We start from the raw sequence: 72,089 nt of genomic DNA, 5'->3' as shown, positions 1-72,089 counted from the left end.
GAGAAACTATTTCAAAAGTTTGCGACACCGTCCATTACATTGCACGCGATTATTTTGTTGCAAAGAACGTAAAACATGGAATAAGAATAAAGAATATACAACAATAATAAGAGCCCAAAACTGTAGTTTTAACTCCTTAACAATAATACTTTTAGACCAATTATGCGAGTAATAAATAAGAGTTAATGCTGATTATGTACTTTTATGTATTTCAAGCATTGAAGTCAATTATGTGCAGAAATGTGCCACTTTGGTGAGATAAAGGAGCAAGGGTTGGTTGCTAAGAAGTTCTGTGATTAAAGGCCAAGATTCAAGGAGAAAAAGCCTTTGTAAAGCCCAGTCAAAAGCTTAAAAGTCAAAGTCAACGCTGGCAGAAACATCACACAAAAGTCAGCAGAACTTTCGAAGACCGTATCTTTGCACTCAGGCCTTGGAATTGGGCCTGCCTTATGGCAAAACGACCAGCTCAGAAAGAGCTTTCCAATGGTCCAAGCCTTTGCCCAATCAGAGGAGCAGAAGTGGACGAAAAGTCTATTGAAGTCAGAGCTAGCTGAAAAGGGCTCTATAGACTGAAAAAATTGGGCTTTGGGCTCGATTTTCCGGCCCAAAACATGGCTCCTCAGCCCATGCACGAAAATGTGGATATGGTCTCCTCCATTTCAACACACAAGACTGAGCTCTTACGATAGGAATTAGCTTAGGTAGCTAGTAGCCATTAGAGCATAGTTCTAGATCTAGTTTTCTTCAATTAATTAGTTTTCATACCTTGTTTTAATTTAGATTATTGAATCATTGTTATTTCTTTATTAGATTAATAAAAATAGTTAGTTCTTCATAATTTTGGTTTTGATTTATTAAATTACTTAGATTTAAATTTATATCTTAGTTGTTAATCATTTCATAGTTATTAGTTTAGTTTTGAATTATTGATTAGAATCTTTATATTAATAAAGTTAGAATCTTTATATTATATCTTGTTTAAATTCAATTGGAAATGATAGTTTGATGAATCAAGGCTAAACCTCCATTAGAGGGGTTTGATGAAGCCTTGATGAAAACTTGATTGTGTAGTGTAGAACTAGTTATAAGAGTCTATTCCACTCTAGAAGGTTGTTGATTCGCCATGAGAATGGGTTGGACTTCCTCACATGCTAGTCATTATTTGGTAGAGATTGCCATGATTGATTAGGGATTAGAACGACCAATTCTTATCGTAAGAACGTAAGAATTGGATTACAACAATCTATACTAGTTTATTAAGTTGGATTCAAGGTGGAATCAAATTCCCCTAATTCTTTATCTAGATTCAAACCTTAGCATTTCGTAGTTAAGTTATTCATATCTTGTTATTTGAATTCACATCGTAGTATAATTTCCCACCATAACTCTCACTAACTTTGGCTTGGACTGATAATATTAGAAAATATTGAATGCTAAAGAACTAGAAGTGGAATGAATCTTTTACTCCACTATATTTCGATAGATTCGAGAGTAGAATAATCTTTGATAATTCATCACACATAAATGTTTAGTTTTAGTTTTACTTGCGTTTGAATTTCATCATTTATTCCTGAGTAAACTATTCATTTTATTATTATTAAATGGCGCTGCTGCCATCTTAGTTCCCTTTAGTATTGTTTTCTTTAGAATTGTTAGTTTTCCAAAGTCCCATAACCCACCCACCCACCCTTGTTTGATTCTAACTGTGGTTATCCATTTCAGCACTGAAATTTTCCTCCTTGAGAATTACACCTGAGCTGACCACCTAAGCGCAGGCTAAATTGGGCGCCACCCGCCAAAATGCCTGAACTCCGGTTTTACTGAAGCGACCACCCTTGCCAAGGCAAAACTTCGAAGCCCTAGCTGAAAAAACCTAGAACTTGAGTTTTTACCCGAAATGTGACCGCGACCCTACCAAGGCAAAGTTCGAGCTCCCCTACCGGCGACCCACAACCCTACCTAGGCCTATTCTCGAAGCGACCAGCGCCTTTACTAAAAACTGCCCGATTTTCCGCGGGTTTGTTTCAAACTTCCATTTCTTCAAGGTTTTCAGTGTTCTAACTTGTTATATATATCGAAAGCACGCCAGATATAAGAGACGCTATTTATAAGCCGCAAGGAGGGCATTCGTACTCTCATTTCTTCCACACCTCGCATCTCCAGTTAGAGGTTTATACTAGTATATCAGGATTGTTTAGAGTGTTGTCGTATTTCATTAAGATTGGTCTTAGCCTAGCATGAGATTAAGGTCAGGCCGAAGAAAAACGCCTTACGTAATCAACCGGCAACGTCAACGTCAACAAACACGCCTTTCTAGTATACCACTCACTACACCTCTAGCTAGCATACCACACACCACACCTGAAATAATGGCTGAAGAAAGAGAGTCTCCTCTCTCTGACTTTTACAAAGCCTTGAACGATAGCCCTAAATCTTGCATCGTTCTATCAGACCCAGTGGGGGATTTCCAAATCTCCCCAAATATATTTAATTTGTTACCCGTTTTTCATGGGTTAGACCATGAAAAACCTTATCAGCACATGCGTAGGATTGACCAAGTCCTTACTACATTCCACCATCCTACGGTTAGTGCGGAACAAACTAAACTGAGGGTGTTTCCTTTCACCTTAGCCAATAAGGCGGCGTCTTGGTTAACTGCCCAAGCGCCTAATTCTGTGTACTCATGGGCTAAACTTGTTCAACTATTTATGGAACACTTTTACCCACCACTGAAGACCGATGAAATGCTTTCCAAGATTCATTTATTTCGACAGAATCCTCATGAATTATTTTCATAGGCTTGGAATCATTTCACCGATCTTCTCATAGAGTGTCCACACCATAACCTCACGAAAGACACATTAGTTCGTGCCTTTTTCAAAGGACTTTTACACCACCATAAAGAAGTCCTTGACATAATGAATGGGGGTAGTTTCCTCAGTAAGGCAGCCTCAGATGCTTATAAATTTTTAGAATATCAAACAAAGCGTAATAATAATTGGGGGGGTAGTGGCGATATCTCCGCTCGCTGGTTCTTCTACAACAGTTAAGGCCGCCGGTATGTTTGAGATGAAACCCGATCCTGAACTAAAAAATTTAATCGAATCTCTCACTAAAATGGTATAGGTTATCTCTGTTCAACAAAAGTCTATCCCCGTCATGAATGTCAACACCAATCCATGTAATTTATGTTTGAGTCTAGAGCATCCCGACTCCTATTGTCCTCTCGCCTATGAACAACCATAATCACAACAAGATAATGTTTGTTCCATTAATAGCGAACCTAACGCAGCTTGGCGACAAAACCCCAACTTCGGTTGGAGAAATAATCAACAACCTCCAAGGTTTAATAACCAAAATGTTAGGCAAGCAAACAAATATAACCAAGATCCACCACAACAAGGTCAAGGACAAGGTCAAGGTAATTATAATAATTATAACAATAATAATTACAATGCTAATAGAGGTATCGTTCCGATTAATAATAATAACTATCAAAACCCACCCATTAATAATCAACGTGACATAGTTCCCACCCACACAAACCTGTAACTAACTCTCCTCCACAACAACCGGATCGTTTTTTGCCTTTATGCAATCTCAACAATAGATTTTACAAGCCATCCAACTTTCCTTACAGCAGTTAGCACAAGAGAAAGTACAACCCAAAGGTGTGTTTCCAGGTCAAGCGATACCTAATCCTAAAACAACAAACACAGCCTTTGAGTTAAATGGTAATACTAGTATGGAAAATGAAAACGTAGGTGAGCTAAATTCCATCACCACTCTCCGTTCAGGAAGAGTGGTTGATAACAAAGTAACTATGCCTATAGTTACCCCACCAGTAGTCCCTACATTGGATATCAAACTAGATACCGAAATGATAACTGAAGATCCTACCCCGGTAGAGGTACCAGTTAAACCACAACCTAAGAAACAGAAAGCCAAGGTTAAACATCCTGTTGATCCATATGCTAAATATAGAGAGAAACCACCATTTTTTCAGAGATTAGCTATGTTAAACAAGGATACAAATTTTGACGAGATTAGAGACGTTTTTAAAAATCTAACGATAAACTTACCTTTTCTTGAAGCAATTAAAAAGTTACCTCACCATGCTAAGTTTCTCAAAGAGTTGTGCACTACTAGGCGTAAGACAAAGATTCCTAAAGACGTCTTTTTAATTGAACAATTTCCAACTTTAACGGACCACAATGGAATCATTAAGTACAAGGACCCTGGTCGTCCTACTATACAATACACTTTAGGGGATACTCACATGACCACTGCTTTGTTAGATCTGGGGGCGAGTGTTAACTTACTCCCTTATTATTTATATAAACAAATTGGTATACAGGAAATGCAACCTACAACAATGACGTTGCAATTAGCTAATAGGTCTATTAAGTATCCTAAAAGTGTAGTGGAAAACGTGCTGGTTAAGGTTCAGGGTTTCTACTATCCTATGGATTTTGTTATCCTCGATACAGAAGTCGCTAACGACTCTGTTCCGATCATTTTAGGGCGCCCTTTCTTGGCAACTGCCAACGCGCTTATAAACTACCGCGATGGTTCGATGTCCTTGTCCTTTGACCATCTTTCTGTTGAGGTCAATGTTTTTAAAACGATCAAACAGTTTCCTGATATGAATATCGATGGAGAGGTTAGCATGATCGAGAGCTTAGCTCATGATTATTTCAAAACCACATTTCCAGATGACCAGATGCATAAATTTCTTTTCTTTGGAAGTTCCAACTTTGACAATGACCCCTTGGACGTAGATGAAATTGAGGAAGATTTCCTTCATCTCTTTTGCAACTTTTCCCTGCCACCTCGCGAGTCCCACCCTACCAACATCCATTTATCTCTTGATGTTATGACGGAAGATGAATTTTTCATCCTCTATCCCAGTGATTCTTTTGACCTACCTATTGAGGAATGTTTAGCATATCTCAAGGCTTCTACTGATCTAGACTTGAGAGCTCTAATGCTGACACTCATTCATCTTCTATCATCAATTTTCCCCACCTTCCACCTTTTCAAAGGAACCTGGAGTTTGCGCTTGACCCTCTTGTTTCTTCTATGCTTAATAATTTTCTAAATCCTCTTAATACAAAAATAATTCCCAAGAGAAAGGCACTTGACACCTTTATTTTCAGAATTGAGACAGTTCCCACCTACACCATGAATGAGTTTTGTGTTAAACCCACATTCTCATTTTTTCTATTCCTTACTTCTAAAACTTATCCATATCCAACATATATTCCACAAACATCCATTTTCTCACAATCATTCACTTGGACACCCTCTCGTTCAAAGATGAAAAAGAAGGTACATGCTCAGTTACGTTTTAGATCTATCAAACTTCGCTTTCATTTCAATAAGTTACGTTATAGAAAATCTTGGTGCTTGATTCTATTTGGGGGTGCATTCCATGTTATTTATTTATGGAAAGACCCACAACTCTTTAGGTTATTGATATATGGAAAACTGCAGAGTATATATATATCCAGTTATTTGTTAAAGTTTCGAGTATCTGACTATAAACAACTTATTTTGTTGGTAAGTGTACCATTCAGGTAACCGGGCCCTCCTTATGGAGTGTGTGGCTGTAAGTACCGGATCCTAAGTCCACGTTTAACATAATTCACGTTTTCCACTCTTGCATATTTTCTCGATTTTTGAGTCATGTTCTTCTATGGTGTGAATTATGTATTAATTGTTTTTCATTTTTCTTTTATTAAATCTTATTCATAAAAAGTAAAAAATATCAAAACCATAAAAATAATAAACTAGGAAGTCTCGGGAATCTGACTTTAAAAGACCTACGTTAAAACAAGTTTTCAAACTTCATTGCCAAAAATTTGTTTGGGGGTGGGGTGTTCGTTTTTTCGTACTGGATTGTTTAACTTTCCATTTGTGTTGCTTAAGCTGTTTAATCGTATTTCGATTTGGGTTGACATTATCTATGAATTTAGATTTCATTTGTTCGCATAACTTACGTCATGCACGCACTTTGAGGCATTTTCCATTTTCTCATATGTCACCCACAGTCGGAATAGAGTGTTTTATGGATCATTGGATTGGAAATTCTCTCCTGATCATTTCCATATCTCATTTGCAAAAATCGGACCAGTAACAAAGCGGCAATTTTAGTTTGAAGTTGCGCGAAAAATTAAAAAAAAAATCGAAAAACCAAATTGGGCTTGGTCCCAATCTCATGCGCACGTGCCTCGCACGTGCGTCTCCATCTTCAAACCAACAGTCACGAGTTGGTTTTCACCACTTCCATTAGCAAGCTTCAAACCCTAGAAACCATATAAAAAAAAAAAAAAAAAGAAAACCTAACTAAACTCACGCCTAAAGTTTAAAACATCTCAAATCTTCTCCAAACCTCTCCCACACCAATTTCAAACAATTCAACCACCGAAAAGTATCCAAAAAAACCAAAAATTTCGAACTTCCACCACCACCACTGCGCCTCCTCCCATTCTTTTAAGTGAGTTTGATTTTAACTTCATTCCCCACCTTATTCAAACCCACAAATCCACTCAAAACTTCAATGGCTCTAAGAAGAAGAATTTTGCCGAAACAAGCTTTTACTGCCGCCCGCTTTACGCCGTTTTTTCGTGATGAGATGATTAGGAGGAATTGGAATAGGTTGTGGTACTCAACAGATGATTTCTACCACTCCGATTTGGTCGAACAATTCTATAAGGAGAGAGAGTTGGATGATCAAAATTTTTTCATGAAGGTGGCTGGGACTTGGAGAGAATTATCGAGAGAGAAGTTGGCTGAGATTGTAGGCATTACGCCTGAGCGCCACCTCGAAACCACCGTGCAGGAATCCCAGTATACTGGAGTTCCTGCATTGATGAAAGACACTCTCATGGAGGGTCAATACAATCCGAATTCTCATTGTGCTCGACAATCATCTCTGCGAACCAACCAACTGGCTGTAGCTCAGTGGATTGGTAAGACCATCATTGGGAAGGAGAAAGTGAGAGACATCGGTTTGACATGTCTGCACGTTATCTGGATATTGCAAGAGAAGAGGTATGAATTCTGTATCCTCGAGTTTTTGATAAATATGATTAGAGGAGTTGGGAAGAGTATTGCACCATTTCCTGCTTTAATTACGAAGATAATGTTGTCTTGGGGGGGACCAAGAACTGAGCGGACTATGTTGAAATTGCATTCAAATGAAATTATTTATACGGAGTGTATCCAAAAGACTTGGATGTTGCCAGAGGATAGGGTGGTTGATTCGGATGAGGAAATGGAGGACATGACATGTTTGGATGAAGATGGCTTGGAGAGGTGTACGTCTGATTCAGAACGTATGTCAGTGTTGCATACTGGAGTGCGTTCCATTTATGCTATTTGTTAAGATGTACAGGATAGGTAGATTATAATTCGAAATAAACAAAAGAACCTTCAGACAATTTTTGAAAACCTCGAAAAGGGTCAGGATGATCTCTTGTATAATATGGGGACACTCCTTCAGTGTCACGATGCACATTATAAAGAGATGAAGGCAGAGATGAAAGCAGCAATGGAAGCACAACGCCTGTTCCAAGTAGAGATTCTACGACGCATGCCACCCCTGGAGGTTTCTGTTTCAGATGAGTCTGAGAGGCATGAGCGTCGTCGTCAAAGGACGGATGGCTCGAGCCCTTCTTCATCTCAGGCCCTATCTTCATCCCAGGCCCAATCTCCATCTCTGGGTCCATCTTCATCACATGGCTAGAGGTTTTGAAAAATTTGTTGTTTTGATGTTATTTAGTTGTTTTTATTAGTTCGGATATTAAGTTTTGAATTCAGTAGTTAAATTTGAATTTGGTAGTTAATTGTATTTGAATTTCAATTTTTAATATAATGTGGTTCTTTTCAAATTGTGCATTATTTTTTTGGTTAATCCCACCTTCCCAAATTGTTTGGGGGTGGTATTATTTACTATAACATGATTTGTTATATGATCCTCCATTCTAGAAGTTATTTTTGGAGCGATGGTTGAGAATATTGCCGATATTGGCATGCCTAGGATTAGATGTGGTGTTAGGATGAAATCTCACTGAGTTAGGCAGTTACTATCCTAAATTCAACCTAAAAGATATTGGGTTTGTTTTGGAATAGAGAATATGGGTTGTTTCCATTTTCGGTTTCGGAAATATTTTGTTTCCGGCAATTGCCTTAAAACTTTTTAGCAACTTGCCGATTCGTTTTGGAAGCTCATAACCTTTATAAACTTCATTCATTCTTCACTCACAACCCACACTACATCCCACTTTCTTCATTCTTCACTCACAACCCACACTACATCCCACTTCCTTCATTCTTCACTCACAACCCACACTACACCCTATCCGACCAAGTGGCGCTTGACAGGTTAGCTATAGTAGACGATAAGTGGCGTGAAACCTGGCAAATTACCATGGCGTGGCAGGATGCGAAGGAACCTCATTTCTTTATTGAAGATGAGGTTTAAACTGGAGTTAAGGTAAGTTTTTAGTTTCAGTTAGTGTCTGCTTATGTCGATTCTTGTTAACCCCATAACGGGTGGAACTCATATAGAGTTTCTCTGTTCTTCTTTTTCTATATTAGTATGTTTTAACCTTGTTTTGTATAGATATGTATAGTATGCACTTGTTTTCTAGTAAAAATTCAAAATTTTTAAAAATATAAATAAAAAATTTATGTTATACACTTAGGAATATTGGTATTGTTTTCTTTCTCTATACTCTGAATAATCTAGAAGTCTCACGTAGCTTTTGCATTAGAATAATTTTTAGAAACTTAGGTTAATATGTAGGTAATAATCTTTGCATCTATCTATAAATATATTACATGAGTATCTATGATTATTTGGTAGTAAGTTTCTGAAATCTAGACTAGAGTACTTATTCTACAAATCCTGTAAGAATATAGCCTAAAGCCTTATATGAGTGAAATGTTAGAGAAATGACACAAGGGAGAAGTAAAATCCGGATAGAGAAATCACACGTCCACTTGCTTGATCACTATACCATATCCTAAGCGAGAATTTAGGCCCTCTTTAGATCGATATAGCCAAAAATTCAAACTTATGAATTATTTTCCGCTAGTCGCCCCTCTGAGCCTTTCTTTAGCCTTTCATAAACCGCAAATCCTTTACCCTATTACAAAAACAAAACAAAACAAAAAAAAAAATAAAAAAAAAATCAACCTACCCATTGTAGAATGAATCTGAGAATAGAGATGAAGAAAAGAGAAAGACCTTTGAAATCAAGAATTTGTTACTCGCTTCAAATAAGAAAAGAAAGTTTTCATCCAATTAAAAAAATAAAAATAAAAATAAAAGAAAATAAAGAGCTAGAACTTCAAAAATATAATCAAAGGAGTCAAAAGCCAAAGAAAAAGAAAAATATGGCTAATGATGGAAACAAAGTGTAGAAGCAAAAGTAAAGAACAAGGTTTTCTCTAGTTACATAATATGAAGACTCTATTATCTCAGACTTGTCATTTTTGAATATCCATTTTCTTTCTTCTTAAACCATCTCCTAATCCCCGCAACACCTAATAAAGACCTCTAGCTCAATTAGGAATAGGTTAGTGTAATAGTAAGTGGCAGATGTGTTTGATCGACTCCAGCTTCCTTGTGTGTAATTGAGATTGTAAGGTAAAGTGTGCCCACTGCACACTGGAGTAGCAAAATTTGAGCGGAAAAATCCGAGTGGTTTTTGTCTTGACATTTATGTGAGGACCTACTTAAGGACGCTATTCCGAGTTTTCAGAAACGGACCTGCTAGTGTATTTCATAGTATTACTCTTTATATATATGTTTATTCATAGATGATTGATTATTATGCATATATTAGCTTAGGTTTTGACTTGATTATTCTGTATTCATTGCTAGCGAGATGTATAGATAATTGAGAGCATAAATAAGGAAACAATAGTTTTATTTCTTAGTCGTTGTAGTATAGATGAAGTTTGTGAGTACCTTCATTGGAAAACTCTCATGAGGCTATAACTCATCCACTAAGGAATTTCTAGTGGTTTAAGGCCTTGTTGCATATGGTTAATGCAATCGCACTCGGCGAAACGAGATTAGTTAGAATTCCATTTTTGGTCACTTATTCTAATTTCTCATATTTGCTTGAAGACAAGCAAAATATTGTTTGGGGGTGGTTTGATAAGAGTCTAAAACTGTAGTTTTAACACCTTAACAATAATACTTTTAGACTAATTATGCGAGTAATAAATAAGAGTTAATACTGATTATGTGTTTTTATGTATTTTAGGCATTGAAGTCAATTATGTACATAAATGTGCCACTTTGCCGAGATAAAGGAGGAAGGGTTGGTTGCTAAGAAGTTCTATGATTAAAAGCCAAGATTCAAGGAGAAAAAGCCTTTGTAAAGTCCGGTCAAAAGCTTAAAAGTCAAAGTCAACGCGGGCAGAAACAGCACATAAAAGTCAGTAGAACTTTTGAAGACCGTATCTTTAGACTCAGGACTTAGAATTGGGCCTACCTTATGGAAAAACGGCCGGCTCGGAAAGATCTTTCCAATGGTCCAAGCCTTGACCCAATCAGAGGAGTAGAAATGGACGAAAAGTCTGTTGAAGTCAAAGCCAGTTGAAAAAGGCTCTGTAGACTGAAAAAATTGGGCTTTGGGCTCGATTTTCCGGCCCAAAACATGGCTCCTCAGCCCATGCACGAAAATGTGGATCTGGTCTCCTCCATTTCAACACATAAGACTGAGCTCTTAAGAGAGGAATTAGGTTAGGTAGCAATAGTAGCCATTAGAGCATAGTTCTAGATCTAGTTTTCTTCAATTAATTAGTTTTCATACCTTGTTTTAATTTAGATTATTGAATCATTGTTATTCCTTTATTAGATTAATAAAAATAGTTAGTTCTTTATAATTTTGGTTTTGATTTATTAAATTACTTAGATTTAAATTTATATCTTAGTTGTTAATCATTTCATAGTTATTAGTTTAGTTTTGAATTATTGATTAGAATCTTTATATTAATAAAGTTAGAATCTTTATATTATATATTGTTTAAATTCAATTGGAAATGATAGTTTGATGAATCAAGGCTAAACTTCCATTAGAGGGGTTTGATGAAGCCTTGATGAAAACTTGATTGTGTAGTGTAGAACTAGTTATAAGAGTCTATTCCACTCTAGAAGGTTGTTGATTCGCCATGAGAATGGGTTGGACTTCCTCACATGCTAGTCATTATTTGGTAGAGATTGCCATGATTGATTAGGGATTAGAACGACCAATTCTTATCGTAAGAACGTAAGAATTGGATTACAACAATCTATACTAGTTTATTAAGTTGGATTCAAGGTGGAATCAAATTCCCCTAATTCTTTATCTAGATTCAAACCTTAGCATTTTGTAGTTAAGTTATTCATATCTTGTTATTTGAATTCACATCGTAGTATAATTTCCCACCATTACTCTCACTAACTTTGGCTAGGATTGATAATATTAGAAAACATTGAATGCTAAAGAACTAGGAGTGGAACGAATCTTTTACTCCACTCTATTTCGATAGATTCGAAAGTAGAATAATCTTTGATAAATCATCACACGTAAATGTTCAGTTTTAGTTTTACTTGCGTTTGAATTTCATCATTTATTAGTGAGTAAATTATTCATTTTATTATTATCAAACAACAAGTTGACCAGTAACACCAACAGTAACAGCAGCAAAAAATATTGAGTCCATAGTTTCTAACTTAAACTATTGAAGTAACTTGGATATGTTTGATACATATGATGGGTGCCCAAGACCATGTGCTAGATAGTACACAACCCACTAATACCAACAACAATGTGCTTCAGCCTATTAGAGACTGGTTAGGCAACTCGTTTTCTCTTTTCACGGGTTCTATCTTCCAGAACAAAGTAAGTAGAAAACTGGATCTATTACTAACCTACCGAGCAAGAATATAGAATAAACAAGAAACAAGAATAAATAAATTAAATTAAGCAAGTTGTTTCAGTGCAATCAGGAAAAAAAAATCAGTTAGGCCTCAGTTTGGAGATTGAAGTCTTGGGATAAAAATGTGCCTCATACAATTAGAGCCATTACTTATTTATGTGATGCTTCACATAGGTCCACTTCTTTTCTTGTTAAACACTGGGAAGTTTGTGTAATGTGTACTCCTTGAACTGGTGGATCTAGTAGTTCAGTATATGTTATCATCGTCAGCTTATGAATCTGGATTATAATAGTCCCCCCACACACACACACACACACACACACAAAACACGCTTTTAGTGTGAATGTCGGACACCTAGAAGTCTACCAAGATAGCCTATAACATAAATGATTGACAACAGAAGCCGGATGACTTTCAGAAGTCTTCGGAGAATAGCCTAAGATATATAAAAGTCTTAATAGAAGCGAACACCCAGACTTGTGCTAACCCAAAAAGAGCTCCTCAAATGTCACTTCAGTTCTGCGTTAAGCTCAAGAAAAAGAGCTTCAGCAATTGGAACGACAGCTCAACCAGTATCTCAAACAATATATGCATCACGGGAGCATTTTCGCAAAGTTATGGTAGACAAATGAGATACTTTCAGAGAATTGTGTAAAAGCAATTACCTAGAAACTAACTAAACAGGTAATAATGTTTAATGAGCTAGGACAGTTTTGTTGACTCTTAGCAATTCCCTGAATTTTCAGTCGAGCAACATCTTTCAAGTACATCATACAAGACAAATGAGATACTCTAGCAAAGTTTTATATTAGGATCAATGTAACTACATTATGGAACCTCGATCAACAGATGAATTATCTTCTCTGAATCATGCAGAGAGTTTCTTCAAGCGAAGTTTTAGTTTTGGCAAGATAAATGGTTAGGCAGACCCCTACCTATGTTGATTAACATAATGAATGTACATTGTCCCCATCATATCATTATAAGCTATATGTTTTACTCCACATTCAAGACGGGGTACAAATTAACTGAACTAGCTGATGTACAGTAGAGTTGCAGATCAAAGGATTCAAAGTAGTCAGAAGCTTGATTCGATATAGTGTCTTGAACTGTTAGCTGAAAGAGCCGTAAATGAGGGGCATGACATCAAAGTTATGAGGGACTGGAATGTACTTCCAATAATCCAACCCAAAGAATCCCGACCTATTGGTAAAACACGATTCACCTTCATTTTCTCGGTCATCATCGCACTCGGTAACATTGTGTTTCTGTTTGCCTTTCCCAACTTTTACTTTTAAGTTCATTGTCATAGTATCAACCTCGATCCCAATCAGCCTTGCTAGTGGCTCCTCTAGCTCTTGAGTTTTATCATCGGTGCTTTCTCTTGTATCATTTTTGGCTTCATCTAACAAAGGCAACCAACGTCTGCTTCTCATGTACACATGCTTACCTCCATTGCGAAGCCAAAAAGAAGCAGTCTTTGGACCACAAGCTGGACAACCAAGTTTTCCTTTAGTCTTACAACCGGAGATATTTCCATAAGCTGGAAGGTCATGTATTGTCCACATCAAAACTACCCGTATTTTAAGCACGTCTCTTTTTTATGCATCTTTTACCATTACCCCTTCATGCCACAAGTCATTCAACTCCTTGACCAATGGTTGCAAAAACACATGAATATCTTTACTTGGCTGTTTTGGACCTTCGATGAGTGTTGTGAGCATGGTGAATTGGGGTTTCATGCACAACCAAGGTGGAAGGTTGTAAGTCACACACATCACAGGCCACGAACTATGCAATGAGCTTAATGACCCAAAAGGATTGAAGCCATCAGTTGCTAGTCCCAAACGGACATTTCGAGGCTCGGTAGCAAAATCTGGGTATTGTGTATCAATTAGCTTCCACACCCCAGAGTCAATTGGATGCCCCAAAGTACCTGGAAGGGACTTTCCGGTTGAATGCCAACGCATAGCCTTTGCTACCCAAGCCACTGTATAAAATCTCTTTAACCTATCTGCTAGTGGAAAATATCTTAAGATCTTTCCAGCACCAGACCTGACCCCTTTCTTTCTTTCTTCAATGCTTAAAGTTTTAAACCTCGAGACCCCACAAATATGACAAGAGACCTTAGATTTGTAGTCTCCCCAGTATAACATACAATCGTTTATGCACACATCAATTTTATCATACTTCAATCCTAAATCTTTGATTATCTTATCCACATGATACATATTTTTTGGTGTGTTGTTCCCACTTGGAAGCACCAACTGGAATAGTTGAAGCAATGTAGTAAAACTTTGGTCAGTCCACCCATGTGTGATCTTCAAATTAAATAATTTCACTACAAATCTAAGAATGGTGAAGTCCTTATTTCTAGCATACAATTCACTCATCGCCTTACGCAAATTAGAACTAAACTTAACATCTTCAAATAAGTCATTTTCTTCATTATGTTCTCCCATTAGCATGTCCAAATTATCACCACCAAGTTCCCCCACCATAATGTTAAGGGCATTAGCCATGTCCGTTTCATTATATGCATTATCCCGAAAACTTGATCCTTGTTCAACATACTGATTTTGTGCTACTTCACCATGCACGAACCACACATTATATGTTTCGTCAAAGCCATGCCTAAAACAATCTACTTTGACGTCATCATGGGTCTTGGCCGGGCCTTGGTTTAGGCATTTGCCACATGGACATGGTATGATCTTTTTATTACGATGGTGTATCTTAAGTGAACTTCGACAAATTTCTCTAAACCAAATATAAAAGCGCTTTTAGTGGATATTTTAAGGAAATCCAACTCTTATCTATCGATGAAGCGAAAGCATCCATACCACTATATATAACAAAGAAAAGCTAGTATGTAGGAAACATCAACCAAATCAAATAATTAGGCACAAGAAAATCAGATGAACCAGTTTATATAGACGAAAATCACGAGACTAGCTTATTTCCCATTACTTCATGAAACTGAAACACACACACACATGCATTTTTAGTGAGATCGGCTTCTATCCCTTTTTTCCCACTAAAATAAACAATGTATCAACCATTAAGGCATATGGTGAACTCCGTGGCCCACCAATTAACCTGTCCAGTCTTCAAATAGACAAATGTCCTCAAATGGAAGAAGATCACTCATACCAATCAGTGCTCCTAAACAATAAATTCAAAGGCGGCCACAAGTGAGTCTACAATTTCAAATCTCACCAGTCCACCTTAAATCCCCAATTCATGCATACTTTCTCATTCACAGACATTGATCACTCCATTAAATATCATTCTAATTGCACTACACATATATCACACCATATAGCACTCAGACAAGTATATAAAGATTGCTCATTTACAATATCGACAAAAGCAATACACAGAACATTACACAGACAAATACCCTTGGCTAAAAAAATCATGAATTCAAATATAAACTCCATCACCCAATTTCTACATTAAATGCAAATAAATATAAAAAAAATACCTATACTCCCAAGTTTGGAACCCAAATTTATACAACACATAGTCAAGAGGTTCCCAATAATTGAAAACTTCATCACAATCACTTATAATATTAGAAGTAGCACTCCATTATCTCAACACACCCAAACAGACAAACACAGCAAAACATCTAAATTTCTTTTTATTCTCATTTTCTTCTTCTGAGTTTTCAGGTTTATCTAGTTTCATAGTAGTGGTTTTGAGTAATGAATAATAATCGGCAGTGGATAGATAATTGACAATAGAGAGGGGAGCTCTGTTTGTTTTTTTTGGGCTTTTAGTTTTTTTAAGAGAGTGAATGAGGGGAGAGATTTACGAGAGATAAAACTCAAAAAAGAGGAAGACGTTAGGTTTCCTAGCAATTAAATTCAGTATAAAACGGTAATAAAATCAACATAAAGAAACCACTAAAATCAAGCACCCAAATTATACTGAAGCAATAAATTAAAACATGCCAAGGAAAAACAAATAATCAATTTTATTATACTAAACTAAATTAAGAAGTGAGAAGGTTACCACAATTGAAGAGAGAGAAGGAAAGTTTGTGTTTGAGATTGAATAATCACTCGAACCTAGACAAAAAATCAAGTTGCAAAACCAAATTATTTAAAGTTTATTCATTTTAAATAATTGAATAATCAAGTTTGAGATTGAAAAGTACCGTCTTCAAACTCACAAAGGAATTGCGAAATCGCCGTCTTAAAAAAATTAAGGCAAAACTTTCTTTTCTTTTAGTACAAAACTTTTGGGGGGAGATTTTCACCTTGGCGCCTAAATGTAAGCCGACGGTTTCCTAAAAAAATTTATTGCCTAAATAACAATAGAGCCACCGAGAAGAAATTTGGGATTTTAGGGTTGAATTTTGCTGTGGATTAGATCCCTACGAAAACCGTCATCGGGTTGGAATAGATAAAAAGTTGTTTGTGACGGGCCTGGCCTTTTTCGCCGACGGATATTGTGCATCAGCAATAGAAGTATGGACTGGATCCGTAGGCATATCTATTTTGGATCAGTCGGGAAATGTCAATTTTTTTGTAGTGGCAGTGGGCAGCTTGATGTATGCAATGGTGTGTACAAGACCGGATATTGCTTTCGCCGTTGGTGTTGTAAGCCGATTTCTGTCAAATCCGGGTAAGGAGCATTGGGAAGGTGTTAAGTGGATATTGAGATATCTCAAGGGCGCTTCCAATTCGTGTTTGTGTTTTGGTGGAAGTAAGCCCTTACTTGAAGGCTACAATCGATCTGCATATGGCGGTGATGTTGACTCGATGAAGTCCACCTCCGGTTATCTGGTTACTTTTGCAGGAGGAGCAGTTTCTTGGCAATCTAAGTTGCAAAAGTGTGTTGCCCTTTCCACTATAGAAGCCGAGTATATTGCAGCCACTAAGTGTTGCAAAGAGATGTTATGGATGAAGAGGTTCTTCGATGAATTAAGGCTAAAGCAGAAACAGTTTGTAGTTCAATGTGACAGTCAGAGCGCCATCCATTTGAGCAAGAATCCGAGTTTTCATTCTATATCCAAGCACATACATGTGCATTACATTGGATTAGACAAGTACTCGAAGATAAGTATTTGTATATTGAGAAGATCCATACCGACAAGAACGGGTCGGATATGATGACCAAAGTCTTACCAAAAGGTAAGTTTGATGTTTGTTGTGCTACTGCCGGAATGGTAGCACACTCCTCCTGTTGATTTGGAAATTGCATGGAGGTATCCCCCCTCATTGTTCGGGAGGGGGAGATCGTTGGAGTTATCCCTCACATGAGGAGAAAAAGAAGTTCAGTTTGTGTGAAGAAGGCTGAGCGCGCATGCGCTCAGATTGGTTTTGCCCAAGGCGCACTCGCGCCCATGCCGTGAACAACTTACAATACATTGAGGGCGCGCGCGCTCGACATTGACCTTGCCCAAGGCACGCCCACGCCCATGCCTATTTTCGTAGTTTCTGGTTGTTATAGTAACTGCGAGATTGCGGGTTACTATATATAAACAGAAACAAGGTTTTGGAAAACCTAAGCAACACGAACCAATGCAACACAAGAGAGAGAAAATCCAATCTTAAAAGCAATCAAGATTGAGAAATAACCTTTATAGAGAGACAACCCTGTAAAGAGAGAGAAGTGATCTAGTAAGGTGAGAGACAGAAATGAGTGATTGTAATCTTTCTTCCCACTTTATAAAAGGATTAGCTCTTGTGGAAATAGACATCATTGGTCGAACCACGGTATATCTTTGTGTTGTGGTATGCGTTTTACTTCTTTACGTTTTTATCTGTTGTTAATAGTTGTTTAGAGAGTTAGGCATGCTAGGTTGGTTGTAGGAAATATTTAGAATTGTCTGGAAATTGTTGTTGGTTCAAATACAAGTTATCTGTGTAGTGGGAAATCGATTAGTATTGGTTAACGACTCCTCTCCATGACTCCACTCTCTTCTATAGGTGTACACTTGTGCATCAGTATTAAGATAAGTGAGCTTTCGAAATAAGGATTTGAGTCCTGATCGATTTACTTGTTCGAGTAGTTATGGACCTTTGCATTTAAGAGGATCACATATATAAATCACATTCTGCAGAGTATAGTTCCAGCTGCATAACTTGAGCTGTATAGTTTTTGTTCTTTATGACTTCACTTTTGTAATTGTACTGTTCCATCGTAAGTACCTTTTGACGGCAAATCTCATAAGCTGAAGTCATTTGTTTTGAACTGTATAAATATGCCAATGTATGAGGAGGGTAGAGACCATTTAGAAAATAATTCGTCCAACGAAAATGAAGGTGTAACCCATTATCATGTGTATTAGCGAAAAAAAAAATCCATTATTATGTGTTGGGCGCATCTTGTTGAACCAAAGTTTAGTTGATATTCTGCGAAGTTCTTCTGTTGTAATGATAATTTCCAGCTTACTCCCTTTGTGCAGTGCATTCAAGGTACAAGTTCAACGACATTAGATCGGATTACTTATGGGTGACTGAATCCTAAACCTGTTGCCACCCCGCTGGCCCTCTCCATCAACCATTTTGCGCAGTATGATGGCAAAGTCCTGAATGAGAGATAGGCCGATTAGTTGGGCCGAGCCCTGTAGGGGAATATGAATTTCTCTTGTGTTTTAGGTCCCTTATTATTACTAGTTAGTAGTTACTAAGAATGAATGGGCCGGACCTGACATGAAGCTTCTGACAGAAAGAGGAGCTTTCTTGAACCTTCAAGAAAACACCAAGAAGTAGCTCACTTTATAATAACTAGCATTATAGGCACGCTCGATGAGCGTGAAATTTATTTTGGCACGCGTTATGCACCTATTATTTTTCACACTTATTTTATACTATTTATCTGAAATCAAAATCAATCAGGTTAATAAAAAATCCCGATTCCAAAATTCAAATTTGAATCTCCGACCCGATTTGTTGTTCTAGATGTAAGAAGGTCCTACTAACCATAGTTAGCAATTTGGCGAATTATTCGTTTAATTCGTAAAACGTTTAAAAAAGTCGTATTTATCAATGATACAGAATAATTCGTTAATTCGGTAAGAAATCATTAATTCACTAATTATTCGTATTTTTACTATAAGTTTGCTAATTTTGGGGAAAATGAAGTCTAGAGGACACGGTTTTTTGTGAGTAACTCACAAGGACAATTTTTTGGGAAAAGTAACTCACAAACCAACTATTTCAAAATTAGTAGCCCTCAAGGACAAAATAAGTTGGCCCCACCTTTTTACATTTTTTGCCAGTTATACCCTTCTGTGAAAATAACCCTCAAAGACAAATGACCCAGATTTAAAATAAATATTTTCCGATTTTACCCTTTATGTCATTTTATTGTGAACAATGAGTGTTCATACATTTTGTTGGTGTATGAACAATGATTGTTCATTTCCAAATAGGTGAATGTACCTTATACAATATATTGATGTATAAACATTGAATGTTCATACCCATACCCAATCAATGTTCACACCCCAAAGGACCAAAGACAATGAATATCGAATGTTCATATCCAAAGGACTATGAACATTGAATGTTCATACCCAAGGACTATAAACATTGAATGTTCATGTATGTACATTGAATGTTTATGTATGAACATTGAATGTTCATACTAAATACACCGGGTCGTTTTGTCTAGGCCGGGACGTTAATTATTTTGCGTCAGGGGTATACTTGACATTTCATCTACCCGATCCGTTTTTTATTTCGCGTCAAGGGTATACTTGACCTTTCATCTACCCGGTCCTTGTGAGTTACAAAAATAAAAAGGTGTCCTTGAGAGTTACTTTTTCGGCATTTTTGTCTTTGAGAGTCACTCCTTATTTTATAATGTGTCCATGACATTTCGGATTACTCCATAATCTTCCAAGTTCCAACGTATCTTATAAGGGCCACGATATTGACACCCCATAAAATGGAGCTAGCACTTAGCACCCCTTTGCCTAAATACGTGGTACTGGCACCCCTCCATTTAATGAGACATTATCCATACACCCCGCCATCCAAAACACCCCACCCACTTTTCAAGTGAAAAATGAGCTACAACAGTTGATTGCCGTCAATGTTGTCTTTTAGTGGCACTCATGTGTCGTGGGTTTGTTCTTGTGGAGGCATTTGGCTGCCGTGGAATTCCAATAGGGGTAAAAAAAATTTGAATGAAATATAAGCTAGGACAGTTGATTGCCGTTAGTGTGGTCTTTTGGCAATACCTTTGTGCCGCAAGTTTGTTCTTTTGGCAGCACCCTTGTGCTGCAAGTTTGTTCTGTTGGCGGCATCAGCTTGCCGTGGAATTCCAGTAGAGTAAAGAAACACGTTTGGCATCAACTTCCTTCTGATCGAGCATGGTTTTTCGATCCTTATATTGAGATGGTATTAGATTGTAGTATTAACTATACAATAACAGGTACATCCACATGCATATAAAAGATACGACACTACCGGGATTTCAGTATCCCAACTACAGTGTCGAAAAAGATAACTGCAAATCAACTTAGCATTTGCATACATAAATTACACTAAAAGTTTCCATGTGAACCAAATCGTATTGAGAGTATTGTGCTAATTAGCAATATGGTCTTGCCACGCCCATGTAACAAAACCAGATATGCATTAAGCGGTTTATAATCTGCAACAGCAAGATTGCATTGCTCGACTCTTTTAAAAGACTCATCTAGAAACCGTGAGACTTTGCCTAGAGAAAACCATAACAGAAGGGGGCACCACATAGACAACAAACCTTAGCACCACCATATCATTCAAAGTTGAAAATTCACTTCCAACGGGTATATCTTGTTTGGCAAATATCCCAACTCTCACTTCCTGGCCCCAACACATTCCACTTCCTTGTTTCAAAATTTGGTTGGTTGGAAGTTCCAAAAAGTATGAACCGAGAATCAAACTAGAAATTTTCGAGTTAAAAATGAGCTACGACAGTTGATTGCCGTCAGTGTTATCTATTGGCGGCACTCTTGTGCCGCGGGTTTATTCTGTTGGCAGAATCTGGCTGCCGTGGTATTTTCATCACTCATATTTGAACGAAATAAATTTTTATGGAATTGAAAATGGCGGGAGTTCGGTTTCGCTAGGACAAGAAAAGGGATATAGGGAAAGTGTCAGATGAGAATGAGAAATATAAGGTTTGATTTCTTTTTTCAAACTTGGGTGCTTACTTGGACAAAAAAATGTGGGGTGCTTGGTAGGGGTGGTAAACAATATGAAGAAGCGATATGTGTGGAATAACTATTATTCTACTACCTTTTTACCAAAGAGGTGCTAGTCCCATTTATGGGAAAGCCCAACATCTCCTTTGCTTCAAACAACAGGATTCGGTATTCTTCTCTGCTTTCAAAAAGAACTACACAAGCTTCTACCAAACAACCAGTACCAGCTAACATAGTAACATGGCTGCAACAAACGCTCTTTCATATTCATCATGCCCTTCTTCCTTCGTCCACCAAATTAAGCCATCTTAGAACGGGTTGGTTGCACCGTCTTGTGCATATTTTCCTTCCAATGCTGTAAAGTTGTCTAGAAAACCTTTTAGAGTAATGATTGTTAGAGCACAAGTTCCTACAGGGGAGAACAAAGATAAATCTGTCGACGTGCATGTTGGTCAATCAAATAAAGGAACGAACATTGAGCGTAGGCCTAGACGTTCTATGGTTGATGTCTCTCCCTTTGGTATGCTCTCAAACTAACGCTAATTACTTGGATTTATATATATTTTTTTCACTTAAGGAAAATTTATATCACATTATTACTACATTCTTGGTTGACTGCTTTTCACTGTGTTTTTTGTATTAGAAATTTAGATCACTAAACATCAAGTGCACACAACTTCAACACACAACATGATCTGGTGCGCAGAAGCGCGCGAAATTGGGTGTTCTATGTTAGGTTGAATGATTCAAATTTCTATCTATGAACAAGCATGATAAAATTGCATTATTGGTCTAGTCTTCTATGCAATTAGTCTTTTGAGATGGTACATTTTGTCAACATGACACAGTTGACACTAAGTGTTAGATATACAGCTAAATTCCAAATCACAGAACCAACACACAATACAATAGGCTGAGGCGCAGACATCGCTTTCTTTAAGATTGTTTCGCGCCTCCAAATCTTCTCTCAACAAACTGCAGCAGAGAGTGCGCAACCTCCAGGATACAATAGCCAATAAACTAATCTCCATTGAACCCCTGCACTAGATAACAATAGATAAAGAGCACTACACACTCACAATAAACTGAACTGATTGCCCAAGTGAAAAAATATGAATACAATGAACTGCAATAGTAAAAAAATGCACTGCCAGTTTTGTTTTTTCAGTGAGTGAGAAGAGAGAAATTGGTTTCTCTCTTGTAACAGTTGATACTTCAATTGTGGGTGCGTTATAGACTAATGACCCGTGGATATTGGACTCAACGTTACTTGATAAGAAAGACCAAGTCAAGAAATAACCAACAGAAAATAAAAACCGTACCATAAGGAACCCAGCCCATATGAAACTCACATATTAAAATACATCAACACTAACTCACTAATTAAGTTCTGACATAGTACACAGACCGTATAAGGTCTTTGGGTTCAAGTCTCTTGGGACCTAGCCTAGAAGATGTCGAGTAGACCGTACATGTGTGGTGCCTAGCCTTCGGCCTATATATGGGTTTGTTTCAAGGCCCAATACCAATGGGTCCCAAGTCCCACGTGAACATTCTCGAAGTCTAAACTGACTATTTTGAATTTTGTAGGTTTGTTGGATCCACTCATAGCACAAAATATCAGGCAAAATATCGACTTCTGATTTATGGATATGTATCGTGGACATATCTCCTGTGTGAGGATATATTATATTGGGGCATCTGTAAATATCGTGGATATATCGAGATATATCGACAAATATCTACAGACTATGTGTGGGTTTTCTAACTGCAAATATCGTGGATATATCACGATATATCGACAAATATCGATAAATATCCACAACTCAACTATATTTTCTTTGAATGTGGTCATTGTAAAGGTTGAATTTGATCAGTCCTTACAAGTGTGAATAATGGGGAAGATTGTGATGGGTCGAGTTTTAAATGAGCTCGTTTTGGGACGAGCTGCCTCCGTATCAAGTTTTTATGATGAACTTGAATCAAGTCAGATATAGTTTCTCTCCTTTGTTTTATAGGTAAGTACCCAATGCTTCCCCCATTTCCTCTATCAGCTCAGGTCCCTGTCTTGATGAGAATAAATGAGCTTTTAGACAGTGTATTCATGAGCACGACTGATGCTATGGCTTTAACCAACACAGCTACATTGAACGCGATCGCCTGCCCGTTAAGTGCATGTGCGGGTTGTCACCTCGCTTACGACGAGGTGTTATGTTAAACAATCATCATGAGTCCTGGAGGTTGTCACCTCGTTCTGGACGAGGTATTATGTTGTAACGATCTTCTATAAGTTTTCCTGATTCGTGTTGGACACGTGCATAATATATATAAATATATTATTCCCCTACAGTCGCACTTTCAATATAAATTACTCTCTAATGCTTAAAAATATACCTCAGAATTCCTACATATTACATTGACTTTTCATTCTTTAACAATGGATTTTGAATTTTTTTTCTACATATTACAATACTTGTTACACTTGCACTGAGCGTTCAATTATATACCGCATCTATTAGATCTTTTGTTGTGATTGAATCCATGATGAGAGTGTGAAGGCCTGCAACCCTGATGTCCATAGATGCCTCACCTATAGAGTCTATCCAACACTCTAACGTCTTCAGGAAACGACTGACACAACTCCAATCCACTTCATCAGTTGTCAATAGGACGTGTTCAATTACATCACTTGCCAAAACCATGCTCCCACTAGTATCCTCCCCATCACTGCCATAAACCGTGATCCATCATCTTGATCAGGCAATCTACAACATATTGCAGCCCTTTGGTTGAAGCCAGGATTTTACATCCTTCAATGGAGGTTGTTATTTGGGACAATAGGGGAAGCATAAATAAAACAGAAAAGAATGGTCTTGGTTCATCCTCACCCTTGATGGAAAGAAGGTACTCAAGAAGATCCAGAGCCTTTAGCATGCAGGCAAAGGGTGATTACGCAAAGTACTTCCCAACAAACAACACTGAATCAAGAAGATCCTCTCCTTTTCTATGATCATGATCCTTTGCCTCTAGAACCTTATCTATCATCTCGTTCGGACCATTGACCATCATTATTCTCATGTTTTTATCAATATAACTCTCATTGATTTCAGAGACGTTTTCTGCTGAGACCGATTTATCATCTTTTCTACTGAGACTGATTTCATCATCTTTTCTTATGATGATTCCTTCACGTATGAATCTTTAGCACAGATGCGCGCACACAAGAACAACTAGCCCTAGCATTTCCAGAGAGATAAGAGATAAGAGAACGAAGATAACAATAAAACAATCAAATAATAAAACCGTCAATGAATACCAAAGACACGTGGCATTTACAATTATTACAAAACTCAGGACGTGATACATACCAACTAAGCAAAATCCAAACTACACAAAGACAGAAAAAACCTACAAAAATTTAGGCTGAGTTTCCTCTGTATTTTCGACATTTCATAAACTTAAATCCTGTCATAACTTGGAAATTCAATAAAACTACACCCAACTACTAAAAGATATACTGATTAGACACTGAGAAGAGACCAAGTAAAAAGTATTTTCTTAAGCTACAATATGTTGTTTCAATCTCTACCGACTAAGAAAGTTTTGCAGCTGAAAATTGTAAAGGTCCAGGAGTACCTTCTTAAGGTCGACTTTAGGTGGTGGTCCTTCTTGGTAGAAGCTTGGCATTGGGTTTGCTCTAAATGTCAAGCTCTTCCTAAGTTGCTTGAGAGCTGCCTCTCGCTTTTCTTGAAGAATGTAAGGTTCATAAGACAACAGTAGAAGAGGTCATCTTACAAAGTTCAATTTAACATGACCCAAACAAGAGAACCTGAATTTTTAGGGAAAAAGAAAAAGAGAAAGTGATGCTTTCCAGTGGATGAACATACCTTAGTTCTAGATTCGCACTGGTTCCTCTCTGCCTCCAAAGCTCGGTGCTTCTCCTCCAACTTGGAGTAGAACTACCACCAAATATAAAAACCATGAGATCATGCTAGGGTCATTTTCCAAGTAATATCTAAAACAATTACATACCTCCTTTCGTTTATCAAAGACGCTTACATGCATCTAAATTTCGAGCAAAGGGCAATAGTCATCCTAGACTTTGATGTCCTCACAGATATAGTTCTAAGCATGGCTAAGGAGAATCCAAAAGCAGTAACTATTGGTTACAACTTACAAGTAAATGAAAATGAGAACTTGAGTTAAGCATAATGTGAACTAAAATGAGGATACGAGGAAGCAATAGAAATGGTTATCATCTTCATCGGGATGCTTCTTCTTATCGTCATAGAGGGTTTCCTAGACTCCAAGGGGAATTCGGGCCGCAAATGAGTTATATACCGAAACTAGTATACGAAATAGGTAGAAGTTTTACCTCAAGAGAATCAGAAGCCAACTCCACTACTACAAATCAAACTCCACTACTGCAAATCAAACTCCACTACTACACCAACAATGAACAGGTTATTTGAATTATTCTTACTAATAAATGCCCGACTTTCTCACTCATAATACTAGAAAAATTGATATTTGCTGGAAAAAAAAACACGACATACCTAGTGCGCAACAACCAAAAGTGGGAGAAGAATAAATCACTGAGACAACACGACGTACCTAGAGTGCAACAAATAAGTTTTCAAGCTGTGCTTATGCTGCAAAATAGAAAAACAAGCAACCACTGAGAACGTACTTGTATTGCTAAAGTTTTTTAAATTGTTGTCTGACAATTGTTTTAAGGCTTCAGTAAAATTTTCATCTGAATTACTATAATATGTTCACATCTACCCCTTTGGATGTAGCTTGGTACATATCAATTCATGAAAGAGTTTGCTCTACCCTCAAAGACAAGGACCAAAGATGGGTACAATCCTCTTCTAGATGATTTCAAGAATACAAAATATCTTATGATATACATAACTCAAATATAAAACCACCACTTAACATCACATTCTAAAAAAAATTTGGCAGAATTTCCTTCGTATTTTCAACATTTCATAAATTTAAAATCTATCATAACCTAAAAATCAAATAATATACTTCCATAACATATATTAAAACCTCATACCTCGTAAACCTAAGTACCCAACTACTCAAATATATATTGATTCGTAGAACCAGCTACTTAACCATCTCGACCAATGCCAGTTAAGTCAAGTAACCAATCCTCGAATAAAAAAAATACTATAAATTATATACAAGAATTAAAATGAAAACAACATATATATCATTTTCACTTATATCATTGTTATACACCTCTATTAGTTCCAACCAAAGATACCACACTTCGCATATATATACACCACACCTTCACACTACTCACATGTAGAACTCAAAGTCCAAACCTCAGCCTCGTGTTGCCCTTTTAAATTCAAAAATTCCAGAATTTCATTCGCAAACGGCAACCAAATTGTTATCCACAACTTGGGGAATCATGCAAGGCAAGGCGGGATTTACTGAAGTATCTAGAGATGATTTTATAGGCCCCTTATATGACAAATCGAAGTTTCAGGTGAAAGTGAAGGTTCAGACTCTAGTCTCGGCCTACGTCTCCCTCTCGGTAGCTTCAACTCTAGGCGAGGAATTCGAAGAAAGGGACTCTGCCTATGGTGTGTATTGTATGCTTGTCATTTTTTATTAGGCGACCTCTCTGCCTAAGGGAACTAGCAATAGAAATAGAAGTGGGGGCTGGACATCTGAGTCAACAACTTCTTTATTCATATAAGTTCCAACGACTCCTTAACTAATATAAAAGGAACATAACTAGTCTGTTATATTAACAAGATTTTAGTACTAGACTGCTAATTATAAGATTGTGTGACTGAATTAAGTTGCCATTAATTGGCAATGCTTGCAATCTGCTTAACAGTACGTACGTTAGTTCATTCTATAGGTAGTTCGTTTTTATTACAATCCATAAATAGTTTTCCCATAGTCCAAAACCAATAGTAAGCTTATTAACCAATCTATGCAAATTAATGAATAAAAATGCATAGCATTCTACTTTTAAATGATCTAATAGACTAATACATAATGGGTAGAAGTTTTACCTTAAGAGAATCAGAAGCCAACTCCACTACTACAAATCAATGTATGAAATGGTAACCTGAAACGGATAAATGTACAAAGTGATACTCAATTTCTGTTTTCATTACAAGCAAAAACAAAGATAGGGTCATATATTAGCTGTGAATTGATCTAGGACCAAAGGGATAACAGAATCTTGACAAACTCCTCAAGAACCCGTGCTCTTGTTATTGAACTTATTATTAGATAAATGAAGATTAAACTGGCAGGTCTATCCACAAAGTTTGAAGACAATGCACGTAACAGGTGATTGGACGGTCTATCCACCCTTCTAAATTCTCCACATTCTTATAGAATCATAAATCTCATGAATTTGTAAAAAGCTAATAAATATGGAAGATTGGAAGGTGAATCTGACAACACTAACAAAATATGATTTTCCCGAATGATAAAAATATCAATCTCCATGCAGCAGGGTACAATATTTTGCATCAACGTTCAGAAACCAAATCATTAAAAGGAATAAAATCATAAAGAAGTAGAGCGCCAAACATACCTGTTCACCGTTACTTACAAACTTCAAGGTGATCTCTTCAAATGATAAAACATAGTTAATCTGCATCAACACAGTCCCATTAGTTACCAGCTACAATAGTGTCGTCAAGGAAAAGAGACATTACTCCATTTATAGACAATATTAGATTTCAAAAGCAATAAATATCCAAATGCTATATAAGAGGAGAAACATCTATGTTAAAGTTAAACTAACCACTAAACCCATTGTCGGATTCATTGCCAAAAACGAAAAGAGAAAGTCTCTTCAATTCATATTTTGGTTAACCATAGAAAACAAGGCATCAACCTTTATCATGACTTTCTTGCTACCATCCCTAGAACATCTTTTATATTTACAACTGGATTTAGACTGTTGAAAACAAAGTTTTTTACTGGCAACTTTTTTCATGGATAGAGTATATTGTTATATGTGAGTTGGTTCGTACATATAACAGGTAACTTTGTGGTGCCAAGGCCAGGTTGTGTATCCGAAGAGTCCAAAATTAATAAACGAATGAACGTTGAAATTTTAAAGTTCATTATTGACTTTATCCAATAAAAATATTCAATGTGTGAATGAATTTGAGAAATAGAATAGATGCTGCTTGAATTTGTGAATGAATTTGAGAAAAAGAAATTTGAGAAATATTCAATGTGTGAATGGCAAGCAACAGATGCTGGAATCATTTAGATATTTTTCAAAAAAAATAGTCAAATGTTGACAAATAGAACCTTGGCAAAAACCAAAATATTGCTTGAATTATTGTTACGGAATAGAACAAGATTCCTCCATATATCGTCTAACAGTTATGTAAGTATATACTTACAAAAAAATGGTCAAAATATTGCAAGAGAGTGATGTTGTATAGTTGGAATCATTTAGCAAACATCAGATTCTCAACTCAGTAAAGAATTCAACCAAGTTCTGTTTACCAAACTATGATACCCGAATACTATAAAATGACCTATCCCTGTCCTGTCGAGGTTGTATTTCACCTTCCTAGGCAACACATATGCACCAAACTCAATGTGGCTTCCCAATATATCATAGTAACCCGTATACATCATAGGTTCCTTGACACATCAGACAAAACAAAGATTTTGACATGGGCAATCTTATCCACATGATAAAAAATGTGAGAAGTCCAATTATGAAGTATTTAATCACAAACCAAACCAAGTAATAAATCATGGGTAGATGTCGAATCACTGTTTGAGTTAATAGAATAGGTGCTGAAGTGTATATACATGAATAATAAGTCACACCGTAATTTCTGAGTTAATTGATATGAAAGATGTGAAACACCAAGACAAGGATGGGAAGTTACAAATTGACCTACTTTAACAGTTAACACAGAGGGTAGGCCTATCATGGAATTAAAACCAGAATGACGCACCAATTGATTAAAGCACACAACATATGAAAATGCCATTCCAGAAATTTCTTGAAGTTTGAGATGAAGAGAATAAGATATTTTCGACCTTTGGCTCTAAAGTCTGATAGACAAGAAGTTTGTCTACAAACTGCAGAAAGCAAAATAGGCATATCCTCGTGATCTTTCTTTGCGAGTTCTCACAAATAATTGAGTTCCTTGGTCATGTAGTTTACTAATTTCTACACCACATTTACGTTGGCTTTCTTATATTTGTTATTCGCTTCTCATGGAAGTATGTCAATCTATACAAGCTCATTAAGCTACACATTCTACTATAGTGAACAGGTGTTGTATCTTCACTTAATAGTAAACGGAACAGTTATCAGACTTCTTCCCAATGATAGCTTTACAACTTATGAGCATATAGTTACTTAGAATGATCCAAACACAATAGGTAAGAAAGAAGAACCTCACTTTTGAATAAAAAGATGCTGCTCTGAAAAAAGTCTTTTCTTGGAGAAAGCGAGTCACCAGAAAACATGTAATGAGTTGTGCATTCTGCAAAATTTAGCTTCAACAGGAAATTGAAATTGTGACAGCTTTTTCAGTTAGAAGGATGATGCCAAATGAGAGTGAAAGGAAATTCCAGTTTCCCATCACATCAACTTGACAAGTTATAGACCAGTAGGAGAACAAATATCAAAAGGCCCTAACCTGCACTAGATATACTTGATCTCTTTGAAAAGGGTCCCTGCAATGTTCCAAAGTTGTGGCATATTCCTTCTTGTCCAAATAAACCTTCCACATGTCTCAGCCTTCATTATGAACAGAAACCTGCAAAATTAGTATATCGACTAGCAATAATAAGTGGGAGAAGTTTTGTCACAGAGAAGCTGGCACCGCTTTATCCTTCTTACCTACATAAAAGAAAGCGCAAATCCTTCATCTTTTTTTATTTTCTTCGTCGGTTTGCAATCACCAGCACCAATTATCTCCAACAATATCGTGTACAAAACATATCGTCGAAATATCACGATATATCAACAAATATCGTCGATACTTGCACTAATATTTATCCAAATTAGTATCGCGATATTTATTTATCTTTCTCTAAAATCTCGATATATATCGCGATATTTTGTACTATGGATCCACTATCGCCAATGAGAAGAATGCGATCAATGCTAGACACCATAGACCGAACGTTCGATGAAGTAATGACATTCCCAGGCTCAACCACACCAACAGCTGAAGTCCGTGCACCTTGGGACATCAAAGATGACGAAAACGAAATAAAAATGAGATTCGACGTGCCTGGTTTATCAAAGGAAGATGTGAAGGTATCGATAGATGATGCCATGCTTATCATCCAAGGTGAGAAGAAGAAACAAGAAAATGGTGATGACTCATGGTCGCGACAGAGTTACAATACTTTTAATACACGTCTCAGATTACCTGATAACTATGATGAAGATAATATCAAGGGGGAGCTAAAGAATGGTGTGCTTTTCATTTCCATACCCAAGACCAAATTCTAGAGAAAAGTCATTGATGTTAAGCTTATGTGAAGTTTAACTTAAACATGTTGAGTGTGACTTGAAGGTGTATTTTACTTTTGATCGAGTATATGTGTGAAGTCTGTTCTTCGATGTATGGCACATTGGCACTATGACGTGAATATAAAATGAATCTCATTATAAAATTTGTCAACTGAATGAATTAACATAGTGACTCTCAAGGACAAAAATGTTGAAAAAGTAACTCTCAAGGACCGGGTAGATGAAATTTCAAATATATCCTTGACGCAAAATAAAAAACGGATCGGGTAGATGAAATGTCAAGTATACCCCTGACGCAAAATAATTAACGGCCCGACCCAGACGAAACGACCTGGTGTATTTAGTATGAACATTGAATGTTTATAGTCTTTGGGTATGAACATTGAATATTCATAGTCCTCTATGTATGAACATTCAATGTTCATACATCAATATATTATATAAGGTACATTCATCTATTTGGATATGAACAATGATTGTTCATACACCAGAAGAATGTATGAACACTCATTGTTCATAGTAAAATGACAGAAAGGGTAAAATTGGAAAATGTTTATTTTAAATCCGGGTCATTTGTCCTTGAGGGTTATTTTCACGAAAGGGTATAACTGATATTTAAAAAAAGTAAAATGGCCAGGCCAACTTATTTTGTCCTTGAGGGTTACAAAATTTGAAATCGTGGGTTCGTGAGTTACTAATTTCTAAAATTTGTCCTTGTGAGTTATTCACCAAAAAGTGTGTCCTATAGACTTCATTTTCTCCAAAATTGGGTGTTAGCCCAATTTCTTGATGAATTAAACGATCAAGTCCTCCTCAATCTAAATTTTGTTTTAAACTAGCCATATCCCGTCTTTAGGTCTGTGGTTTGGGGCCTACGGCGGTCCGGCCCACAATCATTTTATTATAAGTAGTACCCTGAAATGATCTCTCTTACCGCATAAACCCTAAAAAAAAACCAAACCATCTCCATCCAATGGCGACAGCGGCCGCACGTCCCTTGGTAACCGTCCAAAAACTGGAGGGAGAAATGGAAACGGATGGATCAAATTCCCTCCCACTCCCTGACGTAATGAAAGCATCCATCCGACCCGACATAGTCAACTATGTCCACTCCAACATTTCAAAGAACAGCCGTCAACCATATGCAGTCAGTAGACGTGCAGGACACCAGACATCTGCAGAGTCATGGGGTACCGGTCGTGCCGTTTCACGTATCCCACGTGTCCCTGGTGGAGGTACCCATCGTGCCGGTCAAGGTGCTTTTGGTAACATGTGTAGAGGTGGACGTATGTTTGCTCCAACACAAATCTGGCGACGTTGGCATAGGAAGATTAATATGAATCAGAAAAGATACGCAGTTGTGTCTGCACTCGCTGCTTCGGCTGTTCCTTCACTTGTTTTGGCACGTGGACATAAGATTGAGAATGTACCTGAGATTCCACTTGTTGTTGGTGACTCTGCTGAGGGTGTCGAAAAGACTAGTGCCGCTATTAAGGTTTTGAAACAGATTGGTGCTTATGCTGATGCCGAGAAGGCCAAGGACAGCGAGAAAATTCGCCCCGGAAAGGGTAAGATGAGGAACCGTAGGTATGTTTCTAAAAAAGGTCCTTTGATTGTTTACGGTACTGAGGGAAGTAAGATTGTTAAGGCATTTAGGAACATTCCTGGAGTTGAGGTTGCTAATGTGGAGAGGCTTAATCTTTTGAAGCTCGCACCGGGTGGTCATCTTGGTAGGTTTATTATCTGGACTAAGTCGGCTTTTGAGAAGTTGGATTCGATTTATGGGTCGTTTGATAAGCCATCTGAGAAGAAGAAGGGTTATGTATTGCCACGGTCTAAGATGGTTAATGCTGATTTGTCGAGGATTATTAATTCCGATGAGGTTCAGTCTGTGGTCAGACCAATTAACAATGAAGTGAAGAGGGCTCCAATGAAGAAGAACCCATTGAAGAACTTGAATGTTCTTCTCAAGTTGAACCCATATGCAAAGACTGCTAGGAGGATGGCTCTTCTTGCCGAGGCGGAGCGTGTTAAGGCTAAGAAGGAGAAGCTTGACAAGAAGAGGAAAGTTGTCCCCAAGGTATATCACAACTCTGTTTTCATTTTACTTATTTTAAATTTAATACTACACTGCTTGAGTGCTTGGCGTTTTCGTTTGGTTTTATAATGTTATTAGTTGGCTGTAGGTTTATTTTGTATAAATCAGAATGCACTTCCATTGCTTCTCATCTGAAATACGTGTTATACATATGTTAACACTATACATAAAGTATAAGTCTGAAATTGAAGTGCACTTACGTTGCTTTACATTTTAACACTATACATATAAATATGTTTTAATATCCGGAACCTATATCACCGATTGTCGTTTTTGTCACTTGGACTTTATTTAAATTTTGGTTTTAATTTATTCATCGCAATTGATGCTAAATGGTTTGCAGAAACATGTGTTTTTTTTTTTAATAATTTGGTTCGCCATGAAATTTTACTCTAGCTTTCGGTTTTTATCCAAATGAGGTTGTATATTTGTATTTGGCTGCAGTAACTAGTCTCCAGTGTTAGATTTATTGGGAAGTGTGGGTTGCTTTGAATTTCAGATGTAAATTTTTTAGAGTTAGGTGGCTGAATGTAATGTGTATCCTTCTGTGTTTGGGGTTGTGTTCGGGTGATAGGAGTTCATTAGGGTGAAAGTTCAATTTGTTCCAACTGAATGCTACATCAAACTACAAAGGTTGTTCTTTGTCCTCTTATAGCAATCTTCATGCTGATGTTCTTGTCTGAATAATTTTTGAACTATTTTTATCCCAAGCTGAGTAACATTGACACGGGTATGTGTGTCAGTATCCAACTTGGGGACCTATATGAAGTTGGACAAAGGGACACAGCTAAGTAACTATCTTTAATAAACAACTATGAGCTAATTCTCTTCTTACATATAAGTAACTATGCATGTAGCATATTGTGAAGCTCTGACCATGTTAATAGATTGTTTTCTTAGTCTTTTAGGGTTTAGAGTAAACCCTAGTTTGAAATCATACACACAATGTGTCCTTGTGTGTCGGACACAATACATAAGTTGGAGGAAAAGCGAGTTTAGGCTTATTGTTTGTCCAAATATAGATTCTTTTTTAAGCTATAAGTTATGTTTGGCATGTGTTAAGTGTTACCTAAGGGGAGAGGAATTCGTGACAATCCTCCAATTAGTTTTCAATTAATTCTGATTACTTGACCTAGTTGTTCCTTGACCGATTAGAATCCGATTTTCTTCTTAGGACATGTTTAAATTGAAATACGTTAAACAATAGGAATGCTAGTGAGCTACCTCCAAGGGTAATTGCTACCTCTATAGTAGACAAAGCAAGATAGTCGCACACAATTTTGACCAGTTATTACTTTTAACAAATGTTTTCCACTTCTTTTCATTCCCCACCATCGTCACTGGCCTCAGTCTTCATTTTACTGATTCTTTATATTACATTGTTTTGAGTTTTTGATTACCTTAGTTTGTGGTATCTGTTGTTCAGTTTTTCATTATGTATTTTTTTCTTCGTTGTGTAGGTTTGTAGTATAAGTTAGAAATTGAAGTGCACTTCCAATGCATGGGATTTGGAAGTGCATAATAAATGTTCTCACATGTGTTATCATTTTATTTTGGTATCCTATTCTGATGGTTTGCTGACGTATTTATATTTGGATAATGTGGGAAATCTGATGGTTGTAAATTCTTTTTGACTTACATTCTATGGCTTCTTAGTGATCTTGATATTTGATAAATTGTTCCTATCTCTGGCATTTGTTTATAATACTGCTAATCTATGTTTATAACTTTATATTAGTAATCATGTTACACATATTTACTTTTAATTTATTTGTTACTTTTTTGCTGTTTTTAGAGGTGTTATGCATATGCAATATTTGGTAGATAGCAGCTAATATATGCCCTTTCAGAACAGGCGTTATACATGCCTTTTTGTGGTCGCAATTGAGAAAGATAACTACTGTTCATGTTTAATGCTAGTGTTTTAAATATCTATATTTTCCTTCATTTTTTTATCTTGAAATTTGTCCCATTATGAATAAGTGTTGATACCTAAGAATGAATTTGTGTTACCAATTACCATAACTCTTGAGATAGTTGTTAGAGTTGTTTTTCCAGCATCCGCTTCTGTTTTTTATATGCTTCTTCGGTGGATATTGCTGTTCACGATACTTCAATTTGTTTATTGTTTTCCCAAATTGTGTACATTAACAGTTCTTCATAATATTTCTATTTGCTTATTGGTTATCCAAATTGTGTAGGTTAACAGTTGGTGTTGTACTTCAGAAGCTGTTTTTATTGTTATTCATGTTTAAAGTGCATATACTACGATCTAAAGAAAAAATAAAGTGCATATAATGATATGGAGTTTTTCTTTTTATTTTGTTACTGTAGGAGGAGGCGGCTGCTATAAAGGCTGCAGGCAAAGCATGGTACCAGACGATGATCTCTGACAGCGACTACACTGAGTTTGACAACTTCTCCAAGTGGCTAGGTGTTTCCCAGTGATGACCTTTTATTTTATTAGTTTAGTATGTTGTTTCCTTTTAGAAATAGTGAAGATCCTGTTGCAGTTATGGATATGTTGTTGGAGTATTTACTATCTTATTAGTGAGAGCAAGTTTAGAAGGGGGGAGGGAAAGTGCAAACAAGGGATGTTCTGGCATGCATTGGCCTGACCCACTCCCCTCTCTTTCGTTGTTATTTACTTTTTCTTGATTTACAATTTTGCTGAGAATGTTGACATGGTTATAGTTATTTTTAATAATGTCGCATGGTACATTTTATGGTCTATCACTCAAGTTGTGACTTCTCTGCCATGGCCACTTGATCGTAGTTTAGTAACTGCTCGAACAAAACTTAGCTGTTCCTGAAGATCCTTTTGGAAATGAATATGATTTTATATTAGGCTTCAAATGAGACTAGTGAAGTTTAACTGGCCTCTGTTGAGTTACTTTGCGCGCGTTGAACATTTGTTGAGTGAATGAGTGGTTGATTTTCGCCCCTTTTCTTGACCGTTTATCTAAGAAGTAGCAGCTAGAAGCTGCTTTTGATGCCACATTCTCTAATTTTCGTCTGGAAACTAGAACATTTTCTACCTTAGGGAAGATGAAGCTTTAAAACTTCACCTAGTTTGGATGTTGGAGTTTTTAGGTGTCATAGAATGCGAGCAGTTAATTATCTAAGTATACACTCCAGTTAGGGCAATTTATACTTCCTGTTGTTTCCAGACATCCTCACTTTGTGCAATCCCTACATGAGTATGAATGTGTATGTCTATAGAGTTGTAGAGTATGAAAATGTGTATGGCCGGAGCCATCCACACTTTGTACAATCCCTTTTCATAGTAAAATGTGTAAATTTCAGATTTCATTCCTAGTTGCTTGTTTGCATTTGATTACAAAAGGCCCATGCAACTCACAGTACAGAAAGCCCTGTTGAACACATTTTGAGTTCATTACAAGTGCAGGTGGATAACCTTCCCTGTTGACGCATGCACCACTCGGAACCGTGATTTCATCAAATAAATGGGATATGAGAAGGGAAAAAATTAATAACAGTCCCAGGGATGGTGGCACTATAATGTTGATTCCTTGTTCAGTCCACATTCCACAATGATCTCTGGTGTCTGTCTAGTCCACATTCCACAATGATCTCTGGTGTGTCTGTGGAGTGGGCTACGACTGGAGCATTAACTACCTCCTAAAATTAGGATTTTAGTGGACTTTGTTGTTTCTTGTGTTTGACCTATGCAAATTTGTTGGTTGTGTGCATCATGGTGATTATTGTTGGGTCCTATTATTGACAGACCCCAGATCACTGTTCTAAAAATCGGCGGCCGCCTAGGCGGTCTCTAGGTGCTAGGCGGTGCCTAACCGACTCGCCTACGCCCTAGTCGTTTAAAAAATCGGTGGACCGATTAGGCGGTCTAGTCAGTTTTTTTTTTTTTTTTTTGAATGATTAAATGTCGAAAAATAAAGGCCCGTGTAGACCTAAGATTTGAATGAGTTTAAAAAACTCAAGTCTAATGTAAATTATATGCCATTATATAACAATGAGTATGTTTTTATATGAAGTCAATATTCTTCAACTTTTACGCATTTTTGTAATAAGTATTTTTGTTTGTGTTTATTTTTTGAGTTATGGTAAATGATTTTCTTCATTTATTGTAGTATATGTGTGCCCACTGCCGGACTACCACCTAGCGTTTTTTTAGAACACTGTCCCAAATTGTGTTGGGCAGACTCCGACCCAACTTGGGGTCTGTAATTATGTTGGGCACAACATAGAGTCCAATACACCTCCAACCAACAATAGCCCGAACCAAAGGAAACCGGAGAACCGCTTAACACCAGTTACCTTCGTCACCTTCAGCCACCCTTTTCCAACCGATTGATTTCTCTCCCTCTCCCTCTCTCTCTCAACCACCATTTAAATCGCTTAGAACCTATAAATTTCTATAGCGTTTCAGAACGAAACCATGAAAGTGAAATTGCTATTCAGAACAAAGCCATGGAAATTGGCTGAAAGAAAATTGAACCATTCTCACTAGTTGTAAATGGCCGAAATAATCGAAAAATGGAAATGGGCAAACATCGTCCATAGTGTTTAACCTGGTTGTACCCAATGGACAAGGCTTCGCAATAATATCACTGATTTTCTTCATAGAATGGATAATGTGAAGTTTACTTGGAGGGATTGTGAACGAGAAGATGAAAGGAAGTTGGAAGTCTTGAAATTTTAACTGATTGAAGCTAAATTGTTAGAAACGGCACAATCATGCCAATCGAAATTGGTTCATACGACTTGTATATGCCGTTACAAGCACTCAAAAACGATTTGTGTAGGTCGATTCAAGACATATCCTGTGGATACTACAGTGCCGCCCCAAGACATTCCCAGTCGACTTGGTTCGGTCGATTCCAGACTTTTTCAGTCGTTACGACACTTGGAAGCAATGAAGTCAGAGGAATTCCGGATGACATTGCCAGCAATGCCACTATTAGCTTGTAACAATTCTTTCTTGTATCGAATACCATTGAGAGATTTCCTGACTGTAAATTGGTCGGGGAAGAAGCAATTCCTTAGGACAATAATGAACCTTTGGATACAGATATTTTTTCTAATGTGGATACAGAATTTTGGATTAACATGTGGGAGGTTCTTCTTTGTTAGTAAGTTCCAATTGTACTAGACGACATAGCTGGGCGCATTGATCACCTAAACCCAAACGACTTGGTGGTGTCTCCCCAACCCAATAATTCCAGCAAACCTTTCAAGGACCTCGTGGAAGTAAAAAAGGGCAAGTTCATGCCGTTTGGTTTGGTATACAACGACCTGTAAAGCATTTCGACACTACTGAATCGAATGTGCTCCCTTGCTTGAACACCGTTTTGAGTGTGAAAATATTGTCGGAAACAAATGTGTTATTGCAAAAAGGAATTTGGTTGGTTTCTTTATGATTGAATCTATGTTGAAACTTATCTAATTTGTTATGTAATCTGTTAGCTAGTGTAGACTGTCTAGATTTGAACTAGATCGATTTGATGTTTGTCTAATCGGTGATGTTATTTGCAAGACTCTAAGTCAGCTTTGAAAGTGTGGGATGGCTTTTCAGGTAAATAAGTTGCTCCTGTTTCGTCAGCACGCTGGCATCATTTAAGGCTAGGCTTGGTGATCTTCCTTGGATGTTAGAGTAGTAATAAGAGAGCTTGGTGTTAAGGTGTACGTCTTCGATAGTATATCATTATATTTTGTTGTTAGTTCTTGGTTGTCGATAACTATCATTCTATTGCGCTGCTAGTTCTTCTTGTACTTAACATAACTATTGCTAGTTATGTTAGAAAAATGGAAGTCGGTACATCATGCACTTTACATTGAAAACTTTGCAACCGACTCATTGTCCTTGAGCCTTACTTTAAATATATGTTAAGTACAAGATTAATTAGTTTCTTCTAAGCTCGGCCTTTCTCTTTTGTTCAACTTTTGTTGATGCGAATAATTTTTTAAGTTGTGTGTCTTGACGAAGAGTTTCTTGTAACCAAATTCCGATGTAGCTCCATTACTTGAATTGGCACTTATATGATTACCAGTTCTGAACTTGTAACATTTGAATTTTTATTCAGGCCTGAAACAAATTTAAAGCCTTGGGATGAGGAATTCGGAAGCTTCAAGCAAGGGTTTAGCTCATACTGCAAATTGGATGAAGAAGCGGCCACCAGACTTATATGAAAATACAAAAATAGTCGTAGTAGAATGACTGTTGAAGATGGACTTGTAGTCGCTAGCAGATTGAATCTATGTACACCCGGCAAAACTCTTGTATATAGTGTTTGTTTTTTAGACGATCAATTTTTTTTTTGAACTTACATTAATCGCATAAAGAAGTTGATTTAATAACTTTTGTTATATATATTATAAAGTTAAATGACTTTTGGAAAGTGATAGATGAAATTTATAGAGATGATTTCGACATGTACGACTTGAGTGGGTCAATTCAAGAATTTTCCAATCGACACTGTAGTGCCGCTCCAAGGACAATTTTCCGGAACACTTTTTCAAGCTACTTGAGACAACCACTTATGCGATTGAGGTCACTTGTTTTTAGAATTAGATGCAAAACTTTTGCTTCTGGTGAGAATGCAGGAGATAAGGAACAATTAATGGCAGAAGTCGATAATGAACTTGGTTGTGCTGATGCCCAGGAGAGTTCTGTTAACATAGTTTCCTCCTCAGCATTAGTCGTTTTTCATCCTGCACAGGAAAAGGATGCAATCTGGAATGACTCCTCTGTGCCCAATCAGCAAGATAGTGTAGCTGACTTCACTACCACTCTACCACCCTCTCCAAATCGGTTTCAGATTCTAGCTGAAGCAGACACTCAGTTGAAGGGAAACTGGGCTGATCAGGTTGAAAATGATGGATGGCAAGTCAGCTCAAAGAAGGGATACAAGCCCAAGTGGCAGGTCCAGGATTTGCCTGTACCAAATACAAGGGCTAAGACCTTTTCCTCCTCCAAGAAATGAATATATTATACTGGAATGTGAGGGGAGTTAAAAGACAAGAACCTTGGTATCACATTGAGGATCTAGTCTCAACTCATAACCCTGATCTTCTTTGTATAGCAGAACCTCTTATAAAGCCACCTACTATACTCCCCCCCCCTGTATTTAGTAAATATGGCTTTAGTTCAACTTTCTTGCATAATTACACCCCTCAAAGGGTCAGTAATCTATGGATTTTTTGGCGAAATGAATGAACCATTACTCTTGTCAGCCTATCTCATCAGCATATCACAGTAAGAGTAAATAAGTTCCTTATTTCTTTTGTGCATGCTAACAGTTCTTATGGTATTCGCAGAGTACTATGGCAATATCTCTCTCAGCTAGGTTTAAATAAAGAAGCTTGGGTAGTTATTGGCGACTTCAATATAGTCACTTTTGTAGCAGAAAGAAAAGGTGGTTGTTCTCCTTGTATATCGGCTATGAATAACTTTAACAACTTAATCCACTCGAATGCTCTCCTCGACTCTACCTCATTGGGCTTTAAGTACTCATGGTGCAACAACAGATGGGGTAGTAAAAGGATGCTTCAGAAGCTGGACAGAATGTTGGTTAATCAAGGATGGCAGGAAGGGAATGCTGGATGGGGGAGTAAAATTCTTACAAGAAGGCATTCAGATCACAGCCCTATTGTAGGTTGGAACACTCGAATCCCCAAACCATACAACATCCTCTATCGCTTTAGAAAGGCTTGGATTTCTCATGAATCTCTCAAGGCAGTGGTTGAAGCAAGCTAGAATGAACCTCTTTATGATGTGGCCATTAGAAAAGTGGTAAAAAAACTCAAAAGACTCTAGCAGAAGTTGAAATACGGGAGCTTTGATGTTTTTGGCAACCATGCTCAGCACCTCAAGCAACTTGAAGAAGAAATGGCCCAGATTCTCAAGGACCAAGAAAATAACCCCTCAGACTCCAATTTACAACAAATGGAATTTGATAAAGCTATGGAGATAGAAGCAGCCATCAAGGTCTCCACTGCCATGGCCAAAGAGAAAGCCAGATTGTCTGATGCATTCGAGGGAGAACGAAACTCTGCCTACTTCCATGCCACCATCCAAATGCGTCTTGCAAAAGCGCCGATAACAAAAATAAAAAATAAGGAAGGCACTTTTCTCAAGAACCAAGATCACATCAAAGAGTACATTGTTGAAGCCTACCAGGAAAAGTATAAGTTCCAAGGAGTGGAAATGGATGAAGCTCTCATGAACCTGATTCCGAATTTGGTAACAGAGGCGGATAATGCCACTCTTTCAGCCATTCCTACTAGAGAAGACGTGAGAGCATCAATTTTTTCCATGGATGCAAATAGTGCCCCAGGCCCAGATGGATTTCAAGGCATCTTTTATCATACTTTCTGGAGTATCATTGGACAGGATGTAAGTTATGCAGTTATTTCTTTTTTTAGAGATAATGTTCTCCTAAAAGGCATGAACTCTAGCTTTCTTGTTCTAGTGCCTAAAGTAACAAATGCTATTGATGTAAACAAGTTTAGGCCAATATACTTGAGTAATTTCTTGTTCAAGATTATCACTAAGAATATTTCTCTGAGAATTAACCCTATAGTGAGCAAAATCATGTGAGCAAAATCATTAGCGGAGAACAACTTGCTTTCATACAAAGCAGAACAGGCACAGTGGGCATTGCTCTAGCCTCGGAAATGATCAACGAACTGGACAAGAAGACTAGAGGAGAAAATGTAGGCATGAAGCTAGATATTACTCAAGCATTTGACTATCTCAGCTGGGAGTTCTTAATTGAAGTTCTTAGAAGGTTTGGGTTCTGTGAGCAATGGTGGGATCTCTACTCTTCTCCAAAGTGCTAACATATCAGTTATGATAAATGGTGGACCTTGTGGATTTTTTGAGGTTGGTAGAGATCTCAGACAGGGTGATCCCCTATCACCCATTCTCTTCGATCTCACGGAAGATGTGCTAAGCAGGGGTGTTAACTGGTGATAGACACGTAGATGTTATATATATCTACGCCCAATTTTATACTAGTTAGTTAGTTCGTTTAATTTATTCATTTGACTTAATTAGTGTGTTTTTAGTGATTTTGCAGGATCGGAAGTAACTTAATTAAAAGTGTTGAAACTGTCGAGATTCGAAGATATTAGTGTGTGTACGTTGATATAGTTCAGTGGAGGTATCCCATGTTGGTCAAGATATTGTTTGCGTGCATTGGATTTGGCCTTGTTGTTTGCTAATGAGAATTTGGACTCGGTACCTTACTACCTTAGCACCTGATCAGTAACAAGGCTATGGCTATGAGTATTTGGTGAATGCACATAAAGCCAAGATTTAAGTGAGGACGTGACCAGAAAAGGGTGCTGTAAAGTTGGGCCCAATTAAGTAAACGAGACACAAAAGAATTAATGGAAATGGGCCCATGGCTTATGGGCTTAAGGACACCCACGTGACTAGCATCCAGTAAAGCCCAACTACCATAAGCTACTATCTACCTAGCTACTTGGAGCATTGGATCGCCAGTACCTATCTCTCCGATTTCTATGTTCTTTTCTTACGAAGAGAACCCAAAACCCCATCTAATTCCCTTACAAAAATCAGCACACAATCTCTTTTGCAGCGAATCTACTAACCCTTAATAAACCCGCACCACCTGATCACCCATTCATTAAAACCCTTCTAATTCCAATTCCCTTTTGGTACGAAAACAGGACCCGATTCTTATTAAGAGTCGTGAGCAATTTAATCTCGGGATTTCCAATTCGGTTCGAATCACTCACATATGTTCCACCAAACTCTATCTTTCCAATTGGACTCAACCAAACCTCTATATATACAAGTAAAAACCAAAGGGAGGAGGATCTTTGGAGAGCACAAATTGGAGCCGAGAGCAGCAGACGAAGTAGAGAAGAAGATATCAAAGCGGGATTATGGTTTTGTCGATGATTTATTCTTCTTTTATTTTCGTGTTGCAAGTTATCATGTCTAGCTAAATTCTAAGCTAGGGCTTAGATGAAGCCCTAGACTTGCGTAGGTTTTTCTATGTTTAATTGGGTTATTGTTCTCTGACTTAAGTTTTACAGTAAATTATTAATTGAATTTTTTGATTTCTGTAGAAATTCTATCATTGATTATATCCTGCATATTTAATCTATGTCTAGACTAGTCAATTGTTGGATTAAGTTTCTGTTGATATCAAGGCATCGGTTCTAAAGTATATTTAAACCTGTGAGAAGTTGTGCTGTAAAAAGACAATTTTTGCTAGTGGTTTATATTTATTTGCTGAAATTCAATTAATACGATTTGTTAGAATTGTTTAAGAATTACATGTTCACATCTTCGAGAAAGCAAGGGTTGCCTTTTCCTCATGCTACTTGTAATAAAAAGAGAACTTTGAAATTAATTAAACTAAGATAATCTACAATGGTCTAGGGTGGATTCGAAAGCCTTAGTGTTTTCTTCATTGATAGTTAATCCATATTTTTATTGCTTTCGTAGTTAATAGTTTAATTGCATTGCTTAGTCAATAATTAGATTAAATCATACATAAAAAAATTGGTGGAATTAGTTAAATATAATTTTAATACTCGTTTGTCCGAAGTAGCAATCCCTGTGGGATCGACCCGTTTGACGCAACTATTTTCAACGATAGCTGTGCGCTTGCGGTTTATTTATAGGGTTAGATTAGTCTATTAATTTAGACTGACTAATTTCCTATCAACTGGCTATTTCATCATGGCAACACACATGACTGCAGATGGAAAATGCCCCAGTCCCACTCACATTTTATTTGTAGATGATGTGTTCATCTTTGCGAATGGGGATATCCGAGGATTGAGACATCGAAAAAATCTTCTTAATTCCTATGAACAGTCAGCAGGCCAATATTTCAACTCTTCGAAAAGCAAGCTGTTCTTAGGTGCCATGACAAGAGATAAAAAAGCAAGAGTAGCTGAACTCTTCAAATTCACTGAAAGAACCCTCCCTGAGAAATACTTGGGTGCCCCGATCTTCAAAGGCAAGGTAACTAGAGCCAACATTCAGATATTGGTGGACAAAGTTAAAAGAAGAGCGAGTGGCTGAGTGGGCAGAATGCTTTCTTTTCAAGGAAGGGTGGTCATTGCTTAGTCAATCCTTAACAGTCTACAAGTGTATAACATGTCAGTGTACAAGTGGCCTTCAAAGTGCATCAAAGACTTTGAAGTTGCCATTAGAAATTTTGTTTGGTCGGGTAATCCTACTGTCAGAAAAGGTGTCACTCTTAAATGGGAAAAGGTGTGTAAACCTCTGTAGGAAGTGGGGGTTAGGACTCAGGAAACTCAAGGAGCTTAATCTAGCTCTACTCATGAAACTTGTTTGGGCTTTTATCACAGGATCCACTGAATGGGGTCTGTTTATGCAAGCAAAATTCACAATGGCTTCAGGAGATCGATTGGGTAACCTACTACAAAAAATCCTCTATCTGGCCGGGTATAAGATGGGCTCTTAAGGAGATGACACCTTACTTGGGTTGGTATGTGGGTCAAGGAAAGAACATCAGATTGTGGCAAGACAACTAGACTGGTATTGATCTAGGGGATATAGTCGATGGCATCAACTACAAGCTCTTAAAATCCAAGGTTTCAGACATCATTATCGAGGGCACATGGAACTTTCCAGTCCAAGTACAACAAGTCTTCGCAAGAGCTGGCATAGACCTTAGATCCTTGCCACCGGCTTCTGGGGATGAAGAGGACTCTCGAATATGGAAACCCACAATAGATGGAAGATTCACAGTTAAATCTGCCTATGATACCATCAGACGCAGAGGTCAAGCAGTGAATTGGCATAAAAGGGTTTAGAACAAATACCTGCACCCTAGAATTGCAAGCATTACCTGGAAACTCATTCATAAAGTAGTACCCACAGATGATAGGGTTAGAAAGATGGGCATACACCTGGCATCAAGATGTAGACTTTGTAAAAAAAAGGAGGATTCAGTAGATCACATGCTCTGGGACTGTGAAGCCACTACAAAACTATGGGCATGGCTATTTTCTTTTCACAAGGTGCAACCACTCATCAATTTTCAAGGTATAATTTATGCTCCTAAACTACTTAGCCCCATCAGAAGAGAGCTATGGAATTCTGCTGCTGCTCGCCTCATGTATCAGATATGGAAGATGAGAAATCGAATATACTTTGAGGACAAAAGATGGAATAGTGCATTCATAAAAAATAAAGTAACTAAAAGAGTCAAAGCCGCAGGTAAGTTAGCCACTGGGTACATGTACAACACTGTCGAAGACTTGGCTATTCTACATTCTCTCAACATAAAGGGAAGAGCCCGACCAAACTGTATTCAGGAAGTCATGCGGTCTCCACCCAAGCCTGGAATCGTTAAAGCTAATACCGATGGCTCCTCTATTGGGAATCCAAGGATAATGGTGCTGGCAACATCTTCAGAGATCACTTGAACCAAGTTATGGGAGTTACAGCCTATGGACTCGGGATTAACTCCTAAATGTGCATTTTATTACCCTTATATTGCTGCATTACAACCTTTCTTACACTAAATGAAAAGACAACTCATAACTTTTATTGCCTTTTTCAGGTTACAGAGAATTTCAGATCACTTATCATAAAAGCTGCGTCTTAGCACCTAAATGAGCCTTAATCTTGCTTATTATGAAGACTAGAAGCTGCTATAAAAAAGTGCTGAAAAAGTCAAAGTCAATGATCAAAGGTCAAAGTCAAAAGTCAAAGCCCTCAACTCAGAAGACCAAAGATGGAGGCCCTTCTTTTAAAATATGACATTCTCAAAAACCTACCTTGGTAAAGAAGAAAACATAAAGCAAAAGAAAAAGCAAAAGCAAAAGTGAACTGTGAGGTGTCTCAAAAGTAATGGAGGAGGGCAAACCAGTAAAAGACATAAAGTAGGGGTATATAATCTAAAAGTTAGGAAGAGAGAAGGCATCAATTGCATTTAGGGTTCAAGCCATTTGGTTTGTAGGAGTAGAGAATGAAGTTAGACTTAATCTAGTGTCATTAGGATTTATTTTTCTTGTTTTTCAATTCAAGTCTTTTACTTTATTGTTCTTCATTTTCTTCATTTCAATCTTGTTCTTGTTTTTGCATTTTCAATCAATCAATCAACCTTATTTCTTTATGTTAGTTCTTAAATCAATCAATCTCTTTATTTGTTTTCAAGTTATATTTCTTTCAATCATTCAACAACTTTAACTTTGCTTTCAATGTTCTTCATAACTTAGATAAAAACGCAAGTCCTAAAGATAAGAACTCCAACTTCCTTTCTTCAAACTCCCATCTTTCAAGTCCAAACAATCTAGGATGAACCTTACTTCTTACACTCTTTTGAAGACTCATCAATATACACAAACTTCAGTTTGCCATTGTAATGGCAGCGGAATTAGTGGTATCAAAGGGATGGTTGCACTTATAGATCAAAAGTGACTCAACAGCTGCTGTCATGGCTCTTAGTAGGGACAAAAATCCTTGGATAGTCAAAGCAAGATGGCTTCGAGCAACCCAAAACAACCCAAAATCTACTTTATTGGAGATTGTCCCACACATACTGAGAAGCCAATTTTGGTGCGGACTTAGCAGCGAAGATGGGAGCAACTATGAATCAAGGAGAGAGGCTATGGAGTTCTACTAGACCAAGATATATCACACGATTAGAAAGTCTGAACAGGCCTTACTACTGTTTTAACTAGATCTACTTTTATTATCCAGTTGTAAGCTCTTCACTTGCTATGTAACATTCTTTATTATATTAATGCAATATCCCTATTTGTGTGCAAAAAAAAAAAGGAATTAGATGCAAAGAATTACAATTAAAAATGGTAATTAAAATTGTTTTCAATTAAAACAAACACATTTATATGAGAAGGAAAAGAAGAAGGTGTGGAGTCTTTGAAGGTAAGAGCAATAGGAGGTTGCAACAAGTTACTCTTGATGTAGTTGGGGGGTGCCCAACACAAAACATGTTTTTTAGGGCAATGTCAAACTTGTAATAATTCTTTTTTTTTGGAGTCTGCCCAACATAAAATGGAAGGTGTCCATAGCGAGTACCTTATTGTTTGTCCATCCAAGTCTAATACAACAAACTTAGAAAGGAAACTGAATCAGTAATCAACACAGGCCAGACACTTGTTTAGGAGGCTTCTCGCATTAGTAAAACATTATGACATTAGTATTCAGTTATGGTACTTGGACGGAAACAATGGACAATATAATGTTTTGGCAATTGATTGATAGAAGAAGTTATAAATGTAGGTAGCGATGCTGCATTGAACATAGTAATGTACATATGAAGTCTTTTATGTATTTCTTCCTTCAACTGGTTCTTGTAACCTTATTAACGGGTTTTTTAGATATTGGTTTTAGTTGATAATAGGGAATTAGACATTAAGGACTAAATAATGTGTATTTAAGGATTGATCCTAGTTCCGTCAGTGGACAAGTTTGGCCTGAGCAATCTGTCTATTTTTGTGAAATGCCTCACGTGAGCATTTAGAATTAGTATTAGGTCCCACTGCACACGAGTCATGCGTGTAGTGTTTTAATCTTGTTCCGTCTATCTCGCACATATCTCGAGTAATCTAACACAAACAAACCACGAAATTGATGGATCTAATTAGGGTTTTACTTCGTTCGCCTCTGACACTTGAAGTTATTATTTGTGGTGAGTATACTTCAAAGATTTGTAAGAAGTTGAGGTTCATCTTAGATTATTTAAAGTTGAGAGATTGGGAGTTTAAGGAAGAAGGTAGACTCTTAGTTTAGGACTTGGCTAGTTTAGTTGTGAATGAAATTGAAAAGCAAGTTGTTGAAGGTTGAAATGACCCAAAATATTGAAAGCAAATGATTGAATGAAAGATTAAAACAAGAAGAACAAGGAAATATTGATTGATTAAAATAAACAAGATAAAATAACAAGATTGAAATACAAGAAAATAAAGAACAATAAATTAAAACTTGGATTGAAAAATAAGATTAGAAAAGTAAAGCAAACCGAATGGTTTGGATCCTAATACAATGGATGAGTTCTCTCTCTTTTGCTTTTTGATTATATACCCCTCCTTTTGCCAATTATATATTTTCCCTCATCCATTCTAAACTAGACACCTCACCCTTTTCACTTTTGCTTTTGCTTTATGGGTGCCATCTTGACCAAGATAGGTTTAGGGATAAGTCTTCATAATTTGAGATAAGTGCCTCCATCTTTGGTCTTCTGATTTGAGTCCTTTGACTGTTGACTTTGACCGGTTGTCTTGAATTTTTCAGCACTTTTCCATAGCAGCTACTGGTCTTCACAATAAGCGTGATTAATGCTACTTTTGGTGCTAAGATGCAACTTTTATGATAAGTGGTCTGAAATACTCCTTAACCTGAAAAAGGAAGTAAAAGCTATGAGTTGTCTTTTCGTTAAGCGTAAGAGGGACTATAATGCATTAATAAAGGGGTACTAAAATGCATATTTGGGAGTTGATCACCGCCCCCAAATAGCATCTTGCTTGTCCTCAAGCAATGATGAGAGAAAAAACTAAGATCACAAATGTGTGATTTATTATCAACTAAACATCTCGTTTCACAGAGTGCAATTGCATTGACCATATGTAACAAGGCCTTAAACCACTAGGAATTCCATAGTGGATGAGCTTTAAGCCTCGTGAGAGTTTTCCAGTGAAGGTATTCACAAACTTTTTCTATTTAATACAAATAGTCTTGTTTTTTATTTATTTATTCTCAGATGTCCATACATCTCATTAGCGTTGAATACGGAAAAGCTCTTTTGAACTTAGAATAAAATATGTATAGTAATTTAATCATCTAAAGATAAATGTGCAAAATATGAGCAATGAAATGCAAAAGCAGAGTTGTTTCCGAGACTTTTAGAGAGCATCCTTAAGGTGGGTTCTCACTGGGGTGTGTTGCAATCACAACTCTCTGATAGCTTCACTCAAGTTTCGTTCTCTCAAGTGCACCGGGCACTTATATTCCTCACATACTCAAATGACATCCAAAGGAACTGGGGTCAATTGATCATGCTTGCCACTTACTATCACACCATCCTATTCCTAATTAAGCTAGAGGTCTTTTATTAGGAGTTACGGGGCTAGGGTGATGGTCCAGAAGGAAACAAGAAGGGAAAAACAAAATCTGATAAGTTGAGAAACTAGGTCTTCATGATACTTGTAACCAGAGAAGAACCTTGTTTTGTTCTTTGCTTTCGAATTGTGCTTCATTCTTTTAGCTCTTAAACTTTGTGACTCCATATGAATTTGAATTTCGGGAGTTCTAACTTGCCTTTGTTTCTCTTTTTGTTTTGTTTTTGATATCGTCTCCTTTTGATTTTGAACTTTGGGTGTTTCGATTTTTGACTCTTTCGAATTTTTTTGGAGTTTTTAGTTTTTGATTGGTCTTTCTTATCTTTTTTTCTTTTCTTTTCGAAGCAACTAACTGATTTGTCTTTGTACAAGGTCTTGTCTTCTCTTTTTCTGATATCCATCTAATTCTTAACTCGTCAGCTGGATAAGCTTTTTATTGAGTTTTGTAACATTTTAGGATTTTATGGTGGAGAATAAAAAGGCTTTTAGAAAAAGGTGAAGGCTTAAAAGGGCTAACTAAAGGAAAAATCTATCTTTTTGGGGTTTTAACGTTTATTTGGCTATATCGATCCAAAAAGGTCCTAAATTCTCTCTTGGGATATGGCGTGGTGATCAAGCAAGTGGACGTGTGGTCTTTCTATTCAGACATCTTTTGTGTCATCACTCAATAATCATTCAGATGAGGCTTTTGGCTAGATTCTCACAGGATATGGAACTTAACTATTCTAACCTTGGTCTCGGAAACTCACTGCTATATACATACAAATGCTGATGCATGCCATTCATGAAAAGATGCAGAAATTATTGTGCGTATATTAGTCTAAGTTCAAAGAACAAATCCTTACTTTGTTGCTATAATGAGACTTATAAACTATTTATTCATCATAGAAAAAGGAAACAAGACTTTTAATACTAAACAGAAAAATATTTTTGGTCATTTTCGATTTTTTTTTAGGAAGGAAGAAATATACTATTATATACTATATAGAAAATGCTTAGTTTTTGCAAAATGTTACTATACCACCCCCAAAGAAAAATATGTTTTGTCCTCAAAGTATGAAGAAATAAGGAAAGAGATTACCATAGAAACATGGCAAAAATGGTGACACCTCTGTATTATGTTCTTCATGATGAAAATATACCACCCCCAAATAGGCTTGGGGGAGTGGGTTGTTTGATATAGAACAAGAAATACATGGTTTATTATACTAAGGATAATTATTTTACTATGAAATTTTTTTTTTGGTTTTGTATTTTTGAAAACTTATGCAAATGCAAAAAGAATGAAAAAAAAAGGAAAAATTTGGCATGATGTATTTGTACTCATATACCAAATTCCTTAAAAGAAATGAAACAAGCAGATAATAATATATATAATTTAACTTATACTACGTAATACGGACCCTAGGGAGATTTCGTAGTCAGAATTCGTTCATGACTTGTCGCGGTGTCTAGAAGATCCTTCTCCTTGATGGCGGGTCCTAGCATGTCTATCACTCCACGGAAGCGTATCTCGAATGCTCTATAGTGTTCTAGAGACATTGTGCTGGAAGCGTCTCTGCTCCTGTTGCTCCTCCTTGATGTTCTACTGAGTTGCCATGATATCTTGTTGTGTATGCCTGAGCTTGCTGACGTGCTGAGTCAGAATCCTCTGGCCTCCATGGAGGAAGTGAATTCCATCCATGGGCTGGGTGAACACTCGGGTGGCACCTTCAGCAAAGTAGTCCACTCGCTCTGTAGGCTGCGCTTGCTCGACTGCTCTAGCGACAGGGGGATACCAAAACTTCTGGATGCAGTGGGCATAGATGGGACCTAAAGTAGTGTCCCTGACCTCCACTAAGGCGTCCGGTACTTCAAAGCCCCAGTGCTGCATGATCTTCGTTACCGACACTGGTAAAGGGGCTGTTGACTTCTTGGGTTTGCAGAGCTGTTCGAAGATAAAGGAGACGATGCAGAAACTGTTCTTCTGCTCTTTAAGAATCCATAAAATATGAAGCATCTCCTTACCTATATCCGAAGGCTTGGTCAAGCCTAGCAGGTTGTATACTGTCCACTGAGATACTGTTAGCTGGTTCCTTCGTAGCGAACTCTGATAAGCGCAGTGAGACAAAGGGTTTTTAAGCACCTCGAGAAGAGTCTCAGCCATGAGCACGTCGACTATCTTGTTATTTGGGGACTATTCCGTCTGAACATAAACTTTCAGAGGAATCCCCAGAACAGCACTCACCACCTCCTTGGTGAGCTCCAGTGTTCTGCCATCCTTAACAACCTCGAAGCATTTATTCTCCCCTCTAACCATGAAATTATAGAACGAAAGCGTAAGAGAAGGAGAATAAACCACTTCTTCCATCACAACCAAAGATTCCCATCCTCTTCTCCTTATCTCTGCCCTGAAGTGCAATTCAAACAGGTCGGAATAGAAAAGGTCTTAAATTTTTTGCTCCGACACAATTTTGAGAATTCAAGCCATTTTAGAGTAGGAATTGATTAAATTGGGGTTGTGATTTGGAATGGGGGTTGAAAATGGAGCAGGTTGTGAAAAAATTGGGTGGTGGTATGTTGAGGTGAGGTCGCGGTTGCGAGTCGAATAGGGGCGATCACGAGTTATATATATGGGTTGATGGCATGTGCGAGGCACATTCCTTTTTAAGAAACTCAAAATTTTGGCCCAAGCCCATATGAATAAAGGAAATTCCGATCCTGTCCTTAGTGCCTTGCTAACTTCAGGAGTCGATCCACGCTTTGTTACTCGTCCGATCTTGACTTGTGAGGTACCAAAATGATCAACATCGAAAATGCAACATAACTGTATAAGGTACACTCACATCCAACTGTGGAAAAAGAATAGATAAAGGAAGGAACTGTATAGGAACTGTAGGGAAATATGTATAGATAACGGAAAGAAAATTTTAATTAATTAATTTTTTTTTGGGTTTTGAATAAGTTTAAGAGAAATTTTAAAAAGGTGGGTCGTTTAAAGTCAGATCCCCAAGACTTGGAAGTTTTTGAAAACTTGAGTCAATCCCAACTAGATGGTTGGATTACTCTCTTAGACTGAGTGTAGTGCACTGGAGAATAATACGTGTAGACTTTATAAATATAATTGTTATGAAGTTGAAGACTGGGGCAAGTTGCTGTTTGACAATTCAAGCACCAGCCTTCTCTCATAGAGCATATCTTACGTGCGTATGAACTCTTACCATACCTAGGAATGGTTTTTGGTATAACTATCCATATCTTAAGCTGCAGTTCTCTAGGAAGATTGATCATTGAAACTGATCCATCTAGTCTTGGTAGGTGGATGGTTTTTGTTTTTAGAAGACATTTTTGAAAAGTTTTTCAGAAACGAGAGAGATTTAGAAAGGGAAAAGATTTAAATGAGAGGGGAAAGATTTTTAAGAAAGGAAATTTTGGAAACTTTTGAGTCTTTTAATGTCAGATTCTCAAGACAAAATAGAGAGTTGGAGGTGAAAAGATTTAAACAGAGAACAATATCACTTTAGGTTACTCTATTTGTTTAATTCTCGTTTGGAGATGGGGTTTTGTGTGTGTGTGTGTGTGTGTGTGTGTGTGTGTGTGTGTGTGTGTGTTTGTTTTCTCATTTAAAATATATCTCTATCCATATAGAGGTTTTTCCAAGAAGATAAAATTATACGTTAACCCGGTATCATTTTGGTTACTCCGGATGTATAACTTTCATTTTTTATATCTTCTGGTTTTAAAAACTTTGGAGAGATGTTTTAAGAAACTCGTACTTAAAAGCAGTGATTCTATATGTTACTACTTTAAAACAAATCATAATAGATATTCTTAGGCAACTTTCGTGTCGGCTCTGTGGCGAACCCAATCTAGACAGACAGAGCTTCAGCTACGCGAGTTGGGGAATTTACTGCACAAGACATGGAATGTCCTGACCCGGGCGAATAGCTCGGTGATATAGGCAACTCTTAGTAAGCAAAACTGATCTCAAACTGCCCTTAGATTGCATTGTTCTAAGGGTTGGTCTGTGTAAATTTATTGCCACTTTTATAAAAATCACTTAACTATTGATGTATCGAGAATCTATCATTAATAGCACAAAGAAATCAAACATTTTTGAAAAAGAAGTGTAAAATAAAGAAAAGAAAAATTGTATACTCACTCCATAGGTTCACACTTACTCAAATGACGAGTAAAAAATGTTTTACAAATAATATGCGAGATATACTATGGACTACGGCTCCGACACTTACAACCACACCTTCCAAGTGGAGAGGTCCGGTTGCCTTATTGATGTATCCCTTTAAAGCAAAAGATGGAATTGAATGGGAAAGGAATACATCATAAAAAAGGATTCAATTCTTGTAGATGGGATGATTAAGAAAGAGTTTTTAGCACTCCAGCTTCGTTCACGTCACTTGTTACTTCAAAGGCTGTGTTTGTTGCTTTAGGGTTCGGGATACTTTAACCTGGGAACACACCTTTCTGGGTTTTATCTTGGGCTAACAAGTTCAGAGTTTGTTGCATGGATGCTAGGATTTGGGTTTGCTGTTGCATGATAGATAATATTATTTCGGTGGGCTTATCTGTTTGGACGCTAGTTGATAGTGTGATTGGAACTAGGTCTCTTTGGTTGTTGATAGTTCTGGTGCAACTGAGATGGAACCAATCCTTTGTTCTGATTGCTATAGGTACTTTGTCCTTGTCCTTGTCTGAATGCATTTGGTGGTTTGTTGAAACTTGGTGGTGTTTGGTTTTGTGGAATATTGGTCCATGCGAAGTTTGGATGTTGTCTCCATGGTGTATTTGGTACATTGAAAGCTCACACTTCTTCTGGTTGAAGTGATGATATGTTTGTGATCAAGGGACATGTGGAATCTATATGATTTAGGCTTAAACAGAAATTGTATGGTGAGGTATTTATGTTCATGACATGCTGAGAAGTTTGGTCTTTTGGTTTGGTTGTGAGGGCATCTATCTTTCTTATGAGGGTTTCGATTAAGGTCTTGATCTCAGGATTTGATTTCACCTAAAAAATACACTAGCCTTAGCTGTATTGAGTTGGACTGTTCTGGAATTATTTATGTCTCCCCAATGGGCACTTTTTTTGGCTTGGTTTTCAAGAAAGATTAAAGCTTCGGATGCACCTCTATCCAAAAAATTACCATTACTTATGATATCGAGGGTTACTTTATGTTATGGGAGAAGACCTTTGAAGAAACATTGGACAAGAGTTTATTTTTCTAGTTTATGGTGAGGATATGAATGGAGTAAGTCAGAGAATCTATCCCATGCTTCAGAAAATGTCTCACTTGGACTCTATTTGAAGAACTATATCTTGCTTCTTATCTCTTCTGTTTTCTTCGGCGGAAAGTACTTCTTCATGAAGGAGAACACAACCTTTTCCCATGTATCGAAAGATTCGGCCTTCTATGAGAGAAGCCAAGCATGACTCTTACCAGCTAAAGTGAAGGAAAACACTCGTAGCTTAACCTAATCATCGGTGACACCCGGATGATGAAAGGTATTACATACTTCATGTATCCGGCATAGATGCTCGTACGGTAACTCGTGTTCTAACCCATGAAAGATGGGTAGAAGATTGAACACGTTTTGTGGAATCCTAAAATTGCTCGTAAGCGGTGTGAGTCGTTTACAAGATGGAGGTCCATCTTGCAATGGTGTGTAGAAGTTTGAGAGAGGCTCTTCAACTTGCACTACCTCGTCTGCCATCTTATGAGATGAAAGACTAGAAACAGGAGATTGTCTAGGTTGACGAACTCTCCTACGTGAGTATATTTTATTCTTGCTAATACTTGAAGTGCCTCCACGCAGTATCATACACTTTTAGCAAGACCCCAAAACCATCCTAACATGCGCAAATGGTGCAATGCATGCTCAAGAAATTGAAATTTGTTTTTGCAAGTATGAAGTTTTGAAAACATTGCATTTGGTATATATTTTACTATGCCCTATTCAGAGGAATAGTTGGGCGTGAAACTTGGATTTTAGCTCTACACGTGTCGAGGGAGAAAATCGCTACTTCACCAGATGGTGTGCCCCCAAGAATCTCACCCACGGTATTTCTGAGGGAGGGGAGTGAGGAAGGTGGTTGGTCTACTGGAATCTGGTAGTTTACTACTATCTTTGTTCGTGCTAGATGTTTGTCCTGATGGACTTGACTAAATTGGCTCCGCTTGGTTGATTTTATATTTTTAATTTGGTTTATGTAACACACATTTCACGCAACGTCTGTTCTAAAGTGGGTCTTAACGCCACTTTTTATTCTTTTAGGGATCGGGTTCAGCCTTAATGTTAAATGTAAAGACGAGATTGAAATGTAAATCACACAATCATCTAAGCATACTTAATAACACATAAGTATCCTCTTACGCTTTGTAGCGAGGAGGTTTAGAAATTACCGCCCAAGGTTTGCGTACACGACCCTTGGGTTCAAGGCGACGTCGGTTGGCGCTTGATTTGAGAATCAAGCCCAACCTTTCGAGCTTTACCCTGTTTTTTGTTACAATAAAGGTCCACTTAAAAAGCCCACGAGTTGGGTTTTTGACAATTTATACAACTTTGCCTTCAAGGGCCCAAACTTAAAACTAAACTAATATTATACTAATTTAATTAACTAGTTTTAGATTAATCCCTTAGATTAACTAAAGTCAAATAGACTTAAAGTGTTGATTACCAAGTTGATCCATAGTGTGTGAGCTATGATCCATAACTTGCCTCACACACTTGAACTTCCCAAGGCAATTAAAACTCTAACCCCTTGGTAAGTGTATAACTTAAACCAAGTTTAACTCATGTTCATCATAAGAAATCAATCAAAAATCACTTTTCCTATTTTTTTTTTTTCCGTTTTCATTTTATCTTTAACTATTACAAACAAGTTCCATTGATTTATCCTACTATATTACACAATCTGGGCTCGGTGTACCACTATTCATCACAAACCAACCACGTAGCCAAAAAACTGGACCCACGTCACTGGAGGTGAACTCGCGATCACCCCTTGGCTAGCTCGCTGTTGCTCGCGCGGACGCTGCTTGACTCCGGCCAAAGTCGATCGTTTTCCGGCTACTTTTTTAGCTCCTATTCAGGTTTTTGGTTCTGCACCCTAATTTATAAGAAAATAGATAAGTAACGAAATAACAGCGAAATAAAATGACGAAAAATAAAAGAAATAGAAATGAAAGGGTGAGAAGGGTGCTTCCTCCTTAGATGCTCCCAACCAAGCTCTTCTCCTCTTTCAATCCATGACGGTGATGTCATTTGAAGTTGTTATTTGTGGTGATTATACTTCAAAGATTTGTAAAAGGTTGAGGTTCATCCTAGATTGTTTAGAGTTGAGAGACTGGGAGTTTAGAGAAGAAGGTAGACTCTTAGTTTAGGACTTGGTTAGTTTAGTTGTGAATGAAAATATTGAAAAACAAGTTGTTGAAGATTGAAATGACTCAAAACATTGAAAGCAAATGATTGAATGAAAGATTAAAACAGGAAGAACAAGGAAATATTGATTGATTGAAATAAGCAAGATAAAATAACAAGATTGAAATACAAGAAAATAAAGAACAATAAAGTAAAACTTGAATTGAAAAACAAAACTAGAAAAGTAAAGCAAACCAAATGGTTTGGATCCTAATACAATGGATAAGTTCTCTCATTTTCTTTTTGATTATATACTTCTCCTTTTGCCAATTACAAATTTGCCCTCATCTATTCTAAACTAGACACCTCACCCCTTTCACTTTTGTTTTTGCTTTATGGGTGCCTTCTTGACCAAGATAAGGTTAGGGATAAGTCTTCATAATTTGAGATAAGGTCCTCCGTCTTTGGTCTTCTGATTTGAGTCCTTTAACTGTTGACTTTGACTGGTTGACTTGACTTTTTCAGCACTTTTCCATAGCAGCTACCAGTCTTCATAATAAGCATGATTAATGCTCCTTTTAGTGCTAAGACGCAGCTAATCTGATAAGTGGTTTGAAATACTCCTTAACCTAAAAAAGGCAGTAAAAGCTTTGAGTTATCTTTTCGTTAAGCGTAAGAGGGATTGTAATGCATTAATAAAGGGATAATAAAATGCATATTTGGAAGCTGATCAACATTGCACACTCATCTGAACCTTACCTCCCACAATCTCTCAGCCATTTTCTTATATATAAATTGAAGGTTTTACAAAATAAAGTGAATGCTACCTCTTGGAAACTTCTTGGAAGTGAAATACGATGAAAACAAATCTCTGCGTGTAAGTACTCGATCTAATTGTTTGCATTATTCTTCTGCATATTTGTGCATGTTGAAAACTTGTTTTTAAAGGTGTGCACCACTTCAAATTTTGAGTCCAACTTTTAATTGATGTGGTAGGACCGAACCTTAATTGTTTAGAAGAAATTGGGAGTTTTTTTTTTACTAATTCTTTAATTGGTATTGAATATTCTTTATAGTTTTTTAGACATTGGTCATACTATTACTATGGAATTAGACTTTGGTCAAGAAATGCTGAAATACTAGTTTTTAGTCCTACTTCTGTTACTTGACCGTCAGAAAGTAGGACTAAACTCTAATATCTAACTTACAATAAAGATCATGTCATAACGATGACATTATTATCTGGGTCAAATGCTAACTTATCTTTAAGAGTGAGAGATGACGATTAAGTTGATTGACGGTCAAGTAACAGAAGTAGGACCAAAAACTAATATTTTAGCATTTCTGGACCAAAGTTTAATTACCATAGTAATAGTAGGACCAATGTTTAAAAAACCCTATTCTTTAATATATGGGCCCCTTAATATATTTGTTTATCGGGTACCCTTGTTTGTCAATTGATGTCTGTCATTGCATATTTGCACTTAACTCTAACAAGTTGGGTCTTTTCGTTTATAGTAATCATGCAATTATATTGTATAATTTGACTAAATTATTGTATATAATTGTGTTTATACATTATGTGATATTAAATTGTGTGAAATTATGTGAAATCATTAAGGGGTTAATCATTAAATTGTGTTTATGTTATTTCCAGTGGTATGGCTAGTGACTTATTAGGTGTAAGAAAGTTTGTTATCCATTATGGGGGATGTTGGGGGAAAATTGCAACTAGGATTTTGAAGATGTTTGACTATAAGGGTGGGAAGATAGAGAAATGGGAGTTAAATGGGGATGAACTCTATTTTATGAATCTAAACAAGGATGTGAACATGTTATTGGGTCTAGGGGTACTGGTAAGTCCTTGTTCATTTGTTGATATTGCATGCTTGATTAGTGGTGATTTGTGTAAGATTAAAAGTGATCAAGTACTTATGCATTTGTGGAATCTTATGAAACCTGGAAAAGACAAAAAGTTCCATCTATTTCTGTCTTCTACAGCTGGTCCCCCTCCACAAGTGTCACTTCCACTGACTCTTACCACTATAACCCCACCATTATCTCCTCCAGTAACAACACAGAATCCTACCACTCTAATCCCACCATTATCTCCTCCAGCAACAACACAGAATCTTAATCCATCGACATCTATTCCAACTACACCAAAATAGAAGGGGTTAAGCAGAAGTGATGGGGTTATTAGGAGCTCACCTAGGTTGAATCAAAGGCTGAGTTAATCCCTATCTCATATTCCCACTACACCCAAAGTTAATGTTGTGTATGATGAGGGTATACAGTCACAAATTGATGATGATGGTATACAGTCAATCCCTGTTTTTGCAAGGCAAAATAGGGCGCGGGCACACTCTAAGTTTCTCACAGGTAGACCTGAAATTTTTCAGAGAGGTTCCTACAGATGTCAGGAACTTATTAATGTGGTCGTATGCAGAAAAATTTAAATAGACATTACTATAAATTAACAAAAACTACGGCTAGACAAAAAAACGAAATATAACGAATTAAGTAAAGTAAGACTCTAAGCCTCAATTGTACCACTGCAATCCCCGGCAGCGGCGCCAAAAACTTGATAGGGATTTTAACCGGCCTAAATAAACAGGCCAATTCTAGTTGCTGTGTAGGATCCAGAACTTTACTCGTACAGTGTTCTAGTGCTACATGCCACGGTTAAAAAGGGAGGTACACTTCAGACTTGTGAGGTTGAATTGGTTTGTGTCGTGTGTTTTGTTTTTGTTTTGTTTTTCTTGTATTTAGGAAGGATAATTCACCTTGACCAGCCGTAGGCATTTTGCATTACGACAGGTTAAGCCCGCTCATTAGGAAAACCTTTTTGACACGTGGATCAAGTGATGGTGCTTTTGCACAAGAACTGGGAATCGTGTTATTTGGGTTTAGGAGCAACAATATTAAAACATATTATTTTAAAATTGGAATTGATATATTTGTTTGATATTGTTTGTGTGGATTGTCGTATTTAGAGTTCTTAAAAAAACATGTGGAGTTATAACACATACAATCCTTTTGCACTTTCACCTGCTTTAGAACACGCTCTTGCTTAAATGGATCAAAATACTTTGAACATGAAAAATACATTGAACATGCAAGAGGTCAGGAGAGAGACACTAGCTACCTATGAGGCAACCCAACTACTTGAAACTCGTGTTAGTCAGTTAGTTAATCTTATGAAGAAAAATAATGAGAGATAACTCCAAAACTAGGTAGAGCCTAATCTTTTTAATCAAAACACACAACCTGGGGAGTCGACAAATATATGTGAGTTGAATTTGGTTGGGACTGATGATCAACTATTGGGTAATAATGATGATGCTGAGGATGATTTTTGGTTGCCTGTTTCTTCTAAGTTCTTAAATGTTAGATCAACCCACTTTAGTGATAGTGATGATGAGGAACCAAGAGAGGTAGTGAATCCTATATCTCAGGACTATTATTTTCGTAATCCTCTTAATGACAATTCTTCATGTCCTATTTCTAATTCTTGTGTATATATTAGCCGTGATAGTTTGTTGAGTGATTCAAATGAAAATTTTCATGAGCTGTATGTTGCACTTTTAAAGAAAAATCATGAATTGCTTAATGATAATGAGAGGTTGGCTGAGAAGGTAATAACTCTTGCAAGTGAAAACATTGTTTTGAGTTCTCACGCTAATGAGAATATATGTTTTTCTAATAAGTTGAAGGTAGAAAATGAATATCTCATGCATAAGCATAATTCTTTGAAACATGAGCTTAACATAATTAAGGAAACTCATATGGAAACTATGTTTGATCTTTTAAAGAAGAATTTGTAGTCTTTGTAGTGGTGATATAAATTTGAATGTTGAGGAGTGTTCACGTGCTTGTGCTAATCTTGCTTTGTGTTCTAAGTCGACTTCATCTTCTTTAGAACCAGGGTGTATACCAATTAATGTCCCTTCCACCTCCCATGTTGACCACACTAGACATCCTATCACTTGTTATTATTGTGGTTGTGTAGGTCATATTACGTATCACTATCATGTTAGAAGAACCAATTCTCAAGTTTGGTGTAAAACCACTAGTCATGCACACACGGTATCATTTTTGAACCCGGTTTGACAAACATGTGCTCCATCTCATAACCATGCTAATAATATTGTTATATCTAGTCTATCTAATAGAGTTATGGGATGTGATTATAATTTGCCTAGGAATCATGGTAAGAAAATGGGAGTGAAATATAAACATACACAACCTAGATACCATTTAGCTAAGGTCCGTGCTATTTGGGTAAGAAAAGATGATTTGAAAGTGTTATCTGATTTGCAAAAATTTGATTGCATTATTACTATTTGTTGAGAGCACTGTCTCATGTTAGCCTACCATTTATTTCATTTGCATATCTTATTAGGTGATACATGGTATGGTTAAGTGTTGTTTTCCATAAGTTTGGGGGTGGCAGTTGTTATATTAAGCATTGCATGATCTTTTGTTTAATATTTGAATATTTGATTATCTGCATGTCATTGCATGCATTCGTCTGCTAGAGACGTTAACTGTAGCGCTTGTGGGAGACAACTCGTGGTTTTATTTTTGTTGAGTTTATTATGCACATATCTCATACATTCCACTTTAGCACATTTTCTTCGCCTTTTTGGAGACGTGTAACTCTATGGAATGAGATACGTGACACATTTTAGTCATTGTAGTAATTTGGTTCCTTATATATATTATCACTATTATATCTTTGGTAATAACTAAATTCTACATGTGACTCGAGCTTTATTTTTCGTTCATGGAGCTATTGGTAACCTCTTTCCTTTATCTTTACTTGTCCACGTTGTTATCTTTTTAATTTTAGCATATATGTTAACATTGAGGACAATGTTTAAAATAAGTTTGGGGGTGGGAACAAAATGTTTTGTTTAGTGAAAAATAAAACTTATTTATACTATGCACTTAAGGATAGTGGTATTGTTTCATTTTCGGTGATGATTATAGTCTAGAGGTCTCACTTAGCATTAGAATTAAGAGTAGTTATTAGAAACTTAGGTTTATATATAGATAATAGTCATTGCATCTTTTCATAAATATTTTGCATGAACATCATGATTGTACTTGGCAGTATTTTTCTGAGACCTAGGTTAGAGTGCTTAATTTTACAAATTTTGTGAGAATCTAGTCTAAAAGCCTCATATGAGTTGATATCTGAGTGATGACACAAAGAAGTAGTAAATTCCGAGTAGAAAAATCACATATCTACTTGCTTGATCACCATACCATATCCTAAGCGAGAATTTAGGCCTTTTTTGGATCGATATAGCCATAAATTCCAACCTAGAGTATATATTTTTTTTATGCTAGTCGCCCCACTGAGCCTTTCATTAGCCTTTTCATAAACCGCAAATTCCTTACCCTATATATAAAAAAAATAAAATAATAAAAGAACAAAAATCCTATCTTGAATGAGTTTGAGAAATAGGATGACATGAAGAAAAGAAAAAGAGAAAGACCTATGGAAAACCAAGAATTTGTTAGTTGCTTCAAAAGAAAAAGAAAAAAAAAAAAAAAGTTTCCATTCAAAGGAAAGAAAAATAATAATAAAAAGTTAGAAGCCCAAAAACAGAATTAAAGGAGTTAAAAACCAAAACAAAAAGGCTAAGGATGGAAACAAAGTGTAGAAGCAAAGTAAAAACAAGGTCTTTCTCTAGTTACATATTTTGAAGACCCTATTTTCTCAGATTTGTCTATTTTGTTTATCCATTTTATTTATTCTTAAACCATCACCTAAGCCATACATATATAACACCTAATAAAGAACAATTAACAGGAAATTGGATGCAAATGTATTGAACTAACCACAAAGAATAATTAACGAAAAATCAAAAATTGGATATAACTGCATTGAACTAACCTCAAAAAATAAATAACGGGAATTTGAAATTGGATGCAACTGTATTGAACTAACCTTAAAATATAAATAACGGAAAATCAGAAACTGGATGCAAATGTATTGAACTAATCTCAAAACATATATAGTTGGGTTGTATGTTGTGGGAATGCCTCGATAAGTATAGTTTTGCATTTAAGATGATGTTTATCTTATCTCTTTCCGTATGATTGGGAACTCTTTTCTATTCAAGTAGCTTCAATATATATAAACTTTCCCTTATAGGCAATCTCACAAAACTTCAATCAAACTTCTATTAACTAATAACAAAATGAAGTTGAAGGGTTTTATGAAAGGTGAGTTACTTTTTTTGTAATGGAGAGTGAGGTTTTCACATTATAAGAAATTTGGATGAGTGATAAATATAATATTAATATATAATGGGATTCATATATAAACCCAGCAAAAAAAAAAAAAAAAAAGATTCATATATAATAATTATGCATATTTGTAAATATTTTATAGAATAATTAATATAACAACACCTATTCGTAGATAATTTTTGAAGATTCCACATAGTGAGTCATGCATAATTTAAAGAATAATTAATGGGAAATCAGAAACTGGATAATCTTTGATGATCCCACATAGTAAATCAAGCATAATTTATTTTTTATGTCATATTTGCAAGGACACTACAGATGGATCAGTAGAAGTTGGTATTATACACCACATTGGATAATTAAAAGGAAATCGGAAACTTTATGTAAATACAATAAATTAAACTCAAAAAGTAATTAACTAGAAATCGGAAATTGGATGCAATTGCATTAAACTAACATCAGAGAATAACTAACGGGAAATTAGAAATTGGATGCAAATCTTTGAAAAATATTTAACGAAAAATCCAAAACGGTATGCAAATACATCAAACAAACCCCAAATAATAATTAATGGGAAACTGGAAACTGGATGCAAATGCATTGAACTAAACTCACAAAATAATTAAGAGAAAATAAAAAACCGAATGCAACTGTATCATCACCCAAAGGTGCTGACAAACAAAGTCGATAAAACCATTAGGTGATGATACCAGAGGTCTGGGGCTCGAACCCCGCTCATTAAAGAGTTACTGATCTCATTTAAAACAGACTTAAAAAAAAAAAAAAAAAAAAAAAAAAAAAGTACCCTCATAAAATAATTGGTAGGAAATCGGAAACTAAATGCAAATGCATTGTAATAACCTCAAATAATAGTTAACGGAAAATCAAAAACCGGATGTAATTGCATTGAACTAGCCTCAAAACATAAATAATTAGAAACTAGATGCAGATGTATTGAACTAACTTTAAAAAGTTATTAACAGGAAATCGGAAACTGGATGGAAATACAATGAACTAATCTCAAAGACTAATTAACGAAATATTAAAAAATGGATGAAACTGCACTGAACTAACCTAAATGAATAATTAATGGGAAATTATAAATTTGATGTAACTGCATTAAACTAACCTAAAAAAGTAAGTAATGGGAAATCAGAAACTTGATGCAAATGCATTGAACTAACCTCAAAGAACAGTTAACATAAAATCGAAAATTGGATGCAACTACATTGAATTACTAACCTCAAAGAATAATTACTAGAAAATCAGAAACTGGATGCAACTGCAGTAAACTAAAATCAGAGATTAACTAATGAGAAATCAGAAATTGGATCAAATGCATTGAAATAATCTCAAAGAATAGTTAACTGGAAATTGGAAGCCGGATGTAACTGCATCGCACTGACCTCAAAGAATAAATAACTAGAAATTGTAAACTATCGAACTAACCTAGAAAAATAATTAATGAGAAATCAGAAACTGGATGCAGATGTATTGAACTAACCTCAAAGAGTAATCAACAGGAGATTGGAACCTAGATGCAAATGCAATGAACTAATCTCGAAGACTAATTAACGAAACATTGAAAATTGGATCTAACTGTACTGATATAACCTTAATGAATAACTAACGAGAAATCATAAAGTGGATATAATTGCACTGAGCTAACCTCAAATAATAATTAACGGGAAATTAGAAACTTGATGCAACTTCATTGAACTAACCTCAAAGAATAATTAATGAGAAATTGGAAACTGGATGCAACGTACTACATTGAACTAACCTCAAAGAATAATTAATAGAAAATCAGAAACTTAATGCAAATGCATTGAACTAATAATCCTAAAACACATTTGTATTATATGTATGGGGAATAAATGTTTCAACAAATATAGTTTTGCATTTTAAGTAGTGTTTATCATAATTCTTTTATTATGATTGAGAATGTCTTGCTATTCAAGTAGCTTCAATATTATATTCGCCACTAAGTAATCTTTTGATTAGAGATAAACCACCTAATTGATCCTTTGATTGGAGACCAAACCACCTAAACTTTCTTATTAGAATTGATCAATACCAAAACAAAATTACATCTTAGTTCTTTTATAAGCAACTAAATTAACAAAGTCTAATCAAAATAGAAGTCTATTACTAACTAAAGTACTACTTAGTATAGGTTTTCGAACATTCCCTCGGCCTTCAAACACAGCTTGTCCTCAAGATGGAAAATCTTTAAAACAAGCACGGAATTTAGTATACTCCTCCCATGTAGCCTTCTCTTCTGAGTGACCCTTCCATTGAATGAGTAGGTGAGTAATATCACGATTATTCATCTTGAATAGGCCACGGTCCAATAGTCTGTCAGGTACCCAAGTGGTAGAATCATCAAGTGGTGGAAGATGTGAATCTGGTGTGATATGAATGCCTAACTTAATCTTTAAGGATGAGACATGGAAGGTTGGATGGATTTGACAACCAAATGGAAGATCCAACTTGTACGCAACATGACCAATGCATTCAAGAATTCTAAAAGGACCATAAAATTGTGGTGAAAGCTTCGAAAAAGTTTGAGAAGTTGCTGTAACCTGACGGTAAGGTTGCAATCGGAGAAAGACCCAATCACCAACCACGAAGCAACGCTTTGTGAGTTTCAAATCAGTATAAAACTTCATTCGACTTTGAGACTTTTGCAAATGATCTTTTAGAATTTTTAAAGTATGATCACGAGCACATAATACGATATCAACAACATGGACAATTGTGGTATTAAGAAGATATGCAGACACTGAAGCGGGGGATGACTATAAACAGCCTGAAAAGGAGTCATCCTTACAGAGGAGTGATAAGAAGTGTTATACCACCATTTAGCCCATGGTAAACAATGTGTCCAAGTGGAAGGTTGGTTTCCTACAAAGCAACGCAGATAAAATTCAAGAGTGCGATTGGTAACTTCAGTTTGGCCATCTGTCTGAGGGTGATAAGCAGAACTACGACAGAGTTAACTGCCTTGTAGGGTGAAAAAGGCTTCCCAGAAATTGCTAATGAAAATTGGGTCTCTGTCACTCACTATAGAACGAGGCATCCCGTGCTATTTGACAATGTCACGCACAAAAACTTTAGCAATAGTGGCAGCAGTATAAAGATGAGAAATAGTGCTGAAATGAGCATATATGGATAAATGATCCACCACAACCAAAATCGAAGTTTTGCGTTGAGAATTGGGCAATCCATCAATGAAGTCCATAGATAAGTCCAACCAAACATCATCAAGAATGGGTAGTGGCTGAAGAAGACCTGGAGGAGCAATCACTTTAGCTTTATTACATTGACATACATCACAATGTGCAATAAAATCCTTGACTGCAGTTTTCATACCCGACCAATAAAAATTATGATGAAGTCGTTTCTAAGTATGTAAAAATCCAGAATGACCCAAGATGGAGTAGCATGAAATTCTTGTAAAAGGTTAGAACACCAAAGGGAATTAGGCACAACAACAATCCGTCCTTTATAGCAAAGAACACCATTGGTATAAGTGTAATACTTGTCTGGAGTAGAAGAATGTTGAAGACGGTTGATAATGGCATGGAGAGAAGGGTGGTTATGACACTCGCGAACAATGTCATCAATGCCGGTAAAAACTAGAGAAGAAATAATAGAGAGACTGCCATGTTCATGCAATTGAGAAAAGGCATCAACAACCTTGTTTTTTTACCCTTTGCGATAGATTATCTCATAATCATAGCCTATGAGTTTAGATAGCCACTTTTGTTGCTCTAGAGACGAAAGTCGTTGTTCAAGAAAATATTTGAGACTTCGATGATCAGTACAGATTTTGAAGTGTCGTCCTAGCAAATAAAGGTGCTAGTACTGAACTGATGATACAATGGCAAGCATCTCTTTGTCATAAACCGAAAGATTGAGATTCTTACCAGAAAGTGGCCTACTGAAATAAGCTAGAGGATGACTAGCCTGCATGAGAACAGCTCCTAAACCTCCTCCTGAAGCATTAGATTCAATATACAATGCGTCAGAAAAATTGGGCAAAGCAAGCACGGGGGTGGATGTCAAAGCCGCTTTGAGAAAAGTAAAAGCCTCAGTGGTTTCGTCAGTCTATATAAAAGAGTGGGTAAGTGGTTTAGCAAGTGTTCCATAGTCTTTGACAAATTTTTGATAGTAACATGTTAAGCCTAAAAACCAACACAAAGCCTTTAAAGAAGACGGTAAAGGCCAATCATCAACACATTGAATCTTATCATTGTTGACAGTAACACCCTTAGCAGAAATAATATGGCTTAGATAAGCAACTAAAGGTTGACCAAAAGAACACTTGGATTCCTTGACAAATAACTTGTGGCTCTGTAGGATACCAAGAACAACATAAAGATGTTGAATATGATCAGATAGGGAAGAATTGTAAACCAGAATGTTGTCAAAGAAAACAAGGACAAATTTGCTCAAGTGGGGACGAAAAATATCATTCATCAAACTCTGGAACGTAGCCATTGCATTGGATTGGCCAAAAGGCATAATGAGAAATTCATAGTGACCATCATGAGTGTGAAACGTCATTTTAGGAATATCAGGTCCATGTACAAGAATTTGCCAAAACCCAGAACGAAGATCTAATTTAGTAAAAATTTTGGCACCATGCAAATCATCAAGTAACTCATCAACCACGGGGATTGGAAATCTGTCTTTAATCGTTCGTAGATTAAGGGCACAATAATCAATACACATGCGCCACGAGCCATCTTTTTTCCGAACTAACAAAATAGGAGATGAATATGGACTACAACTAGGGTGAATAAGACCAACAACAAATAGTTTGTTAACAGCGTGTTCAATCTCAGACTTTTGAAAGTGTGGATAGCGATAAGGCCACACATTAACAGTGATGGAACCGGGCAATAGTGGAATATGATGATCATGACAACATTGCGGTGGCAACCCAGTTGGTGAGCTAAACACATCTGTAAAGTGAGAGAGAACTGTACCAATTGCTGAAGGGATATGAACTGTAGAAGAATCAGATGGCAAAGATAGCTGAAAGAGGACACCATGACGCTCGCGTTCGATTAAACGATGCATTGAAGGACTGTCAAGAAGCATCCAAGAAGGAGAGTTATCTCCAACCAAAGTAAACTCGTGAGCATCCTTGGTAAACTTCATAATGAGATTAGTAAAATCCCAAGAAATCAACCCCAATGAACTGAGCCATTGAGCGCCAAAAACCACATCACACCCACTCACAACCAAAAGGAAAAAATCAACAGAGAAAGAACAACCTTGCAAAGTGATTGGAACATTATTACACTTGCCATCACATTGAATAGAGTTATTACATTCAATAGAGCAGCCACAATGTTTAACCAATGATGGGTGAACAAAATTGTGAGTAGAACCAGAATCAATAAGAACAGTAATAGGTCTATTTTTCAAAGTGCCAGTAATACGCATAATTTGTGGCCGAGTTTGACCAGTAAGAGCATGTAATGAAATCTCAGAATTGGACTCAATGGAATCATCAGTAGCCACATCAGCCACAAAAGGAGATTCATCAGCATAAATAAGCAAAACTTGATTGATGTCCTGGCTTATAAAGTTCATCATAATTAAAACATAAGCCTTTAGAGCGGCGTTCCTATAATTCAGCCTAAGGAAGACGTTTAAAACCTGGAGGTGTTGTTTTTGATGAAGTGGATGCAAACTTCAAAGGTTGAAGACGAGGAGGAGCACGATGAATAGAAAATTCGTAGAGAGCAACAAGTTCTTCCTCCTTGGCAAGAGCAAAGTCAAAAGCTTTGGTGAGCATTGAGGGCCGAAGTGTTCGCAAACTAGCTCAAATGTTATCACGCAAACCAGAAATAAACATGCTAATTAGATGAGATTCGGGTAAACCAGGAACCAAATTAGCCAAACGTTCATACTCCCGCTGAAATAAGCGAACGATACTTGTTTGGCTAAGTTTAGAAAGAGAGCCACCAGGGTCTAGATTTTTACGATCACCAAAATGAACACAAAGTGCATGAGAAAAATTCGACCAATTCATAGGGCCAATAGAGTGTCACATCCACCGATACCAAGCTACCGCATCACCTGTTAAATGAATGGAAGCAATTGGAATCAATTGAGCAGCAGGGAGGCCATGAACTTGTTGATATTGTTCCACTTAGAAAACCCAATCTTCCTGATTTTTACCGTCAAACTGAGGAAAATTGATCTGAAGTGTACGTCCTTGTAATTGAACACCTTGTACTTGAGTGACACCCTGAGGAAAAACAAAAGGAACTCGAGGAACTTCTTGGTGTAGTTCACCATCTTGACTAGTCATTGGATTGGTAGGAACTGTGGTCGATAGATTGGTAGGAATTTGAATGGTTGCTGGAGTGGTGAAAAGGGCCACAAGAGAGTTCACACTTTGGTTTAATTGAGTAAGTTGATCATTGTGCGTACCTATAGTATCAGTAATTGCCTTCATCTCATTGCTTAGAGTATGCAAGCTGGTGTTGAATCCAGCATGTAGCTGATCCAATGTTCCTTCGATCGCATCGACACGTTTGTTAACCTCTTTAACAGTAACTTGCACCATTGTGTGGAAGAGAGGGGGAAAAAATTTTGTACCCAAAAAAGAATGGCTCTGATACCAGATGTTATGATTCTTAACTCAATTTGATGAAGAACCCTAAGTAATCTTTTGATTAGAGATAAACCACCTAATGGATCCTTTGATTGGAGACCAAACCACGTAAACTTTCTTATTAGAATTGATCGATACCAAAACACAATTACATCTTAGTTCTTTTATAAGCAACTAAATTAACAAAGTCCAATCAAAATAGAAGTATATTACTAACTAAAGTACTACTTAGTATAGGTTTCCTAACAGAACCATATTGAGTTATGGGTGTAACAGCATGAACGCATCACTAGAAGATAAGTGTAAGTATATTAAATGTACGAGAGAAGAAGTTCAGTTGTTGAGAGACAGAAAACAAGAATTGACTACCCAAGTAAACAATGTAAAAGCGAAACTATTGATTGTAGAGGGGGAAGGAAAGGCACACACAAGTATTGTAGAAAACTGGTTGAATATAGCCTTATTAAGTGACACAACACATAATAGTTTTTTGTTTCACTCAACCATTCAAATATAATAGCAGAAATAACATTTAGACACCTAAGAAATAACATAGCAGCTAAACACATAAGGTCTATCTAAATAGAAAGGGTAGCATTGATTTCTTAAGATGTTATCACCTTGTTTCATGCAAAAGTTTCAAAAATGTTAATAACATATCAATACCCTTATGGGTACTGCTTGCTCCTTTATTGAGAGAAATTAGAGAGAGATATATGATTATAAGGTCACCAAAAGGAAAATAAAACAAAATTTGAGGAGGAAGAAGAAGAAATAGGAGGTGTTAATACATGTAAACTTAGACCGATGACCACAAAGCTAGATAGATCAAAATTTTCACGCTAATTTCTTTCTTCTTACTTCTTAGTTGAGAACTGAGGGGGTGGGGGGAGACCGGGAGAGAGAACAATAGAGAACCAAAAGGTCAAAGATGATGACAATCTTGCAATTCCAAATGCAAAAATCTGTAGAATAATCTTTGTGCTAAAGTCTGGAAATGACATCTTTCAGAAAAGTGAAGTACAACCTTTCACTAATAAATCATCCCTACAACGTAATATCTGTAACAGTTTACTTATGAACACTTGCTTTCAGCACACGGGATGTGTGAGCCTTGAGCTTAAAACACAATGAGCTAAAGTCAACACGGCTTCAAGTACACCTCTAGACCTCAATTGCATTATCCTAGTAGGGATAACACTATTATAATCATGGCTAGTAGATGACTCTCATAGGTATACAACCTCTTTAATAAGTTGTCTGTATAGATGATAATGAAACACATCAAAAGCACACAAAACAAATCTAATCTATATTCAGAAGAAAAAGAAAAAGAGGGTATACCAACTGCAAATAATTTCTGTTTTGCAAGTCTAATATAGATATGTGATAAGCACATAATTGCTACACATTTATGCCCATATTTATATTAAGTTGTATAGTTAATTGATATAAGTTCCTTTAATTAGTTTATTTCATTGGTTTTATAAGATTCAACACGAGCGCAACGAAATGGACTGAGACCTGAGGTTTTAAAAAGATTGTAAAATCCTCATGGTTTGATTACAGGAAATGCTCGATACGAGTCTGGAAATAACATATGATGAGGACTTCCGGAAGCACTGCATGAAGTTTGGATTATTGCAGTCAAAGTTGGAGGGCGCACGCCTTATAATTTGCCTATTCACAAGGGCCCACCACCCTCTCTTAATATCCAAGAAACAGTTCTTTATTTTGAGTTCCAGATTTCGTGCGCAGTCCAAAATCAGAATCCGGATTCCAGTAGAACACCGACAGGACATCTCCATATCCATTCCAACTCTTGGGCATGCCCTAGGGGAACCCTATATAAACTAAACAGAAGCTAGAGAGAGAGAGAGCTCTCACCCCCATCACAAAAAATCACAAATTAAACCAGTACCCGAGAGCTTGGAGAAGAATAAGAAGCAAAAGCTACTGGAGAAGAAGCCACCACACAGGATGACGGGTTTTGTCAATGACTTCTCTTCCTTACTCTTTTGCCTCTATCACCATGTTCATGAGTATCTAAACTCCAAGCTAGGGCTTAGATGAAACCCTAGACTTGCGTAAGATTTTCTATGTTTATTGTTTATAGTTCTCCAATTATATAATGATTAATTGATTGATTCCACACTGATTTTAGTAGAACTACTTTCACTGATTATATCTTGCATGTGATTTTATGTCTTGACTAGTCAATAGTTAGATTAGATTTCTATTATTGTCAAAACATCGGTTCTAATATTAACATAAGCTTGTGAGAAGTTGTGCTGTAAGAAGACAGTTTTTGCTAGGAGTTTATACGTTTGCATGCTGAAAATACAATCAATCTCATACATAGATGCATATTATGACTTAACGATCACATATTCAAGCAAGCTAGGATTACCTTTCTCTCATGCTACTCGTAATTCAAATGAGAACTTTAAATTAGTTAAACTAAAATAACCTACAATGGTCTAGGGTGATTTCGAGTGCCTTAGTGTTTCCATCCTTAATAGTTCATAATATAGTTAAATTAAATAGTTTTAATTAGTATTGAAACAACTTTCAAACCAAAAACATAATTATTCGAATTAGGTTAAATAGAACTTAGATCTCAATTATTCCTAAAGAGCAATCTCTATGAGATCGACCTCGTTCTTGCCTGTCTACCATAATAGACCTTGTGCGCTTGCGAGTATTACAATTAGGGTTTAATTAGTCTACTTATTTAGGATGATTAAATACCTATCAATATGCGAAATGCTACTCGAGTGAGTGCCCATTCCGTAAAAAAAACAAACTTTTAATTGATATCATCAAAAGAATTTCTGTCATGGAATTAAAGTCTACTAAGAATTGCAGTCATGGAAATAATGTCTCCCTGATATTTCAAACTAAACTAATAGGGATATGGGACTAACAACCATGCACATTAATCGAAAGTAAGTGAATGAATTCGAAAGGAAAAACACACAGATTCAAACCAAGATATTATAATTCTAATGTGGGTGCATTCAATGAAAAAGC

The 72,089-nt window shown here is 36.7% G+C and overlaps 3 protein-coding genes, 2 long non-coding RNA genes, 1 other non-coding gene and 1 pseudogene across 6 annotated transcripts; 5 read left to right on the top strand and 2 right to left on the bottom strand.

Annotated features, from left to right (window-relative positions):
• Positions 1–21,320: 21,320 nt before the first annotated feature.
• LOC147493355 (small heat shock protein, chloroplastic pseudogene) lies at positions 21,321–30,621 on the top strand (annotated as a pseudogene).
• Positions 24,188–25,737, bottom strand: LOC147493356 (uncharacterized). The gene is made up of 3 exons (XR_015198078.1): positions 25,655–25,737; positions 25,474–25,542; positions 24,188–24,334 (listed from the first exon to the last, which is right to left on the bottom strand). It is a non-coding gene; the product is annotated as an uncharacterized LOC147493356 (long non-coding RNA).
• Positions 30,622–31,540: 919 nt separating the features above from the next.
• Positions 31,541–35,443, top strand: LOC147493354 (large ribosomal subunit protein uL4). The gene is made up of 2 exons (XM_086565065.1): positions 31,541–32,692; positions 35,045–35,443. The coding sequence occupies exons 1-2, from the start codon at positions 31,586–31,588 to the stop codon at positions 35,156–35,158; spliced, it is 1,221 nt and encodes a 406-aa protein (XP_086421191.1). The 5' UTR covers positions 31,541–31,585; the 3' UTR covers positions 35,159–35,443.
• Positions 35,444–38,255: 2,812 nt separating this feature from the next.
• On the top strand, positions 38,256–39,090 carry LOC147493353 (uncharacterized). Its single transcript, XR_015198079.1, has 2 exons — positions 38,256–38,374; positions 38,776–39,090. It is a non-coding gene; the product is annotated as an uncharacterized LOC147493353 (long non-coding RNA).
• Positions 39,091–43,424: 4,334 nt separating this feature from the next.
• On the top strand, positions 43,425–43,760 carry LOC147493352 (uncharacterized). Its single transcript, XM_086567833.1, has one exon. It carries the CDS (start codon positions 43,425–43,427, stop codon positions 43,758–43,760), a length of 336 nt encoding a protein of 111 aa, XP_086423959.1.
• Positions 43,761–54,014: 10,254 nt separating this feature from the next.
• LOC147493351 (small nucleolar RNA R71) lies at positions 54,015–54,120 on the top strand. Its single transcript, XR_015200643.1, has one exon. It is a non-coding gene; the product is annotated as a small nucleolar RNA R71 (small nucleolar RNA).
• Positions 54,121–64,632: 10,512 nt separating this feature from the next.
• Positions 64,633–65,088, bottom strand: LOC147493350 (uncharacterized). The gene has a single exon (XM_086567832.1). The coding sequence runs from the start codon at positions 65,086–65,088 to the stop codon at positions 64,633–64,635; it is 456 nt and encodes a 151-aa protein (XP_086423958.1).
• Between the last annotated feature and the right edge of the window lie 7,001 nt (positions 65,089–72,089).

This window comes from Coptis chinensis, chromosome 6, assembly GCF_015680905.1.
Source record: "Coptis chinensis isolate HL-2020 chromosome 6, ASM1568090v1, whole genome shotgun sequence".
NCBI lineage: Eukaryota > Viridiplantae > Streptophyta > Magnoliopsida > Ranunculales > Ranunculaceae > Coptis > Coptis chinensis.
This window is presented reverse-complemented; position numbering and strand designations above follow the sequence as displayed.

Bases quoted from the DNA above. Each gene is read 5' to 3' on its own strand.
- LOC147493354 (XM_086565065.1), top strand. From the start codon at position 31,586: ATGGCGACAGCGGCCGCACGTCCCTTGGTAACCGTCCAAAAACTGGAG. The intron at 32,693-35,044 runs GTATATCACAAC...TTGTTACTGTAG, and splicing joins AGAGGAAAGTTGTCCCCAAG to GAGGAGGCGGCTGCTATAAA.
- LOC147493352 (XM_086567833.1), top strand. From the start codon at position 43,425: ATGACTGCAGATGGAAAATGCCCCAGTCCCACTCACATTTTATTTGTA.
- LOC147493350 (XM_086567832.1), bottom strand. From the start codon at position 65,088: ATGAAGTTTTATACTGATTTGAAACTCACAAAGCGTTGCTTCGTGGTT.